General features: G+C 39.1%; 3 protein-coding genes across 5 annotated transcripts; 2 read left to right on the top strand and 1 right to left on the bottom strand.

The window, feature by feature from the left end:
* Window positions 1–14,147: 14,147 nt before the first annotated feature.
* Window positions 14,148–21,263, bottom strand: arg2 (arginase 2). Its single transcript, XM_058795653.1, has 8 exons — window positions 20,847–21,263; window positions 20,681–20,753; window positions 16,968–17,142; window positions 16,382–16,541; window positions 16,097–16,191; window positions 15,676–15,780; window positions 15,232–15,368; window positions 14,148–15,140 (listed from the first exon to the last, which is right to left on the bottom strand). Exons 1-8 carry the CDS (start codon window positions 20,955–20,957, stop codon window positions 14,953–14,955), a joined length of 1,044 nt encoding a protein of 347 aa, XP_058651636.1. The 5' UTR covers window positions 20,958–21,263; the 3' UTR covers window positions 14,148–14,952.
* Window positions 20,715–39,133, top strand: rbm25a (RNA binding motif protein 25a). Of its 3 annotated transcripts, none has more exons than XM_058795648.1 (18): window positions 20,715–20,802; window positions 22,987–23,095; window positions 23,181–23,230; window positions 23,546–23,719; window positions 24,170–24,227; window positions 24,578–24,738; window positions 25,246–25,434; window positions 25,969–26,052; window positions 29,316–29,557; window positions 30,279–30,390; window positions 30,703–30,792; window positions 31,297–31,370; window positions 36,679–36,829; window positions 36,905–37,280; window positions 37,854–38,161; window positions 38,278–38,376; window positions 38,455–38,502; window positions 38,786–39,133. In XM_058795648.1, the coding sequence occupies exons 1-18, from the start codon at window positions 20,758–20,760 to the stop codon at window positions 38,876–38,878; spliced, it is 2,463 nt and encodes an 820-aa protein (XP_058651631.1). In that variant the 5' UTR covers window positions 20,715–20,757; the 3' UTR covers window positions 38,879–39,133. The 3 variants fall into 3 exon arrangements, with proteins under 3 accessions (XP_058651631.1, XP_058651633.1, XP_058651634.1); XM_058795650.1 differs by lacking the exon at window positions 20,715–20,802 and adding an exon at window positions 22,357–22,768; XM_058795651.1 differs by lacking the exons at window positions 20,715–20,802; window positions 22,987–23,095; window positions 23,181–23,230; window positions 23,546–23,719 and adding an exon at window positions 23,974–24,010.
* A 1,256-nt stretch (window positions 39,134–40,389) lies between these two features.
* kcnf1b (potassium voltage-gated channel, subfamily F, member 1b) lies at window positions 40,390–43,175 on the top strand. The gene is made up of 2 exons (XM_058795652.1): window positions 40,390–40,429; window positions 41,222–43,175. Exon 2 carries the CDS (start codon window positions 41,237–41,239, stop codon window positions 42,689–42,691), a length of 1,455 nt encoding a protein of 484 aa, XP_058651635.1. The 5' UTR covers window positions 40,390–40,429; window positions 41,222–41,236; the 3' UTR covers window positions 42,692–43,175.
* Window positions 43,176–55,623: the final 12,448 nt, after the last annotated feature.

The following is a 55,623-nucleotide window of genomic DNA, read 5'->3' as shown; positions in this document are numbered from 1 at the left end:
TCATTTCCTATAAAATACGTTAAGTATGACAGCATGGTAAATAAAACATAAAGAATATATATACATATATAATGTGTGTGTGTGTGTGAGAGAGAGAGTACGGTAAAACTGGAAAAAATACGCCTGTAATTTCAAAGTGAAGGCTTTAGTATACCCTACTCTTAAAAGCGCTCTTTTGTTTCCTTCTTGGACAACTAACCAATCACAGTCTCCAAAAGACTGTGTCATCGCTAGCAACGGGGTCAGCCCCGCCTCCTTACTAAGATAAAAGTTTTTGCGTTTTCCTCGCTCAGAGTTACTCTCAGATTGGTCCTGAATCACTTTTAAGCTAAGACTCCTAGTTAGAATGTTTTAAGCTAAATTAGGAGCTCTCTAAAAGGATTCTTAGAATCTTTAAGAATACGGGCCCTGGTCTCCAAATGGCATTTTTGAAAAAAAAAAAAAAACCGCCTAAACTTTTCCTTTTTTTTTTTAGGTAAAAACTTACAGAAACTACATTTTTATGGTATTTCATTTCAAGAAAAGTCTAGAAATCCTTTCAAAAAGGCTATTTAGAGACTCCATATTACACTGCATACTACATATGTGTATCAATTCAGAACTGCTCTACCAATGAAACCACATAAAAACACACAACTATTTCAGAATTTGAACATTCGAACTAAACAGTCTTTATTTTGAACAATTCTAATAATGAAAACAGTGAACCAAAACAGATGCAAAAGACATTGTTTTTACAACATTTGTAATTTATTTAAAAAAATTATCTGCTAAATATTATTAATATTACTATATTACCAATATAGTAATACATAATGTTACTGAAAAACTAAAGCAACTATTTACAGTATTTACTGTGTAGGAAAACACTCAAGGCAGCCACTAAAAAGGTTTGTTCTCTGACCAACTGGATGCACCAAACCCACTGAAAGACAGGAAAAAGAGTGAGAAATTGTTTAAGCAAAACAAAATAAAACTTTCAACACTGTTTACATGTTGTACACACACACTCTACATACCCACAAACATACGCACGCGTACATAACTCATGTAGCCCCCTCATATCATCCCTCTCCGTTGTCATTTTTAGAATCTAAAACAGCTAACATGAAACAAAATCTGCAAATACATGATAAACATATATAAACATTCAAGAGAACTGTGTTGAAACTTACGTGCTAATGCTATCTCTGCCTGTCGTGCATGTCATGCGTGTCTTTCGGCTGCTCTCTTCGCCGATGCTTCTCACCACGTCCTCCAAAACACCATCAAACGCCACAAAAACACTTCTAAAGTCGACGATCCATGATGGAGAGATTCAGATGAAAGCTTCGGAGAGCATCTGCTCGCTGATAAACACTCCGTGCAGCGCCGCGACGCCGGTCTGTGTACGCTTCGTGCGTAAACCGAGAGCGCACGAAGACACACGAACTTTGCGCAGAGCTATTCTGTAAACAAGTTTATGCAAACTGTCAATCATTGTAAACGTCCTTATGGTTGGCTAACACTTCCATCCATCAAAACTGTGCTGGCTAGGCATTGGCTGGCTTCAAACACCCCGATTCTGATGGACGCAGATCGACACCTCGCTGAACCAGTCACTGATTCCCTGACTGTTCAGGGTTATAACATCGCCTGTGATTGAAGGAGAGAGACGAGGGAGGGCTCTTTTAACTATTCTACTTGATATAGACGGTGTTTGAAAGCTGGAACACGAATTAGAATCGATATTTCTTCAAAAATGGACGCTATCGATAACTATAACTCGAATCGCCCATGTAAACAAAGGAGGATCTTTCACTTTTCCCCCTATTTTTTCGTTGTTTTGGATTAGACAGTAGGATGCATTTTGAACAGTGGACCCTTCCCTTGAAATGTATGCTGGTGTTTTTTGGAATAGTCCGAGTTGACCAGAGCTATAGGCGATTAAACTTAAGTACTGCCGTTCACCTTGTACAAGTTTAAATGGCCGGTCCTTCAGCATTTATGTGAACCCTTTCCTCTCTGGTGCATTGATTTCAAAAACAAGCCCAGAACATAAATCTTGAGTGTTTTAGCTTTCAAATGATATATAGTTTATGATAGTTGATTGGCTATTGTTCTAAAACAACGGTTATTAAAGGCGCAGACACGCCCAAACACGCCCTTCCGGCCCGCCCTTTGGCTTTGGAGGTTATCCAAAATTTTCTTTTGATTATATCCTTGTTTTCATTAACCAGTTGGGCAAGAAGTAACAGCTGTTCTTGCGTCTAGTTTGTTTGTTTGTTTTTTTACATTTGCATGTATTACTATCAGCCATGATTATTCTACTCTGTTAATTAAAAGGCTGTTTATATGCATATTCACTTATTATGAGAAGCATACATGTAAGAGGCTGTCAATAAGATGAACATATACTTGTTTAATTAGAGACATTTATTCTGCATTTTAAAATCTTTATTTGAATGTGGCAATTAACATTTTTTTAAAAACCTTTATTTGATTATGGCAACATGATATTGCCTCTACAATATTTCTATGAATAAGTCTCTGACAGAGAGATTAGCCAATCACTGTGTGCACAGTTAGTAAGCATGCTGACATCATCCATAGCAACAAGGTCAACCCTGCCCTTACTCTTAGCTTAAGACTAAAAGTTTGTCTCCGCAGCTTTGTGAATAGGTCTTAAGAGAAAACTTCTAGCTAAAAACTTTTACTGCTATTTAGGAGAACTCTTAGTGGTATGATAAAATGTTTTGTGAATACGGGCCCTGGTGTGTTAACTAAGCGAGACATGCAAAATATGCAGAGCGGGGGTGTGATACCGCGAGAACCACCAACTTGCTTGGGACGTTGAAAGTGTCTGTAAGAGATGTAAAATGATGGCTCTACCCACAGAAGCACTTTCGTGCAAGGTGTAGTTTATTTACAGCACCGCAGGTATGTACAAAAGTTCACGATTGATGGCGTGAAGAAATATATACAGTGCAATCACCAAAAGACTCCCCCAAAAAAATACAAAGTAGCTGTTATGACCTTCAGTCATTTGTCTGTTGTTTCTTTGCTGCCCTCTTGTGTTTTTTTTGTGTATGTCTATATTTGTTTTCAGGAAGGCGGTTCTTGGAGTTAATTGGATGGAGGTGGCGATTGGTTCTTATCCTTGCCTGACTTGGATAAAGGATTCCCCTAAAATGCTGATCGAGGCCTCTTGTGCCATAGTACTTCTCGTTGTATCGTAGTGCCGCGCAGTTGTGTGTGTTTCTGCTCCGTTGTTATTTGTTACTTCTGATTGTGAATGGTTAACTGATAACTTATAGATAGCTTTTGAAATAGGTTATAAGAATTTGTGATAAGGGACGTAGGGGGATAGACGCCATTTTATTTCTGTATAAATGTCTTTATTATATTGTTTTTGGGAAAGGGAGTTAGGTAAGTTGTAATTGTATTTTATTTTTCTTTCATTTCGATTTAGGGAAGATAGAGGTTTAATAAGTTATTTTTGTTTGTTATTTTGGCCTTGTCTTCCCCTGATGCTAAACCCTTACTTTTTCAAAATAAAAGCTTGTTAATCATTGTTCTCTCTGGCATAAGACTCTCCTTTCCCTTTCTGATGCGACCGACCCCTAGACGGTCGTAACAGAAATTGGGGGCTCGTCTTAAAAACCGAAATTTATACTTCCTCTTTTATTCTTTTAATTCTCTTTTAAAGAGAATTTGTGAACTTGTTAGAAAAAAAAAGGAAAAAAAATTAATGAAATCGGAAGCTTGTGTTTGTTGCCGTGTTATTGCATTTTAGAAAAGACCGATGAAATTTGCTTTGTATATTTTCGTTTGGCTAGTGGTTTTCAATTTAAGGGGAGGAATTCAAATGTCTTGAAATTTGAGTTGGAAAAATTTGCAATTCAACCTTCTGTTGAACAATTGGACATTTGTCGTAAGGATGATTTATTTTCGATTGCTGAGTTATATCAAATTAAAGTTCTTCGTGGTGCAGTGAAGCGAGAACTCAAGGAGGTGATTTATAAGCATTTGGTGGAAAATGGAGTTTTGCCGGAGGTGAGTGAAGCGGGTGTTGCAGATCAGTTGCCAATTTCCGTGGGTGAGGGGGCGGAGTATCCCAAACCCGAGGAGATGGCGGCATGGATCCCGACGATCTCCTTCTTCAATTGATCCTCGGTTGGCAATCAGACTAAAAGAGCTTGATCTAGAGTTAAGCAAGCAACGATATCAAAGTCAGCTGGTGCATGCACGCACGGTTGAAATAGAATCTCAACGGGCAATCAAGCTCAAGGAGTTGGAGCTCGAGCTCAGGAAGTCACCGGTAGACATTCAGCTGCTGATGCGCCGGCGTGAGCATACCAGCGCCGTTACCCATAAATGCTTCCACTCCGAGTCCTATTCCTGCACCTCGACGAAATCCACAAGTAAGTCAACCTGAATTTGATGTTAGTCGACAAATTTCACTCGTACCGCTGTTCAGAGAAAGTGAGGTAGATACTTATTTCACGGTGTTTGAGCGGATTGCTGCTACGTTAAAATGGCCGCGGAATGTTTGGCCGCTGTTGCTGCAATGCAAACTCGTAGGTAAAGCCCAAGAGGTCTGCTCCGCATTAACGCTTGAACAGAGCTTGGATTATGACGTGATGAAAAGTGCTGTATTGCGTGCGTACGAGCTAGTCCCCGAAGCGTACCGACAAAAGTTTCGAAATCTTGTGAAAACCCCTAGCCAAACGTTCGTTGAGTTCGCTAGAGATAAAGCAAATTTGTTTGATAGATGGTGTGCTTCAAACAAGGTAGACACGTTTGAGCAACTTAAGGAGTTAATACTGTTGGAGGAATTTAAGAATTGTCTGTCGGAGAAAATCGTCGTATATTTAAATGAGCAGAAAGTGTCTTCTCTTTCTGAAGCCGCAGTTTTTTCTGATGAATTTGTACTTATGCACAGAGTAGTATTTTCACCTGTAAAGCGTATTGTTCCTAGTCGAGGGTGTCCTTCTAGAGATACTGCTGTAGTACATAAGAGAGTAGTAAGTGTAGACGGTAAGGAAAACCGCGAATGCTTTTATTGTCATGAGGTTGGGCACCTCATTGCAAATTGTCCCACTTTGAAGCGCAAATCAGGTAGAAGGAAAACCCTTCAAAAGTGTTGCTTTGATCGAGAGCTCAGTTTTGTTACTTGGGCAAAACGAATCTATAAGTTCGTCGGTTGAGTCAACTTTTGAACCATTCATTTACGATGGTATAGTTTCACTGACTGAAGCCAGTTCTGAGATGAAGCACATTCGCATCCTCCGTGATACTGGCGCCGCCCAATCGTTTATCTTGCAAAGTGCGTTGCCATTTTCTGAAAAGTCTAGTTGTGGTTCCAGTGTGTTAGTTCAAGGGATTGATCTTACGGTAATTAAAGTTCCTTTGCATCAAGTGTTTCTGCGATCGGGAATTATTTCAGGGAGTGTTAAACTGGCACTTCGTGCACAATTACCTGTTAAAGATGTGTCACTCATTCTTGGGAATGATTTGGCAGGTGACAAAGTTTTTTGTCTGCCTGAGGTAATAGATACTCCTGTTGCACCTGATGGTGATGTGTTGTGCGAGGAATTTCCTGATGTGTTTGGCACATGTGTTGTTACTCGATCTCAAGCATGTAAATTTAGAGATACCGTAGATCTCTCAGATTCTTTTCTGAGTGTTGACAATTTTAATAGTATAAAGAAAGGTGAGGATACTGTTGACGTGAAGTGTGTGCACTTCCGGTCGATTACCCATTGGTAAACCAATGTTGATTGAAGCTCAGCGTACTGATCAAACCTTAAGTCATTGTATAAAAGCTGCCGTCGAGCTGTCTGATTTGTCCGTGCATCCTGTGGCATACTACTTGAAGAGGATGTTTTGATGCGTAAGTGGTCTCCACGTCATGCAAAGAGTGACTGGAGTACTGTTTTTCAAGTAATTGTTCAAGCCTTACAGACAACATGTACTGAGTGTAGCTCATGATCACGAACTTTCAGGTCATCTGGGCATTCGCAAAACTTATGATCAGTTGTTGAAACATTTCTTTTGGCCTTCCATGAAGTCGGATGTAGCTAAATTTTGTAAATCTTGTCATGCATGCCAAATTGCTGGTAAACCAAATCAAATACTTCCTCCTGCTCCGTTGAAGCCTATACCTGTATTAGGAGAACCATTTGAACGAATCCTGATTGACTGTGTGGGGCCATTACCTAAAACAAAGTCTGGAAATTCTTATCTCTTAACGTTAATGTGTGCATCCACCAGATTTCCTGAAGCCATACCATTGCGTTCTATTAAAGCTCGTACCATTGTCAAAGCAGTGGTTAAGTTTTGTACTACTTTTGGAATGCCAAGTACATTCAATCTGACCAAGGTACTAATTTTATGTCTAACGTGTTCGCAAAGGTAATGAAACAGTTAGCTATCAAACATCAAGTATCCAGTGCGTACCACCCTCAATCGCAAGGCGCTATCGAACGTTCCATCAAACTTTAAAGTCAATGCTCAGGACCTTTTGTGTGGAATATGAGAAGGAATGGGATGAGCACATTCCACTCTTGTTATTCGCAGTTCGAAATACTACCCAAGCTTCTCTTGGATTCAGTTCTTCCGAGTTAGTTTTGGACACACAGTTCGTGGTCCGTTGAAAATTCTGCAAGAACAAATTCTGTCATCCACTGTATGTCGCCAACTACCAGTGTTTTAGATTATGTCAGTTTATTTCGTGACGCTTGCATTCAGTGTGGAGGTTGGCAAAAGCTCACTCAGTTCAGTACAAAATCAAATGAAAACCCGCTACGATAAAAACCGTCACCCGATCATTTCAGGCAGGAGATAAGGTTCTCGTTTTAATTCCAACGCCAGGTTCGGCGCTCCAAGCAAAATTCGCTGGTCCTTATGGGATAAAAGAGAAACTTGGAGATACGGATTATATAGTTGAAACCCCCGATCGTAGGAGAAAATCACGGTATCCTCAATATACTCGCTTTGCTGGGTGTTTGCTCACGGCACTACTGTTGCACGCTCGCATTCGACTTGGTTAACAAGTGATAATTGTGAGTCTGGCCTCCCTTTTTATAGGCCAGCCTCCGCCCCTTCTTTAGACGTACCATTTTAAAACAATACATTTTCTAATAACCTCCGTACATATACAGTGAGGAAAATAAGTATTTGAACACCCTGCTATTTTGCAAGTTCTCCCACTTAGAAATCATGGAGGGGTCTGAAATTGTCATCGTAGGTGCATGTCCACTGTGAGAGACATAATCTAAAAAAAAATCCAGAAATCACAATGTATGATTTTTAACTATTTATTTGTATGATACAGCTGCAAATAAGTATTTGAACACCTGTCTATCAGCTAGAATTCCGACCCTCAAAGACCTGTTAGTCTGCCTTTAAAATGTCCACCTCCACTCCATTTATTATCCTAAATTAGATGCACCTGTTTGAGCTCGTTAGCTGCATAAAGACACCTGTCCACCCCATACAATCAGTAAGAATCCAACTACTAACATGGCCAAGACCAAAGAGCTGTCCAAAGACACTAGAGACAAAATTGTACACCTCCACAAGGCTGGAAAGGGCTACGGGAAATTGCCAAGCAGCTTGGTGAAAAAGGTCCACTGTTGGAGCAATCATTAGAAAATGGAAGAAGCTAAACATGACTGTCAATCTCCCTCGGACTGGGGCTCCATGCAAGATCTCACCTCGTGGGGTCTCAATGATCCTAAGAAAGGTGAGAAATCAGCCCAGAACTACACGGGAGGAGCTGGTCAATGACCTGAAAAGAGCTGGGACCACCGCTTCCAAGGTTACTGTTGGTAATACACTAAGACGCCATGGTTTGAAATCATGCATGGCACGGAAGGTTCCCCTGCTTAAACCAGGCCTGACTTAAGTTTGCCAATGACCATTTGGATGATCCAGAGGAGTCATGGGAGAAAGTCATGTGGTCAGATGAGACCAAAATAGAACTTTTTGGTCATAATTCCACTAAACGTGTTTGGAGGAAGAAGAATGATGAGTACCATCCCAAGAACACCATCCCTACTGTGAAGCATGGGGGTGGTAGCATCATGCTTTGGGGGTGTTTTTCTGCACATGGGACAGGGCGACTGCACTGTATTAAGGAGAGGATGACCGGGGCCATGTATTGCGAGATTTTGGGAACAACCTCCTTCCCTCAGTTAGAGCATTGAAGATGGGTCGAGGCTGGGTCTTCCAACATGACAATGACCAAGCACACAGCCAGGATAACCAAGGAGTGGCTCTGTAAGAAGCATATCAAGGTTCTGGCGTGGCCTAGCCAGTCTCCAGACCTAAACCCAATAGAGAATCTTTGGAGGGAGCTCAAAGCCAGAAACCTGACTGATCTAGAGAAGATCTGTGTGGAGGAGTGGGCCAAAATCCCTCCTGCAGTGTGTGCAAACCTGGTGAAAAACTACAGGAAACGTTTGACCTCTGTAATTGCAAACAAAGGCTACTGTACCAAATATTAACATTGATTTTCTCAGGTGTTCAAATACTTATTTGCAGCTGTATCATACAAATAAATTGTTAAAAAATCATACATTGTGATTTCTGGATTTTTTTTTTTAGATTATGTCTCTCACAGTGGACATGCACCTACGATGACAATTTCAGACCCCTCCATGATTTCTAAGTGGGAGAACTTGCAAAATAGCAGGGTGTTCAAATACTTATTTTCCTCACTGTACACAATAGACATTTTAAAAACACAAACCTAATTTCAACATAATAAACACAAAATAGAACCAATAATACACATGACAATGTTTCTCTTTTATATTCACTGACGACCCTGAGTCTTTCTCCAGATCCTATTGGGCAGAGTGTGGCAGGCTCTGATTGGTCTTCCTAGTGTTAATTGCTTGATTAGTAGCATATTTAAGTGTGACGTCTATTAACTGAGGCAGGCACTCTGTGGGGAATGTTTTCTCCACAGTGTCTCTTTGCTTATTTGTTTCTTTTGGCGTTTCTTATATCTTGTAGTTAAAGTTTTGTTTATTTCTTTAGTTTTCTTTATTATCCCTAGACTTATGCTTTATAGTTATTACGGATTGCTGTTGTTTTAGTTCAGTACAATAAAACAATTGGCACTGATATCCTTTGTGTGCTCCTTTTTATGTTGCGGCTTTTAAACCAGCTGGTCGTAACAGTCAGTCTTCAACACATTAAACAGTGGTTTCACCCGATTTTGAGCACAGTGCGCCGACGCGGCACCAACGATGATGTCATAAGCGGTTGATGCTCAATCGCTCGGTTTTTTCCCCAGCGCCACCAGCAAGACTGACCACGCCAAACACTCATGATAAACAAACACGAAATACATGACATAGACAAGACAATGCATGTAGTATGTATGATCGGGAAGAATCTGTTTCATAACAAAAAATGTTTCTGAAGACAATCACCTATTGCACCTTTAAGTTGAATGATTTGAGCAATTAAACTTAAGTAATAGTAATAAATTAGTTTACTTATCAATGTTCTGCCACATGTCGGGCAGACATGTGTGGGCACCACTGTTGCAGCATTTGCAGCTCTGGCTTTATGAAGTGCTCACTTCTCTTGTGCTATGGTTGTCCCTCTAGCTTCAGATATCTGGCAGCCTTGGTGGCTCAGCGTGTGCCATGTCGATCGGTCTTGTGCCAGGGTTTCCCAGGAGGTGGTGTCGATATCTAGGGACTTGAGAGAGGCTTTCAGCGTGTCTTTGTATTGCTTCTTTTGTCCCCCATTCCTTGAGAGAGCTCACCATAGAAGACCTGTTTGGGGATGCGGCGGTCTAGCATCCTTGCAACATGGCCTGCTCAGCTTGTCTGGGCTTTCATCAGCAGGGTGTGAACTGACGGCAGGCCTGCTCTGGAGAGGACTTCTGTGTCTGGCACCTTATCCTGCCATCGAATCCTCAGAAGTCTGCGGAGGCAAGTCGTGTGGAAATGATTCAGTTGCCTAGCGTGCCTCCTGTATACAGTCCAAGTCTCACTGGCATACATCAAGTTAGTTAGCACTACTGCCCGGTAGACTTTAAGCTTTGTAGCAAGGCTTATTCCACGGCGGTCCCACACATAGGTCTGCAGTCTGCCGAATGCAGAGCTTGCCTTGGTGATTCTGCAGTTGACCTCAATGTCAATTGTCAGTGTGCAGGAGAGGGTGTTGCCAAGATATGTAAATTGGTCCACTGCTTTTCTTGCAGCTTTTGTCCCATCACTGTGATGGTGGGCTCTTGGTGTTGGGCTTTCGGAGCTGGCTGGTACATCACTTCAGTTTTCTCTGTGTTGATGAGGAGGCGAATTTGCGCATGCTAGCTTGCATTTCCTGCTCTGATCCAGCATTCAGGGCACAGTTGTCAGCGAAGAGGAGGTCTCGTAGCACAGTGTCCTTTATCTTGGTGACAGCCTGGAGTCTTCGCAGGTTAAACAGTTTCCCATTGGTCCTGTATCTCAGGCTGACTCCCAAGGAACTGTTCTGAAAGGCGTCTGACAGCATGGCTGAAAACATCATGCTGAACAGGGTCGGTGCCAGCACGCACCCTTGCTTGACGCCGTTTGTGATGGGAAAGGCCTCTGAAGCTTCTCCGTCGTCCAGAACACATGGAACTGACGTACCATGAGGATGAATCTGTCAGGGCACCCAAACTTCGACATGATGCACTACAGACCTTCGCGACTGACAGTGTCAAAAGCAGTGGTGAGATCCACGAAGATGGTGTACAGTTCACGATTCTGCTCCTGACACTTCTCCTGGAGCTGTCGGGCTGCGAAGATCATGTCCACCGTGCCACGCTCTTTACGGAAGCTGCACTGTGTCTCGCGTAGTAAACCCTGTTCCAGGTGGTCAGTCAGGCGATTCAACAACACTCATGCAAGGATCTTGCCTGCAATGGAAAGCAGTGATATTCCTCTATGATTATTGCAGACTTGTCGATTTCATTTCCTCGTATAGAGGTGTACGATGGAAGCGTCTTTCAATTCCTGAGGAATTGATCCTTGATTCCAGAAGGACTGGAACAGCTGAGTGAGTTTGTCGACAAGCACTGCACCACCAGCCTTATAGACTTCCGCTGGGATCGCGTCAGATCCTGGGGCCTCTGGACAGCTGGCTGATGGCCTGTAAGGTTTCAGTCTCTGATGGTGGAACGTCCAGGCTGTGGTTGATATCCGCCTGAGGCATTCTGTCAGTCGCCTCATTATTGATGGAACATGGGCGGTTCAGTATGGATTGGAAGTGCTCAGCCCAGCGCTGTAGAATCAGAGTCTTCTCAGTAATGAGAGTTGCACCATCTGAGTCCAGTATAGGGGAGCTCCCTGAGGGCTGAGGTCCATACAAGGATCTGAGGGCTTCGTAGAACAGTTTAGCATCGTTTCTATCAGCAGACTTCTGGATTTCATCTGCTTTGGCACTCAACCAGAAGTCCTGCATCTTGTGAAGCTTGCTCTGTACGGTCCTGTACTTGTCACTCAGCTCTCACCTGTGGCTCCTAGTAGCTGTAGCATGCGCAGCGGCCACACCCCGGGCAACAGCTTCGATAGGCTGGTTGAGGGTAGCTGTTGGGTCAAAGACCTTCGGTGAGATAGGGACTTGTCTGTCCGGAGCATGTGAAGACAGACTCTGGCAGATTGAGCGGATGAGGCCTCCTAAAATAGGACCAACGGTCATGAAGGCGGTTTTTGCAAGCGACGTGGTACGCTAAGAGCACGGCAAGACACGAAAGACGCCCTGGTCAACCACTGCGCCCAGCCCATCTCCAACTGTCTTGACTTTTGTACTGCCATTGGAGCAAGATGGAATCTGGGAAGAGAGAGTGAGGCTGACTATGCGCACCTCTCCCTCACTTTAATCCAATCCACGCGCAAGCCATATGCGTGATTCGTAATGCTCAGGTGAAATGAAGCATTTGATATCACGCATAAAGCGCCATGATTTCCGCAATGAATGAATGAATGGCGGATGGCGCGAAGCACTCTTTTGTTTACTACACACATACTAAAGTGCAGACGACGCTCGCGGTGTTTTCATCTTCTGCCGTCTCCCTATATGATGATATTAACACACTGCTGCTCAGAGTCATTTCATTAGCATTTTACAGTTTAATTTGAGAAAACTACTGTCGTATCACATGATACACAGCAGCTGCAAGTTCCTCACGGCAACTTGTCAAAATAAAAGTTTAGTTTAACGGTAAGAGCAGACTTAAGACTCAATGCTACTACTAATAATAAATATTAATAAATCTTTATTTTTAAAGGAATAATCTCAATTGTTTTCTTTTTAATTTTAACAGTAAACCTCTATTGCGCAGCACTTTGTTTGCCAAAAATAAAAGGGTTTAATTTTCATTTGATTAGGATAAATTAAATGTTAGTTTTTTTTATGCCTTCATCTGATTACCAGAAAAATTAAGAACATCTTATAGGGCCCTATTATTGTTTAAGAAAGGACCCTATACAAAAAAAGAATAGGTTTAAAATACAGGCCTGTGGTTCTTAATTTCTTTTTATTAATTCACTATTTGTAAATCTTTTTCAGTCAATTAAGATGAGATGCAGTGGAGATTAAGAATTAGAGAACAACCTACAATTTCCTAAATTACAAGGTCACTGTTTAGTTTTATTGGGGGTTATCCTAACAAGAGTAAAATATATTCTGAAGCACAGTATAGAAAACTTCCAGTTATTGGTGTTAATCTGGCACAATTTCCTTAATTATCTGACAAACCCTATTTAAGTGGCAGCCTAACTTTCCAGTTTTTACTTACTTTGCAAGATGGTGAGCCATTCTAAAGTAACTCAAACCCTTCTGTAGCAGGCTGTCCAGATGAAGGCCAATTTTCTTGAATATTGCATCTTTACAATGTCACTAACTCATTTAAGTCCCCCAAAAATGCAGGTCATACATGAAAGACAAATGCACGAGAGGACAGGATAATGCGGAGAATCTCAATGGGGAATCGTTTCAACACTGAAACTGGAATTGCTCACCAGTTCAGCGCTGAACAGGGTAAGGATCTGTCTCGGTATACAGTCTCTCAAGAGAATTTGGACTGAAAGCCCACTCTGCAGTGACCAAACCATTCTTCAGCAGAAAGAATCAAAAGGCTAGACTAACCTTTGCTGAGGAGCATGCTGTGTGGACAGAGGAGAACTGGTCCAAAGTTTACTTCAGTGATGAAAGCAAGTTTAGTTTATTTTGGTCCGATTGGAAACATTATGTTCAGTGTCAAATTGGGGAAAGACTGAACCCAAAGTGTGTAAAGAAGTCAGTGAAAGGTGGAGGAGGAAGTGTCATGGTTTGGGGGATGTTTTCTGCAGCAGGATTTGGGCAGAGAGAATGCAAATATTTATCAGAACCCCCCGTGGCAACATACTTTTCCTTCCCTGAGTTCATGACCCAATCAGCCTGCAATTTTCATGCAGGACAATGCCCCGTCACACAGCTAAATGGGTAAAGCAGTTCTTTGAAGCTGAAAACATTGAAATAATGAAATGGGCAGCCCAGAGTCCTGATTTAAACCCAACTGAAAATCTCTGGAAAATCCTTGGTGACATTATGGCTAAGAAACCCACTACAGTCATCGAGCTCTGGAAGAGATTAGAAGAGTGGACCAAGATCACAGCAGCACAGTGTGAGAAACTAGCGATGTCCTGCGGCCACAGATGAGCTGAAGTCATTCAGCGCAAGGGCCTCTACACTTCCTAATGTTTGACTGCTGTAACCTTCAGAGATTTTAGTTGTAATCTTTCTTCATGCTAGTGGTTACTGTTCTCAGTGGTGGTGTAGGGTTTTTGTTGAAATGCCTTGGTTATTGTGTAAAACACTGTTCTACTAGCAATGGTATAGCCACAACTAAAATTCCATTACATTATTTCTAAGTCTTCATAAATGGTTCTCTAATTTTGATGTCCACTGTACATAAAGCAGCTAGTGGACACCACATACTGACTGCTACTTTTGATATGTCTGTAAAACGTGTTCCATGTTTGTGAGTTATTGAATCTTTTTTATTTTCATATAAATATTAGATTGTTTCTGTCAAGTGGATATGTTTGTTCTGATCTGGATTATAATTAAATATAATATATATATAATATTTTCATTTGATGTGGTCATCAATCAATCTAATGAGTCAAAGATGTCTGTCTCCAGTACATTTGTTTATTGCAACAAAACATTTTTACTGAAACAGAAAAGTGTGACAAATCAAACTACCCTTCCCTAAGGAGACTGGTACTGGTGGTAAATTCAGATCTGAAAGGGTGTACAAAATGCATTCATACATGATTTTTTTCAGAGGTTTATTTAAATAGATATGAAAATTACTAAAATAACTTACTTCAAATGCGTTATTTAAAAAAGATCACTCAGTTTAAACCTAACCAAAACTGTAGGATTAAATTAGCCATTAAAAGCGGTCCTACTATACAAAAACAAACAAACAAAAACATACATAAATAAAAACCAGTTCTGGTCCAAAAGTGCAAACATGTTTCAAATTATAGGATAAATCAATCAGTCCACCACAGTAAAGAGTCACCTCAACTTGCAAAAATATGTTACGCACATTTGCTTTTAGATCACTTTTTCTTGCAGTAAGTCCCAGAGCATGATCAGGGTTACCCACTAATCCCATAACAGCTGACAAAAGTTAAAAATATTAATGTTTCTGCTAGATTAGTCCTCAAACATAGAGAATCCAGATCCCAGCTCTTTTTTAGCCAAAGCAAAATTAGTGGTAGGCATAATAAAATAAATCTCACTCGTGTGCCTATAGCAGCACTTCACCAGTGAGGTGACAATTTCTTGACCAAGACTACAGTAACCTTCAAATTAAATCTTTAGTCTGGTACTCAGTCTCTGCAAACCCTTCAGCGTCGTTCTTTTAGACTTTGGAATGCAAAGTGGTTGGTTTGTCAAAGTCCTCGATGAATATCTTGTGCTCTAAAGCCGCAGCTCGGTGTCCTCTTTTGGTTCTGGAATCTTTGGGAAGGCGACGTGTGCACCTTCACGTGTCTGACCGAGAGCAGATGCGATGACATCAACGGCTAGGCTAGTTGTGGCCTCCACAGCTTCAGGTGTCGCTCCTAGTGTGGGGTTCACTTCAACCACATCCATCACAGAGAGTAAACCTGTGGAGTACGAAAAACAAAATATTAGCATTACAATTTTAGGATTTATTTGATTTCAAAGTCATCAGTTATGTGAATGGTAGATCTGTACCTGTGTTATGGATCTCCTCTGTTACATAGATGCCCTCTCTATAGGTCAATCCTCCATTAACGGGAGTTCCAGTGGCAGGAGCCAGGGACGGGTCAAATGCGTCGATGTCAAAGCTGAGATGGATTGGTCTTTGTTTCCTGATGTAAAAACAAATAACAGTGACAAATTATCATAGGTTGTTTGATTGTGACGTAGTGTACACAGATTAAACTGAGATGAAAGTGCTACATTTCATTTAAAGTTGACATTAAACATACAAGTCAGGTTAAATAAGGCCACATGCGAGCTTGTATCACCCCAGAAAACTACTTTTCCCCTATTTACAGGGTTCAATAGCACACAGGAGGACTACATGGAGAATAAACAGCAATTTGTTGCTGGTTGTTTACAGAAGCACCATTACTAGTTAAACAAGTGTGTATGTTTTTCGCAATATCACTATACCTTGCCAAGAGGTGATCCAAAGTGACCTCCATTACCCTCTGAATGCCCATTCTGTCAATATCCCGCATGGAGAAATATTGGATTCCCAGGGTCTTCAGGATTATACTGAGAGAGAGCAATAAAATCAAATTGGTTAGTAAAATAGAAGTAGTGATGCTGTTTTCTCTTTCTCTTTATAAATGCAGCACACACACATAGTTTGTGCATTATAGTGGATTCAACACTGAATTGTATCTGATTTAGTGACAGTCTCATGTTGACTTAATCATAAACATTTGATTTTGTGCCCTCCTGGCGGTTACAGGTAATGTCAGTCATATAAATAGCCTATGGATGGTCACAGTTGGTGATATAGTAGCATAGGCTTCAGAGAACAAACAACAGGTGCCAAATTCTGGATGACAGAACATAGTGTGCTTACTGCTCGCCAGGATCCACATCTCTGAGGCCGATGTAGACCAGATCTCTGGCAGACAGGAAAGGCTTCATCCAGGAAAATCCAGGAACTTCTGGCATCTGCAGGTAAAAAAGCAGATGATAATGGATTTAGATGTTCTAAAGGGCTTTCTGGAGACAAATTACTTGTAAGTGGAAAAGTCAGGTACAAGTGTTACCTCCTTTGAGATAAAGGAATCATGTCAGAGATTCTATGATATCAACATTTCTTTTAACTGTTGACGTAATTTTGTGCATGAATGCTAATCACCTTGTTCTGCAGATCCTTAAGTAAGAATGCTACAGACTGGCCGTGGAGGTTTCCAGAAGGTGATGTCAAAGGGGTGTTGATATCTGCGTGAGCGTCCACCCATATCAGACACAGGTCAGGGCACTGCTGAGCGTGTCCTTCTACTGAACCAATTGCCAAGCTGCAGGGAAGAAAGCATTACAAATGTTAATGTTTGATGATTTTGGCCCTTAATAGAACAAATTCAACACCTTTTGAGATTACATTGAAATTTTTCATTTGTCAGACCAATTTTGATTGGAAAATGTTTGGATTCAGCTTGCTGGAAATTCAAACAGCTTCTTGAGTCGGAAAGACAAACCTTGACCTTTCAGAAACAAAGTGATAAAGCTGGTCTCAGTTTGGCCGGAGCGCTACAACATTCATTTGTGCTTGTGCCAAAAAGACATAAATGGAAAGACTAGTGGAATAAGTAACTAATTATAAGCACTCACAAATATATACCAAGATAAAAGGCTTTGTAGATAAAAGTGTGTATTTTTAGCCCAAGAAAAAAAAAAAAAAAACTTTTAAGACTTTAGATAAAGAAAAAAAAAAAATCATGTACCTATGGTCTCCCCCCAGCATGATGCAGGTGTGTCCCGCCCCCACCGCACCGCTCACAGCTCCTGACAGCAGCTGATTGGCACGTCCAACTGTGCGTGGGAACGGCACGTGCATGAAGTGCTCATCTTTTTCCAGGTGCTTGAAGGTCAGGTCTCCAAAATCATGCACAGCGTAGTCTACAAGAAGACAGGACATATAAATAATCTAATGAGTTGTCAAGGTTTTCTTCACATGACAATGGTGTTAAAGCTTCCAAACTTTCAGCCTACTCTTACCAAGCTCATGCTTCTTTCTAAGACTGTTTGAGTTCTGTCACTGAATCCCAGTTTGAATCTGACCATGTAGTGTGATATAGAAATGTAGGTAGGACCCCCCATAGGTGGACACTGATGACGGTCTAAACAGCTGATGGGGCCCAGGATGACAGAACCAGACCAGCCGCGGTGACTTTGTGACAGTGTTGAATTACTCATCAGATTTTATATGACCAATGATGGACTTGCATACCATCAAGTGCCCTCTTAACAGGAATAGATGTGATCACCGCAGCCCAGTTAAAGTTTAAATAAGTGTTTTTAAAATACTAGATGTTTTTTGATTGAATACAAGAGGGAATTAAAGAGTTGACCATGATAGAAGCATGAGGGATAGTCATCATAAACTAGGACAGAGGTAAGGGTCAAGTTTGTATTGACTTAACTGCATTCAAAGACTTCAAGTTCATGTGCAGTTTTGCTCAACCAATTTTTTGGATTTTGAGAGTGAGTAATTAATCAAACACCTTGCCATATGCAAGACATTTACAACCAACAGTTGTAAAGACAGCAAGACATCTATATTTGTTGCATTGGATAAGGTAAGCTCTGATATAGTTTTGTCAAGAATGCTTGCCATATATGGTGCTACGGTTATTTTGACAACTCCAAACAGGCGATGCCAAGCGCCTGCTAAAGTGATGTTAAAGTAAATCACCATTGCATCATTAGATTGTGTGTGTGTGTGTGTGTGTGTGTATGTATGCATGTATTCTGATCAAGGCTTTTTCCTCAAGCAATCCAACGTCCTAAAGTGTCCCAAGAACAATCCCAATAAAATGTCCAAGAGAAATAAGTCTGTAGAAGAGCTTATGAGACTAAATAAATAAATAATAATAATAAATAAATATAACAGCTAAGGTGAAACGGGGTCTTCGAGGCTGTGTCACTTGTTCATAACCACCGACGGAAAAAATCTCAGGCTTAAGATAGCAGGAACTATCGCATTACATGGAGAACATGTAGTTACGTAAAGCAAGCCTGCGCTCGGCACGATGTTTATGTGATTAACAGCTGACTGTGTGCAGGCGAGACTGCGACGTGACTTGCACATTCCGACCAGTAACTCCGGAATGTCATGACTCTGAAGCGTTTGGATTTAAAGACGAATCACGCCTTCTTTCCTGTTTTTAAAATTATTTTATTATTACTATTTGTAATAGCAGTAGCGGTTAAGCATGTCAAAACTAAAATTAAAAAGATGTAACGGCATCTCTCGCTACAGTACCAGTAGTGGTGAACGCGCGCGCAGTGACGGTAACGTGGTGGATTCTCGTGTGCTTTTTTTTTTTTTTTTACAATCTATGGCACGGACAGATACACTTCAAAATGAAGTGAAAATGCTCATCTTTTTCCGTGTATCAATACAACCCAGGTGAAAAACAACTGCACTTCCATAATGTACTTAAAGTGCTCTATTTTCGCGCACTAATTTTGTACTTAATAGCGGTAGCTAAATACATTTTTTAAATACAAAGTTATTATGTTAAAAGTGCATTTTAGTTAATATTCATGATGTCTTAAAATAGCACAGTTGAGTACACTTAGATGATCTTAAGAAGTAATAAAGGATCATTTTTAGTATATTAAATACAAAATTAGTGCGAAAATAGAGCACTTTAAGTACATTATGAAAGTGTACTGGTTTTTCACCTGGGAAACACGGTAGGTTATGTATAATAATAACAATATTATTGAGGAAAAACTACAGTAGTCGTTTATGGAATAGATAGAATATTTCACATACATGACCTTTTAATGCATGAATGTTTCTGAAAGAAATAAGCACGGTTTTGTGTTCTGCTTCTAGGATTTTGTTTAACTGCTTGCCTTAAACATTTAAAAATAATATTAGTTTTTGCTTAGGTATATCGAAAATGTGTCAAAAATCGTGAAATTTTAGTGGTATTGCTGTCGTGACTACTGTAGACAGGACGTTTTTCCTTTCCACCTCATTCTTTCCAGGGAGAAAAAATAATGCATGACACATTCATTGTTTATTTAGTTCATAAGGAATAATTAATTATGGAAACTTGTAATTAAAAACCACTGAATGTTCTCCAGTAATTTGAAGCCAGCCGTGCCAGGGCTTTTGTTACAGGGTCCTGGCGGGAACTGCTTTCACATTTACTGGCAGCGGTTAATCCACGACAGAAATCCCATGACCTCATCGGGTTCATTTCGACCCAAAATAACATCTGCCTGTATTACACTGCATTCAGGTCCTCATCTTTTTTACATGAGTCTGCAGCCCGAGCTCATCTGAAACCTTATACACTCACTACAACCCTAATGGCACAAACATTAATAAGGCCATTAAACTTTTAAGCCCCTCTCTAATCCATTCCTGTTTTCACACCTAACTTCACATCTCTGCACCCTCTCTTTCTGAGGAATTCTAGAACTTTTTGTTTCACTTCTCACTGCTGTAACGTTACCTCTGTAATACATCGCTTTTGTTAAGGGTCATTCACAGAACGCAAGATGCAGGCAAGGGATATGACTTAAAACTTAAGTTCCATTTACATTATTAACAGTTGAAAGCCGCGTTTTCACCTAGAAAAAGACAACGGAAAAGCAGCGCAGTAAATGTGCAAATGGGCCAATAAATCGTTGCTGAATAAAACGCTGCTTTGAATAGACGAGTTTGCTGCTTTCAAGTTCCCCACTGCGCCATCCCCACTAAAGTCTATTGTGAATGATAATAGCCTATTGTTATGTGCAGCGGCAGGTCGCCTCATAGCATCTCTGAATGGTTGGAGGAACTGCAGTGACTCACGTAGGCCTACATACTGTAAATCTACCCCTCCCTTTCTCTCTCACTGCGGCCAGACAACATCCAAAACTTCTTCACTTGACCGAAACGCTTTCACTTACAGTATTCCAGTCATAAAATACTAGTCACACTACTATTGCTAACGTTACATAAAATCGATTGTGTTGTAAATTCATTCACGTTTGGAACGTTGGGTGATGTAACAGCGCTCTCTTTCTGATTCGCAGCGGTCTGAACCAGGTCTGAACCCGCCACGAAATTATTTAAAGATACAGTTCACCTTAAAAACGAAAATTGTCACGCTCGGTTAGTCTAAAATATATTTACCTACTTGTTTCAAACATGCATGACTTCTTTACAAAATTGTTTAATAGGCAGAATGACAACCTCGCTCGGTCATCATTTTAACTTTCAATGCATCGAAAAACGATGCAATAAAGTGAATGGTTACTTAAGCGGTAAGTCCCAGTTCTAACGTTAACGTTAACTTTCACGATGACAGAATTTCATATTTGGGTGAATTATCCCTTTGAGTTCCAATGCATATCTATCTATAAATCTATCTAACGTTACCTATATCTATGTAGATAGAGAAATACATAGTAACACTATAGATGTACTTACCCAGATTTGAAAGTTTTTCCACCAAACCCGCATCCCGGATGGCTTTGGGTCCATGCTCCACCCCTCTCCTTTTCTAAATGAAAATCGTAAAAAATATCGTCACATCACTATGTTATACATCAGTGAGTTTATGCGAGTTCTAATGAAATAAATCTGTATTTTTTACCTGTCCTTTGGAAAACGGAGCTCCCAAAATAGCAACAGATTGCGATCGGCTCGGCTGGCAGGAACTCAACGAGGATCTCAATAATCTCGACAGTGGTCCTCTCAAAGCCATGTTGACTCAACCGGAGAGTTCTGAAATAAAATACAAAAACGCAGCGGAAGGTTGTCTCGAACGAATAGTCTGTCGCTCGATGTGGCTTTTACTCTTCTGGCTCAAGACTGGCTGTTGAATCTCAAAGAACTGCCACGACGTTTTTCTTTAAATCTGCCACTCAATTCATATTCATGAGTTGGTGAATAGCGGAAGGTAGCGCTTTGGGTGAAATCTTAAGACCGTCCCCCAAAATCTAACAATCTTCCAGCATCCAATTGTTTAAGGCAGCTTCGTCTGCTCAGTGCGGCGTGAACCACGTTTTTCTATTCATAGAGGGGGCAAACCTGCGTCACACCCGATGACACACCTCCCCTCCAGCCAATCAGAAGCTCCGGCTGTGTGGGTTTGTTTCGGTGAGCGTGGCTTTGGGCGAATGAGTGGCGTGAGAGATGGGGGGCTTTTTTGTGGTGTTGGAAATTTCCATCTCTGCACTGCCGACTGCATGTTTTTTTGGCTTGCCTAATGTCTCGTCAACAAATTCCCATCTTACATGTACAGTGGACCAAAACAGATCCAGTGTCCATAGCATGGCTGCACGACTGAATATTTATGTTCTTTAGAAATGTCTGTAATACTAGTGTGACGAGGTGTGGCAGGTCGTTGGCAATTTTGGCCTAATTTCAGTGTTTATATGCACTAGCAAATGCACCGAGGTTGATTTATAAACATAACTACATATTTATAGATAATTCATTGAGATTTATTGATTGATCAGTTTAGTTTAGCTCATCTGTAATAAAGAGTACACATGGAGAGAGTGATTAGTGAATATAGTCCATATTCTCTGCACTTTGGCTCCATCTGGTGGTACATTATTTTTAGATTATTATTTTTTTTTCTTTTTCTTTTTTTACATGGTTTCGCTGCTATCGTAATCATATGGCAGGGTTACATGGCCATATTTTGCATTTAATGTCATATTGAATTTGTGTTTATCTTAGACTGCCTCGGTAATGCATTATTTGGGCGATATTATTGCGCCTTTGAAATAGTTTACTATTTCTGCAAAAAGAAAGTCAGCTGGACGTTCGGTGGCGCTGTAGCATTAATGTGATGTTGTGTGCTGTATATCAAACTAAGCATTTCCGGGATATTTTCTGGTTGGGCAGAATGTTTTTAGTATTTTTTCCAAAGCACAAAAGTTTCATTCCTCTGGGGGGCGCTTGCTGGCTCAAAAAGCAGAATTCTCAATTCGATCACATTCAAATCTCAGGATGTTTGTACTGAGCACATTATCAATCTAAAAATCGTATCAAAATAAACGAATTTGAACGATTTTTGTATCTGACACTGAAAAAACACCATCCGCCTCATCTATCATAGAAGTCAATAAATCATAAACAAATGTGATTGGTCCGTCCGATTTGCGATGAGAAATGTATCAGGTACCACGTGACAAGGCCGTCAGCGTGCTGCTTCAGCAGCGTTCTTGACTATATTTATCACACTTACAACTTTTAATAATCGATAAAGAGCAAATTCTCAGCGAACACTTGAGAAAACATGAGAAATATAATTGTTAACCCTCCACCTATATTAGGTCACTAGCTCCGCCCATCTTTACCAACAGTTTCATGCTGAACTGCCGTTCTTGTCGCTGACGATATTTTTGGGATTTTCTATGGATGCTCTTTATTATGAGAGAAACGCATGACCAAATCAAAAGAGAAACATTAAATATTTTACTGAACGTGGCGTTATATATCCATTCCTGTGGCGGATAGGAGGTCTTCTTATTTTTAGCGGCGTTGATACTAAAACCGAATTGGGTGAGTCTTAAACAATAATATAGTAAATACAGAGGAAACATCTTTATTTTCCAGCCGGCCTCCTAGTTCAAGTAGGGTATAATGAAGTGTAGAGATTTGTTGTGGATGCAATGAATGTTGATTCGTATGGTTCATATTATAACCAGAGTGAAATCGCAGTTAAGCTGACTTTGTATGGCCAAACGCTCTTTGGATCTGACACAAAATCTCTCTGACAGATCGGTGTATCAACAGACATGTCATTCCCTCATCTGAACCAGATAGCCCAGTTGCCCCCTGGCATTTCTCCCACACAGTTTGCTGGGTTTCCCGCCACTGTTCCTGCGGGTACGTCATGAAGATAAGAAATATGTATATTCATATATATCGACAGTGAAGTTCTTAACCTTTGTTTATATTTATTTTTCCTCAGCAAGTCCGATAATCCCAGTCCCTGTGGGAATGATGACTCCCTCTCCAGCGGTATGTACTGCTTAAACGTTTGTTTTGAATATGAACCCAGTTACCAGCCTGAGAATCATTTCCTGGAATATTTCCAAGAAAATCTAGTTTTACAACGTGCCATATAAGCGTAATGTCTGTAAGATATGCCATTCACAGATCCTAAACACAGAGACCATACCAGATCTTCTGGTTCTTTACCCCTGACCATTTAAAATAATAAGCATGCAAGCTGGTTATGCATCCAAATTCAGATGCGTGGAACTGTCAGAGAGGTTGTGTTTATTGTACTCTGTGCCGTTGTACTTTACTGTTTGTTCCTGAAATACGCTGCAGGTTTTGGTACAAACTGCAGTGCCAGTGGTTCAGAAGCTGACTAAGGACTCCATTGGCACCCGTAACAAGGACTCAGAGGAAGGTACGGGTAACAACACAGGACCGACCACCACAGTGTTTGTGGGAAACATCTCAGAAAAGGCTTCTGACATGTTGGTGCGGCAGTTGTTGGCGGTGAGTTATTCTATAAGTTTTATCTGCGCAATAATATTAAATCTCAGACACATCACCTGTATAGAATTAGTTCACTCCAGAAATAAAATTCTGTCATCTTTTACTCACTCTTATGTCATAAAGCACATCAAATATGGTAAACGGAAGTTCAAACTTACTTGCTTGACACATGAGAACCAATGAGGTTTGTTGCTGATTGATGTGCTGTATGTATGTGCGCTGACCAAAAATATCCTCATTTTTTTTTTTCGAAGATAAATGAAAGTCGTGTGAGTTTTGAGCAATATGAGGGTGAGTAAATAAGGACAGAATTTAAATGTTTCTTTTAAGTTGAGTAATGCATTCATTATTTGACTTGATGTTCATGGGAACGTCTGTGTTATGTAGCATTTAGCTCAGAATGTTTTCATTGTCAGCTTGTCACAACATACTTTTTCTTCTCTTTTGCAGAAATGTGGTTTAGTCCTCAGCTGGAAAAGAGTCCAGGGGGCTTCTGGAAAACTGCAAGGTATAAAGAAAGACTATAATAATCACCAGTGCATAGTGTGTCAGTCTTTTGTAGTCCACTGTTATTGACAAAGATCTTATTGGTAAGTTCTAGCAATGCAATTTTTTTAAAGAATTGGTATTTTCAAATTTAGTTTGAATACTTTAGGCCCAGCAGTTTAGATGTTTCTTAAGGATGTCTATCCAAGATTGTGCTAGTAATTGTTAACATGGGCTGTCTTAGGCAAACTAAAAAGGAATATGTTTAAAAAGATCAGACCTTCAGCTTTCTAAATTTGTGTCTTCTGTCCGCCATGTCTGACCCAACGTTGTGAACTTCATAGATTTTTATGTGTGTGTTTGTATGTGTAGCTTTTGGTTTCTGTGAGTACAAAGAGCCAGAGTCCACGCTGAGAGCTCTCCGACTGCTCCATGAGCTGCAAGTGGGTGATAAGAAGTTACTTGTGAAGGTAGACGCAAAGACGAAAGCTCAGCTGGATACCTGGAAGGCCAGTCAGAGGAGACGAAATGGGGTAAACCAAAAAAAAATTATACTTTCATTCAGCTAGGACACATTAATTAAAATAATGAGCATGATTGGTCTCCAAATCAGCATATTAGAATGATGTCTGAAGGATCATGTGACACTGAAGACTTGAGTAATGGCTGCTGACGTCACAGGAATAAATTATATTTTAAAATATATTAAAACAGAAAAAAGTTACTTTAAATTGAAATAATATTTCAATGTATTACTGTTTTCATTTTATCTTTGATTAAATAAATGAAGTGTTATGCCAAAGATACTTTCAGACGTAAGAGAATGAAAAAATAAAAATAAAACATAAAACTCAAAACTGAAGTTGAATGGTAGTGTGCTCTACATCAATATTAACATATCTTTCATATGATTGCTTATCTGTTTCATTGATTGAAAGAGCTTGTTGGTGCATGTCAGTCTCAGAGAATGTCCCAGTTTAAAAGGAGTTTGTAAACTATGATAATTGTCTGTTACATACAAATACATATTCCCTATACAGGCTCCTCAGTCTGGAGAAGAGGCTAAAGAAGAAGAGGAGGAAGAGGTTCTGGACGAGGACACGAAGCGGCGTGATCAGATGGTGAAAGGTGCCATAGACGGTCTGATCCGGGAATACTCCAGTGAGCTCTCAGCCTCTTCACAGGATGCTGAAGCCCATCAACGCAAGAAACGTAAAGAGAAGAAGGAGGTATTTTTACTCTCACCATGGTAACCATACTGACCTACCAGCCCTGTCATAATGACTTAACTGAAATACTGGGACATTTTCTAGAAAGTTTTACTTAATGAAATACTCTGTCATCATTTACCCACCCTCACGTAGTTTTAAACCCGTATTACTTATTTGCTTACTTTTTCAAAATACATCATATGACAGTAAGTTGTCATATGACTTCGGAAGAATAATATAGCATTGAAGTCAGTAAAGTCATAATTTTATGGTGTTTTGTATTTTTTGTAGCTTGAAGCTCCAGTCTCCATTTATTGTAATTGTAATTGTAAACATCAATTGATACATTATTAAAAATTCTAATTTTGCATTCCACAGATGAAAGTTAGTTTTGATCAACATAAAAATGAATAAATGGTGACAGAATTTAAAATTTTTTGTGTAACTGTTACTTTGTAAGAAGTATCTTATTGTTGCACTTAAAGGTCATTTATTAATATTTAATTTATCTGCTCACATGGTCTAATCAGTTTTACTATTTTTTCCCCCCAGGATGATATAAATGCCATGGAGCTGGAAGATGACAAGCGAGACCTGATTTCCAGAGAGATTAGCAAATTCAGAGACACACACAAGGTAACACACTACTTTCTTTTTTTTTTCTCTCTCTCCTTTTCTTAGCCTAGTCTGTGGACTGAAGACGGCCACATCTAGAGTACTCTAAACTCACATTATTATAACTGAGAATACACCTCAGTAGAGTAAATTCACACAAATAAATCTGTAGGAATTTGAGATATCCTGCCCATTTTAGACAAGCTGCATGAGGCAATTTTTAAATCCAAGAAACAACATTGTTCACGTTTATTATAAATAATGCCTCTTTTGTTGTGTTATTTCACCTAGCAGCATCCAAGCAAAAGATCTAACAAAACGAATGCTTAGAAATTTGTCAGATTACAACTTTAGAAGCTGTTATCTGAAAGAATGATTATAGAAAAGAGATGGCTGAAGCCTCTTAGATTGTTTCTCTGAGTGGCAACAATGGCAGCAGATGGGCAGGACCAGTTCAGGCTAGATTTACCACACAAGAAGTGCATGAACGAACTGTAAACCTCCCTCTAAAGCTAATCTGTTCATTAAACCCCACCATTACGGTAGAGGTCATATGGTGACTAAAGCAAGATGAATCTCAGAGCTTTGGAAAAAGTTGCTGGAATAGAGGATGTAAGTATGAGCTTCCTTTTCTATTCTTCATATCTTGGGCGCCCCCTTCTGGAGGATCCACAAAGGTGCAACTGGCTCTGAGTCTCAGAAATGTGGCACTGAGGATGCCTTAGTGTTATAAAGACCCACTGAAATGTAACACACTTTGATGTATTGACCTCAGGAGACAAACTGTAATCCTGAATGTATGTGCGTTCGGCAGAAGTTGCTCAATAAATCATATTTTTGGAAGGTGTTGTGTGGGCAGAGCTCAGTGAACCTTTGTGAGTCCTCTGTGTAAAGCGTGGTTTTGGTGAGAAATGCAGTACTGAATAACCACTGCAGTATTTTTCACTGCAGTCTGAGGGGGGCGCCCTTTCACAGCACGCACCAAGCTGAAGATTCCTCAGGTAAGAAGTCGTTTTTTTTTTTCTTGTCCCATTCCCTCTTTATCTCTGTTTCTATCTGTTGATTTTTTTTTCTTTTTTTTTTTCTGTTGTTACATTACATTTGATACAGTAATACAGTACAACTCTGATATGTTATCCGAATAGAATTTGCCCTTATCTGTGTATTTAAGATGGTCATATTATGAGGAATCAAATTTTCCTTGATCTGCTTGATTGTATTATGGAAACAGGCTGATCAAAAAGGTCTCTAATCATTTAACAATGTAATGCCATCTTATTAAGACTTATTGAAGTAAAGCTTAATTGAACCTAACTGCAAACCTATAACTTTAAGTGATAGAAGTCAAAATAGCCCTAAGGGTCAGTGCAAGGGTAAAAAATGGGCATGGACGGACTAATTTAAATGTGTAAGTGGAAAAAATGAATAATAAAAGGTATTTTATATATATATATGACCCCCCAAAATAAGATATAAAAATAATAAAATAAAAGCTACCGTCTCAACCAGTTTTCATTGTTTATTGAGAGGTAAGTTCACTAAAAATATACTTAGCATACTAATTTTTTGGCTCACTAAATTTCAGCGTCAGTTCAACATCTATTCAATCCCACTTTTTTTGTGCACATCTTTTTTTGGTCATGCTCCTCATTTCTCTCTGTTTTTTCTTGCATTTCCTCTTCTTTTGTCAGCGTTCACCATTCGGAGCAGACAGTTCTAGTACTCAGCAATCATTCAGTAAAGCAGACAATATCTTTTCTGTTGCTATAGCTATTTGAAACTTCTGTTTCTGTAACCTCTGTCTCTGCATGGTCAGCGTCTGTATTTATATTTGTTTGTATTTGTTGGGTGACTGAGGCCTGAGGGACAGCAGAAGACGACACTTGGGTGAGATTCCACCTATCTGATTTCATTCATTTTGCCAAAGTGAATGTATTTGGATGATACAGTGTATTACGGATCTCTGAACAACCGATTTAAAAATAAATCAGTGATTGGAAATAATGAACATCGTTTTAAAATCTGATGTTGAATTATGAGAGAAATACATAGAGTTTGTTTGGAGTAAGGATGTACAAGTTCGATACTAACATAAAGAAGTGTAGTATCAGTCAGTTTGGTACCCGAGGACTGTCTGACTGACAGGTTCGTATTTCTGAGTCTGAACGGTCACGTCTTGGTCAAAATGGCCTTGAGTAGGTATTCATGTAAAGGGTCAGTTTGTCTTAAAGCAATAGACAAAGAATACCTTTGAAGTGTAAATGCAGCCAAATAGATCTGTTGCTGTGCATTGTGTTGTTATTATTAATCAAACACTGCTGTTTGCTACTTTCCATTTTTAAGTTTTGTTCAAATTAATATATATAAACTGCTGTCAAATCAATTAATTGTGATTAATCGCATCTAAAAGTTTGTTTACACAATATATGTGTGTGCTGTGTATATATAAATATATACACATACATATGATTTATATTATACATGCATATAAATTTGCATGTATTTCTTACATGTATACATGTATGTGTGTGTATTTATATATACATATAAATATACACAGTACACACATAATGTGTTAACACAAACTTTTATTTTAAATGCGATTAATCGTGGTTAATCGATCTGACAGCATATACATACTTTTTTTTTTGGAAGAACACATTAACACAATCTCACCAACCCCAACCCCTTTTGAACATAGTGAATTTATAAAGCATATTAGTTTTTGCTGTTGCAATGAAATTGATATTCTACTTGTATTGGTACAGACTACAGATTTTATATTTATTTTTTTTGTATCACAGCAACCCTGGTAGGGAGTATGTTTAAGTATATTTGTATGTATGTGAACTGACCCACCGTACCTCTTTTAAAGGCCTGGCAATGAAAGCATCTCTGAACACAAAGAGATGTCTACCACAGACAAATGTGTAGTCTCTTCAAGTCATTCATATAGAAAGCCTCTTTAGTGCAGTGTGGCCTCTATATCCTACCGTGAAAATTATTATTTGCTTTGTTTTAAATATTTCAGATATTTTTTTTCATGGTTTCTCCAAAATCATGTGTAGAAGGATGAAACTTTATGTGGGAGAGGAATACTGTGTGTGCATCTGTTTGAGTGTAAGTGTTGAAATCATGAGATTTTCATCATACTGAGACACTGGCTTCATTATTTAAACCTCTTTCTGTTTCCAGGGAGATTCTGGAACTTTGCCCTTGTTCTATATGTGTGTTCTCACACTTACATGAACTAATATCTCTCTTTCCCCACCGGAACCCTGCAGAAACTAGAGGAGGAGAAGGAGAAAGAACGGCAGCAGATTGAGAAAGAGAGGAGAGAAAGAGACAAAGAGAGAGAGCGAGAGAAAGAGCGACGTGATCGGGAGAGAGAGAAGGAGCGGGAGAGAGAGAGACAGAAGGAGAGAGAGAAGGAGCGAGAGAGAGAGCGAGACCGCGAACGAACGAAGGAGAAAGAGCGGGAGAAAGAGAGAAGCCGTGATCGCAGTAAAGACAGAAGCAGATCAAGGTGTGTATGACTATAGAATCTGTACAAACATCTGTATTTTTTACCTGACCAAAATATTGCATAATAAAGATGTGCAAACTATGACAATGTGCAAGATTTTCCATGTTATTTTAAAAGACGTCATGGAATCAGAATTAGTTTGTGGCTTTTAGTGCATGTCTGTCCATATCAAAGAAGTTGACTACTTGCTAGTGTATTCCTGAAAGTTAAGCTATATATACACATTTGAAATGTATGGGCTTCTGGAAAAAACTAATGTAAATAACTTTATTTGTATAGCACCTTTCAAGTAGTGTTTCTCATGTTGCTTCATGTGACATAATGCGCAGAACACCCAAAACTATAGTTTATAAATAATTAAAAGAAATACGACAATTTAAAAAGTAACAAGTAACTAAAACTAAGAGTGAAAAGAGTGAATAAAACAAAAAAAGTCCATCACAAAATATTAACAATGTATTTTACATAAAATAAATAAAAAGATTATAAAATATAGAAAAAAAGGTGTTTGATAAAGGTAATATTTTGTAATATTTCATTTCATGGGGTTTAAGTCTTCTAAAGTAGAATATTTAGACATTTCTGGAACCATGTAAAAGGTTCAGCTAGTATCTTTGTCTCTATATCCTTTGTAAGTGTTGTTTATCTTCTGTAAGTAGTATAATTGCTAGTTTCTAATGTACAGAATAAATGTTGTGTGTGGGCACGTTGTGTTTTGAAGGGAGAAGAGTCGAGAAGAGAAGAAAAGAGAGCGTGAGGAAGATGAGGAGGAGGCGTATGAACGACGAAAACTGGAGAGGAAGCTACGTGAAAAAGAAGCAGCCTATCAGGAGGTTTGGAATCAAAAATGTACCGTTTTAGATGATTATAATGGAACATCATGGATTTCCTTGCTCTTTGCACTTTAAAAATTTGATCTACTCTAAATGGTCATGTTAAACCAATGTATGAGGTTTTGGTCCCTAAAAGTGCAGAAAGGCTGGTGAGAGAAAATTTGTGCCGTTCTAGAGCACTGCTTCTGTCTCTGGAGCTCTGTAGTGTCCTGCTTCTAGATCATCTGCCCTCTTTTATTCTCAAATGCAGTACAAACAGATCTGTGCTTGTAACCAAACACAGTAAGATAATGTGATGTTTGTCTTTTACAGCGCCTGAAGAACTGGGAGATCAGAGAGAGGAAAAAAGCAAGGGATTACAGTAAAGAAACAGAGAGAGAAGAGGAAAGACACAGAGAGATGGTAAGAATAAATGTTTTAAAAACTATTACCTATCAGAGTTTATTTATACACATGATGATAGAGGTAAAAACTTTTTTTGCAGAAGTGGTTTAAAAAATGTCTTTTCTACTCAGTTGGACGAACCATAATTTCAAGCAGTCATCCATTGTAGCCGAATAGATTTAAACTGTTTAATGCAAGAAGTAATATGATTATAAATGTCTTTACTGTCACTTTTGATCAATTTAATGCATTCTTGCTGAATACAATTTTTTATTTATTTTAAAAAAATATTTCTGTACACAAACCTTTGAACAGGTAGTGTACTTATATTTTTACTAAAACATTTTTGCCATCTTTTTGTCTGATCTTTTTTGTCATATTTTTGAGTCATAGCACAAGGAAGGAAATTAGTCTAATGCCACACTCTGTAGGAAACTTAATGGCCACAAAATCATCAATATACGTCTTTCCTTAATTAGTTCCAAGAGAAAATTATTCAAATAAAACGCTTTTTTTCTGCAGACTAAAGAAGCCAAGCGTCTGAAAGAGTTCCTGGAGGATTATGATGATGACAGAGATGATCCCAAATACTACAGGTACAAACCCAATGAAAGGATGCAAATACTTAAATGTCAAGGTAGTTGAATAACTGTAATGCAGTTTTTACTCTGTGTCAGGGTTCTGCCATAAATTTCCAGGAGACGATCATAGAGGTTTCAAAAATGTTCATTTTTATTCACTGCCCCATATTCTGCCCACAACGGTACCGAATACCTAGTTTCTCGGGGAAATAATTTCCGGCTCAAATACACTACAGGATGTCTACCTCCATTTTCTTCCTGCATCAGGACCGCTCCTAATCCCAATTCAGACGCATCGGTTTGAAGTACAAATGATTTTTCAAAATCAGGACTACGCAAAATAGGTTTATCACTCAGCAACCCTTTTAATTCAAGGAATGCTTTTTCCGTGGATACTGTCCACTGCACTTTATTGGGATTCATCTTTTTAATTAAATCCGTTAACAGTGGTCGAAAAATGGGGAATAAACTTCCGATACCAAAAATGAGCGAAGTTGTTTCTTTGTGGCTGGAAGTGAACAAGATTGAATAGCCTTGACTTTTTGCACTTGCGGCTTAATTATTCTGTTTCCCAACACATACCCCAAATACTCCGTCTCTGTTTTAAATAGGGAACATTTTACGGGGTTAATAGTTAGACCAGCATCTTTAATTCATTGGAAAACTGCTTGAAGATGTTGAAGATGATTCTCCCACGAGGTGCTAAATATCACAACATCATCTAAGTAAGCCGCCGCAAATTCTCCTACCCCATCCAATACAGTATCCATCAATCTTTGAAAAGTCGGGGGTGCTCCGTGCAACCCGAACGGTAAAACCCGAAAATGCATTAGCCCCCTTGGTGTCCAGAAAGCAGTTAACTCTCGCGACTCCAAATCCAGAGGCACCTGCCAGTATCCCTTATTTAAATCAATGGTACTTATAAATTTAGCTTTGCCGAGTTTTTCAATTAACTCCTCAATACGAGGCATTGGATATGAATCAAATTTAGAGACTGAATTTATATAGCGGAAATCAATACTAAACCTAAGGGTATTATCTTTTTTTGGCACCAATACCACCGGATTACACCATTCACTCTTCGACGATTCCACTACACCCATTTGCTGCATCACTGTTACCTCATCCTCAAAAGCCGTCAGCAATTGTTCAGGGATACGATAACTCATTCGTTTTGGCGAAGCATTTTCTTTAAGCACGATACTATGCTTTATAAGTGTGGTACAGCCTGGCTGATTTTTAAACAACTCTGGATCACACAACTGCTGAATTTGAGCTTGCCGTTCTACAGAAAGATGGTTAAGATCAACGGGCGGCGACTGTTGACTACTAGGTAAATATTGTTCTTCTACCTCTTCCTCATCCTCAACCAGCCTAATTAAATTAACAACTACACTCTCACTCTGTGGATACCATTTCTTCAACAGCTTAATGTGCAACACTCGATGTGAACGTGCCTGTCCTGGAGTCGCAATCTCATAGGTAGTTGTTCCTATCTTTTTAGTTACTTCAAACGGCCCTTGCCATTTACCCAGAAGTTTATTTTCAGATGTTGAAATCATCACGAGAACTTTCTGACCCACCTCAAAAGATCGCGACTGTGTTTTCCTATCATACCTCGTCTTTTGTTTTTTCTGCATTTCTCTCAAATGTGCAGAAGCAAATTCATTCATTTGTTGCAACTTTTGTCTCATGGCTAACACATAATCGATTACATTTATTTTGGTTGATGTCCCCGAATTCCCCTCCCAAAGTTCTCTCACAAGGGACAATGGTCCCTGCACTTCATGACCATACATCAACTGGAAGGGCGAAAACCCGGTTGACGCCTGCGGAACTTCCCTATAAGCAAACATGAGGTATGGTAACCACTGATCCCAGTCGGTCCCCACCTCATTCACGAACTTACGAAGCATTTGCACTAGAGTTTGATTAAACCTCTCTACAAGCCCGTCCGTCTCAGGATGATAGGGAGTTGTTTTTAACCCTTTTATTCCCATCAGTTGATACACCTGTTGCAGGAGTTGGGATGTGAAATTCTTTGGAATACCTACTCTTGAGAAGAATTGGACCAGACAGGAAGCGATGGCCTTAGCTTTAATATTTTTTAACGGAAACACCTCTGGAAATCACGTCGCATAATCACAAATGACCAATATATACTTATAGCCGGTCTTACTTAGTTCCAGAAGGCCTAAGATGTCCATTCCCAGCCGCTGGAAAGGAACATCAATGACGGGCAAAGGAATTAAGGGTACTTTGCGAGGTTTGCGAATTTCGCTGTATTGGCATTCCGGGCAAGCTTTACAAAACTCAGCGATGTCTTTAGACATCCCCAACCAGTAAAAGTGCTTACTAATTCTAGAATGGGTCTTACGCCTCCCCAAATGTCCTGCCCACGGAATGGAATGCCCCAACGTCATCACTGTATTTCGTACACTAACGGGTAATACCACTTGTAATTTATCCCCGGTTTTACGATACAGCAAGTCATTCATTACACAAAAAGATCTCCCCTTAAACATGATTGCATTCGACCCTCTTCCCACTGCCTCTACCACCTGGGAATACAATTTTGAAGTTTCCGCATCTTCTTTCTGCCGCTGCCTCAAATTTTCAGGAATTGGAACCTGATCAGCGTTCAACAGTTTCTCAGGTTCTGTTAGTCCTCTAACCTGCACTATGGTTTCTTTAAATTTTTCCTGTCTTCTTTCCCTCCTAGACTTCTTCATTTTACCCTGATTCACAGACAATTCAGAATAAAAAAAAGGCAAAGACAACAAGGAGTTTTCCTCTTCCTCACATTTGTTTGCTTTGAGACCGTGTCAGAACTACGTTACAGGTATCCTGAGGAGGTAACAGATCCATTAGAGCGGGGAAATCATGACCTAAAATCACGGGAAATGGTAAATTCTGTGCAAGTCCTACCTTCATCAAATAGGTTTGGCCCGCTATACCCATATACACATCAGTAACAGAATACTGCCGCTCCTCACCGTGAACACATCTCACTATTACCGGAGCATCCCTACTAGCATATAATTCGGGTACCAGCTCTGATTCTACTAGGGTTTGCATGCAACCTGTATCTATCAAGGCAGTGACTTTTTTCCCATTCAACTCAACAGTTCTTATCACATGCTTTGGCACAGAAAGATTAGCAGGTTCAGGTACAGTCTCTCGAGGCACGTAACACACATTAGTAAGTGTCTTTGTCAACTGCGGACACATTGACTTTTTATGACCTAATTGACCACATTTATAGCACTTAATAGTCTCGGAAACAGAGACCCTGAAGTTCTCAGTTTGTTTTTCACTTGTTTCTAGACCTACTTCCTTGAGATGCCGAACTCGGTCGTCGAGAAAATCTATCTCGCGCCGTCTTCCAGCGAGAGAGGCTCCAGGGTTCCGCTCTACGTCGTGATGCCACGAAAACATCAGCTAGCTGTGCCGCCTCCTCAGCAGTAGACGGGCCGTGTTCTTTAATCCACGTTTGCAATTCTGGATTAAGCATCCGCAAGAACTGTTCCAGGATAATTAGCTCTCCGATCTCCCGGCTCGTTCTCTCTGCCGGTCTCACCCATTTCTGATACAAGTCTTTCAATCGAACATATAGCTCTTTAGGGGTCTCCTCCTCCTGCACCTCCATAGCGCGAAATCTCTGTCGGTACGTCTCCTGGTTAATGGAATACTTCTTCAAGATAGCCTCTTTTACTTGCGCGTAATCAATTGCATCTGCAACATCCATGGCCACATATGCACTGCGCGCCTTGCCCGTCAGCAACGGGATGAGTCTAATGGCCCAGTCTCCCCTCGGCCATCGACAAAACCTCAGCAATCCGTTCAAACGTGGTTAAATAATGTTCGATATCATCCGACTCACACAGCTGTTGCATCCGTGGTTCCGGCTGCGCATACCCATGGCTCATATTACGGGAGCCAGTAGAAGCTCTTGGCAACTCATCTGGCTCAGCACCTCCCCGGTCTCGCAATTCCTCCAACGAAGTTCGCTGGCTGACCTCGCCTTGAAGTAAACGGAACTGATGCTGAAGGGATTTCCATCTCGTCTCTTGTCGAGCTGCCTCTTGTACTTGACGTGCCTCTCTCTGTTGCTGATCTCGCATCAACCGTTGAAGCATCCCTTTAAGTTCCGTCAAGTCACCCTCCGACTCTTCATCAGACATAGCTTCATCGCATCCTCCATCAGCATTTCTCCCTCATCGGGCACGATCTCGACGTCAGCGGGAACAACAGCGCGCACTACCTTCTTGGGCGCCATTCCTTCAGCACTAGACTCCCTATAAGCGACCTCCTTCTGGACAGAATCCCACCGCTGCCACCATCTTGTCAGGGTTCTGCCATAAATTTCCAGGAGACGATCATAGAGGTTTCAAAAATTTTTATTCACTGCCCCATATTCTGCCCACAACAGTGCAGATAAAATGGGAGCTCACTCATACACAGAATGACTAAGGAATGAACTTTCAGCACAACTGAGTCCTGGGCCTTAGATGTTTCTCCAGGGATCCCTCACCAGAACTGACTCAGCCATCAAAAATTGAACCCTTTTAACAAATCAGACCAAACCATTTTATAATTACAGGGGGCCTCACAGGATCTTAATTCAAAACTTTTGTACATCATAAACAAAAGTAATGTAATGTATACAAATAAACTTTATACACTTATGAAATTACATTCAACAAAACAATAACAGAAATAAACTAAAACACAAAAATAGACTTTGTACATAACTCCAAACAAACCCCAAACGGTCCCCCAAACTACATTTCCCATAACTCCTAACCCAAAGATACAAAGGACATCAGGAAATGCCGCACTCTTTTAATACCAGGCCTTTGCTCCATGCTGCAGTTATGGATCCCGGCGGAACCACGGGTGAGATAAACAATTCAAATAATTAAATAAATTTAAACCCATTTCTGTGTAGTTGTGATTTTATTCAATCACTAGCGTGCACTCTAGTAAGGAACTGGGTCGCTCTTAGTTCTTTTAATACTAGCATAAAGAGTCAACCTACACCTCTAACACAAAATATTTTGGGTAAATAAAAAAAAACTAAAATAAAATACACAAATTTATAAATAAGCAGACAAACAATAAAAATAAACCAATTTAAATAAAATATGTACTAAGTGTGGCCTTAGCCATCACACTCTGCAAGATTTTGAAAAAGGTCTCAAAATATAAATAATTTTAAATTAGCATTTTACAGTAGGTGACAATATATTCTGTTGTGTTCAAATACATTATCTCGCCCCTGTCTATAATTCTTGTCTTGCTCTCTTTTTGTCTCTTTCAGGGGCAGTGCATTGCAGAAGCGATTGAGAGATAGAGAGAAAGAGCTAGAATTAGATGAGAGGGACAGAAAAAGAGAGAAAGATGAGTTGGAGGAGATCAGACAGAGACTCCTAGCAGAAGGACACCCAGACCCTGATGCTGAACTTCAGAGGGTGCGTATGTGTGTGCATTTTTATGTCTGCATTCGTCTGTGTCTGTGCGTCTAACTTAGTTTTTTTGCCTTAAAGATAGAGCAGGAGGCCGAGAAACAGCGGCAGCCTCCTGTAAAGCAAGAGCAGAGCGAGGAGGTGCTGCACATCTCCCATGAGGAGCATCAGAGAAAGGAAGGCGCGGAGCAGGAGGCGTACTCCTCAGACAATAACATCACAGACCGAGAGGAAGACGAAGAGGAGGACGATGATGACCAAGAGGTCAAGCCATGCTTGAAGCCCACACTCAGACCTGTTCCAACGGCGCCGTCTATCTCTTCAGCCAGTGGCAATGCCACGCCCCTCACACCTGGCAGCGAATCACCACACGCCGTCACGTTGCATGAGAACCCTTCACATGAGGCCCCGCCCACAGAAGAGCTCAGGCCTAAAATAGGCCTCAGTCTCAAACTAGGTCTGTGTGTTACTTGAACGATTTTTAGCTCTTTCTGTAAGGAATTGACAAAAGCATTGGAGCTGATGTGCAACAAATTCAGATTTAGTGAGACATTTCTTATATAGGAATAGGAATATCGGAATTACTTCATTATGCTTTATTGTTATGATTGAGCTTGACCCCTAACCCTTGTTTTAAACATCTAACCCTCGATAGTAGTTAGGTTTGGCATCTTTTTAAATTTTTTTAAAGAAATGAATACAGCAAGGATGCATTGTTGAATGAAATTGACAGTAAAAACATTTATAATGTTACAGATGGTTTCTATTTCAAACAAATTCTGTTCTTTTGAACTCTCTTTATCAAAAAATTCTGAAAAAAAAAATCACATTTTAAAATAGAATACAGTTGAAATAATATTTTTTTTACTCTGTTTTTGATCAAATTTTTAAAAACAAAACACAAATCTTACTGACTCCAAATTTTGAATGGTTGTGTACATTAATAAGATATTCAGTTTTCATAATTTTTTTCAGAAAGTCTTTCTCGTCCTTTGCATCCAATGGTTTCAAACTGCTTTTTGACTCTCAGGTGCTGCAGGCAGTCCTAAATTGCCCCAGGCAGGAAGACGAAAGGCTCTTGCTGCAGTGGACAGCGTCTTTAATAAGTTTGATGAGGAGGAAACGGAGGAAGCACCCAAAAAGAGGAAGCTGGTACCTCTCGACTACAGTGAGGATGAGAGGGGAGGCCTTAGCCTAGATGGAGCAGAGGTCACAGGGTTACGGCCTGGTGTAAACACAGAAGAGAAACGAAAACATATCAAGAGTCTGATTGAGAAAATTCCCACAGTCAAACAAGAGCTGTTTAATTATCCGCTGGACTGGAACATGGTGGACACGGTGAGAGAAAAGCTATTAGTGTGACTGCGGCTGTTTATTTGTATATTTTAGGTTGTAATTGCTCATCATAGATATTGAACAGTTTATATGCGTTGATGTCTCTTTTGCCCACACAGACATTGATGGACAGGAGGATCCGCCCCTGGATCAATAAGAAAATCATAGAATACATTGGTGAAGAGGAAGCCACACTAGTTGACTTCGTCTGTTCAAAGGTGTGTTTGTGTCTGTATCTTAGTGGGAATATTGTCTGTTTTCCATTCTCTGTATTAATGTGTTTTGTCTTGTTGCAGGTCATGGCTCACAGCACGCCAGAGGGAATTCTGGATGATGTTGCCATGGTAAATAGCACATGGTTTGATATTTGCACATGCTCCTAATAAATAATATTGGGTGAATCTCACAAAACCTGTCATGTCAGTATCATCTCTCATACTTTAATATTTATTTTCATGACAATTAAGCACATTTCTCATTACCAAAGTAGTTTTAACAATAAGCATTTTGTAGAAACACAGTAACATTTTTTTTCTTTTCATTTTGAGGTGAATTATGGATTTTGTTAATGTTTTTGTTAGATTCACCCCTTTACTGTGTGGATAATCATGGGTGTGTTTCCTACAGGTACTGGATGAGGAAGCAGAAGTGTTTATAGTGAAAATGTGGAGGCTTCTGATCTATGAAACAGAGGCCAAGAAAATCGGCCTGGTGAAATAGCATGAACTGAGAGTGATAGAAACACGCAGGAGAGAGGATGAAGTGAATCTGACTTCACTCTCCTGCTTTTAGAGCCTTTAAATTAAAGTATGGTGGATGAACACCACAGACTGATGCACTTCAACTCTTCCTATATACTCCAGAGGATTAACTGCACAGCTACCAGTGTGAATGAGTGTGTGAATGTGTGTGCATGTGAACACTGGTGTGTGTGTGCGTGTGTGTGTGTGTGTGTGTGTGTGTGTGTGTGTCTGTGTGTGTATAATAGGCATGTGCCAGTTGGTCTGACTGCATTGCCAAAACCGTGTAAAAGTCGGAAGCTTCTTTCATGCCCAGATTAAATGGGGAGTCTAGTTTGGCTGGATGTTTTCCGTTTGACTTAGTTGTAGGTTTTATTTAATTATTTTTCAGTTTCCAATTTTTAGCAAAACCAATTTATATCAGCTTACATTTTTTTCCATTTTATTATTTGAGTGAACTCAGTTGGATTTTACTGTCTACCTGCCTCATTACAGGAAAGTATGATGATTTTTTGTGCTGTATTATTATACAAACAAACAATGTTTGAATAAGGATTAAATATTTCACTGTAAACAAGCTGAATGAAGCCATACCTGTGGAGATATGGGATTTTCTCCAGGTTTGTCTGGTTTTGCGGCAGTGGTTTTGAATGTGGTGTATTTTGCACATACCAGCCCATCTGAAGGTTTGTTTCCATGGTGATTGATTTGACTTTGAAATATTAAAATGTCAGATTTTCTAAACTAGAACCACTTCTGTTGCTACTTTCATTTTTTTTGCTTTTATAATTCTCAGATTGAAATCATTGCTGACCACAGGAGTCACCAAAAACAAGTAACATTATATAATGTATTTTTATGACTTGATGGTTAATGCTTAACAAATCAGTGCTTCAATGAATAAGGGAGATTAGGGCAAGTTGTCACAGGGTAATTAGATTGAGTCGGTTCAGATACTAAAAAAGTACTTTTTCTCTAGTTTTGTTCTCTGGACAAAGAAATATTCATAAATGTCATGTTTGTTTTATACAATTTACTAATTAATTAATTCATGTTTTTTTTTTTTTTTTTTTGCCCAGCAGAAACTGTACATTTTCTTTATAATCTTGCAGTTCCATTAATTGTTTTGTCCTTCATATTTTTTTAAACAGCAGCTGTATAATAGCAGTTTCCCACTGTGACAAATGAATATTCAGTGTGCCAGTATAAGTTCCCTAGGTAATGATGGAAATGTTCAGTTGTCAGTCAATTGTTTAAAAAAAGCTATTAAAAACACATCTTTCTTTGTTGTCTATATTGCAATTTAGTGACATTTCTAAGGGTGGCGCAATTACTCAGGGAAGCCGGTGAGCGCCTCTCCCCGACAAACTGAGAACTAAATGTTGAGTGACTAATGCTAATTCAGAAACGTTCTATTCAGTGTTTTTATTTAGCACATACGTTCTTCCTGTGAAAAAGGCCTGTGATGTATGAATCAACTCGGACTTTATGGAAATATCCAGTAACTTGTGGTGGCCTGTGCAAGTGACAGGTGAGTGAACAACTGTCTTTTCACAACCGTGTAATTTACGTACGTTACTGGTGTAATAAACTGTTTAACTCGGAGCTTTACAACAATTGCCTGTGAAAAGAGAAAAAAAAAAGATTTTACATCTATATATTTTTACCACAGTTGGCAAGCTGTAATCGCAAAACTTCACGTCAAGATAGAGCCCATATATTTTCACCTGTTTATAACCGATGTTTTGGTTACTTAACCATTGACGGAAAATTACAATTTGCGTTGCGCGAGAAAAACATTTAAAAAGTATCAATAAAAATAACAGAATTGAGCACGAAACAATATATATCACTCGTTAGAAAAAGTCAACCCCACCCCCTTCTTAAAATTCGCGCTGTATTCACTACTAGTGGTCTTTTGTAAGTTGGGCAAAAGAGTTGTTAAAAGCAGGTTGAAATGGCAGGAAACACCAGGCGAGATATATTAATAAAGGACTGGGGGTTACAGAGGGAGTGAGAGAGAGAAAGAGAGAGAGGTGCACAGGGAGGAGGAGGGGGAGGGGGGGACCTGTTACTGCTGTGCCAACTGCGCAAAAGCGCACAGAAATGTTATCCGCTTGAATCAAGATAGCATTCTCTTGATTCTTTTTCTTATCAAAGCTTTTTTCAAGACAAAATGTATTAATTTTACTCTCTTAGCATGTCTTTAGTATTTACGAAGTTAATCAGCACCCTCTTTTGACATAAGAGGACCCTGCGTCTCCATGCGCCTTTTCTTACAACTCACCGTTCCTAACATTTAACGCCATTTAAATGTTTGGAGACTAGTGCTGCGAGGATGTGGACGCTACCGAGGACCCGGTTGGCGCACTGTAACGGATCGTCGAGCAGCGACGAGAAAGAAATCGCCGTAAACATCGGGGGTGTGCGGCTCGTGCTGTGCGGAGACATTCTGAACCGCTATCCGGACAGCAGGCTCGCCGAACTAGTGAACTGCTCAACTCGGAGTTTTGATGTCATTTCCTCGCTCTGCGATGACTACGACCCTGGAAAACGAGAATTCTACTTCGACAGAGATCCCGACTCGTTTAAATGCATCGTGGAAGTGTACTACTTTGGAGAGATCCATATGAAGCGCGGAATCTGCCCTATTTGTTTTATCAAAGAGATGGAGTTTTGGAAGATCGACTTGAGCTACTTGGACGAATGCTGCAAGAGTAACTTAACTGAGAAGGAGGAAGAGTTGGCAGAGATTGCAGACAAGGTGAAACTGATCCTGGATGATCTGGAATGTGACCCTAACGTGAGCCGCACTGAAAGGTGGCAGAAGTTTCTCTGGAAGCTCATGGAGAAACCAGAGTCCTCGCTCCCCGCACGCGTAATTGCCGTCGTGTCCTTCCTGTTCATTCTAGTGTCATCTTTGGTGATGTGTCTCGGGACCATACCGGACCTCCAGGTGGAGGATTCCGAGGGGAACCGCGTTGAGCACCCGACCCTGGATGCCATCGAGACGGCGTGCATCGGCTGGTTCACGGTAGAGTACTTGCTGCGCCTCGCATCGTCCCCAAACAAGGTGCGCTTCGCGCTCTCCTTCATGAACATGATAGACTTCTTGGCCATCCTGCCGTTCTACGTGGTGCTGGTTCTCACGTGCCTCGGCACGGCCATGATGGAGCTGGCCAACGTGCAGCAGGCGGTGCAGGCGCTCCGCATCATGCGCATTGCGCGGATCTTCAAGCTGGCGCGCCATTCTTCTGGCCTGCAGACGCTCACGTACGCGCTCAAACGGAGCTTCAAGGAGCTGGGGCTGCTGCTCATGTACATGGGAGTGGGCATCTTCGTGTTCTCCGCGCTAGGGTACACCATGGAGCAGAGCCACCCGGAGACGCTGTTCAGAAGCATCCCGCAGTCCTTCTGGTGGGCCATCATCACCATGACCACCGTCGGCTATGGGGACATCTACCCAAAAACCACCCTAGGCCGGTGCAACGCGGCCATCAGCTTTCTGTGCGGGGTGATCGCCATAGCGCTGCCCATCCACCCCATCATCAACAATTTCGTCATCTATTACAACAAGCAGAAGGTGCTAGAAACCGCCGCCAAGCACGAGCTAGAACTCATGGAGCTGCGCGAGCTCGAGCTCGAGGTGAGAAGCTCCTCGCGCAGGTCTGACGCGCCCGGGAACGTGTGGGAAGGTGCCTTGCGCGCGTCGCGTAGCGATACATACATCCCGCTCCTTTCGGGAGCGCACAGAACTGAGAGGGAGCCCGTGAAGAAGAGAAGCCTGACCTAGGCCAAACATGAAAGAAACTTGCAAAGCACTTTACGTTTCACGAGAGCTTGTGTTATTTTGGTCAATGTGCGCTATAAACTGCTGTGCTGCAGTGTGACCGTCAAGCTGCTTGTGGTGTTTTCACTGGACATCAAAAGTCAGTTCCTCTTCAAAAGTGTTATTTTGTCTTTACTAAATAAAGTGCATGTCAAACTTCACGCGTATGTGTTTTAGATAACAACCAAAATATTTACATCAACATAATCAGAATCATACTGAACATACACACACATACAATGAGCTACAAGTGTGAAATCAGTATCATACATGATCACCACCCTCCTGAGGTGACTGTAGAAGTTGTAAGTGTAAAAATATGAAGGATTTACAGGACACAAACCAAATTTGAGGTAAGAAAGTATAGTTTAACACTTTTTTAATTTAATTTTTTATTTTAGATCATATTAATGAATGGTAAATTATTAAATTGATATTATGAATTGGCTTCAAGTCAAAATTGTGATGAGGGTAGCATAAAAATTAAGCAAAATTCTATTTTTATACATGTGTAGGCCATTCATTCATTCATTCATTCATTTCTTAGTATTGGTGTTACCACTCTTCCCAGTGGGTTAGATTTTAAGAACATCACTCCTTGAACTTGACAGTAATTTCTATAATATATATATATATATATATATATATATATATATTATAGAAATTATATATAGAAAATATATATATAGAAAATATATAATTTATTTTCCTCAAATGCAGATTTTAGATTTTATTGGTTGCTAGGAAGCAACTGTCTGATGACAAACATCAACCATCTGTCTATTTTTATAATACTGGTGTTTTTTTTTTCTCCCATTCTCAGTATTATAAGGACTTACAAGCATGTAGACATGAGAGAGATATTCTCAGACATTCTTTTCTGGAAGGAAGAGTGTGCAACTCAGGTGTTGGCAGAGCTACAGGTGAGTCTTGCATTTTAAGCAACGAATCTTCAAATTAAATAATTTACACTGTCCTCAACTTTCTCGTTCTCTCTCTTCCTCTCTATATCTGTCTCCTAACCTCTGCACAGTGATCAGATTTCAAGTGGTCAGTGCTATATACAGTTGTAAATGGGGTCCAAAACAAATTGTGATTACTTGCAGCACATTTGGAGGTACTCAGAAATGCATGTAACCACATTGCATTTATAGTGTAAAATAACAGTATTTGTCCTTGCATTATAGTGTTGTTCACAAGTGCACTATTTGCTCAGGTTTGCTTAAAAACCTTCGCGGTCAGCACAACAGGTGTTTGAGTGAGCTGATTATTTTGCTTTACATCTTGAGAGAGTTTTAATCTCATCCTTATGTTGCCGTTTCCTGATGTCCAATTCCTGACTCAACATTCCAGCACAGAGATAAAAACAAATGAGTCACAGAATCCACCCAAACATGCCGGAATTCAGCGATGAGCCACTGGAGGCTAAGAATAGGACCCCCAGCATGTTGTGGGCCGGTGTCAGTCATGAGAACCGATACTGAGCGCTTATGGAGGGAATGTGTGTCTGGTTGTTATATAGAGAAGCATTTGAACATGTCTGCACGGCAGGGGGTTCTCACATACACCCTCGAAATGCTCTGACAAGATGGCTGCCCTGGCACCTACAAGCGTGATGAGATAGCTGACATGGTTTAGATTTGCAGCGTGAGGAGTATGGGTATGCTTCTGTGTGGGTTTGTGTGAATAGTTGAAAGGCTTCTTTTGGGTGTACGTTTATTTTGTTCTCTGCAATGTGTACTTCTTTTATATAACAGTTTTAGTGTTTCTGAAAGTTTATATTGAATATTGTTATACATGTACATGTTTGAAGCTTTGATTCTTGCACAGTGAGTTGAGCCCACCTGTGCTGTCCTCCAATCAGCTCTCTTGGGCCCCCATCGCCATCACTGTGGTTAGAGAACATCTATTCCAATTAACAGGATCTAAACAAAGCTCAGCCATAAAAATGCCACTAAATTTTGTTTCCATCTGGAACTGTTGTGTGTGATGTTCTGATCGAGAATACCTGTCTGTTCCATAAACACTGATAAATATGACACTGATAAACACTGATAAAATGTTTTATTGAAATTTATAGAAACCATTAGCTGTAGATGATAAAGGTAATAAAAGGTGTAAATTGTATTCTCTGAAAATTACAAGTGGCAATATCAAATAAGTGTATAAATTTAACGATGACTGATTTAGTCGTGTAATCTGACGGCCATAAACAGGGTTACCCTAGCTTTTGACCAGTACATTTTTATAACTTGACCCTTTAACACTAGCTCTCTGTTTTATTTCTATTCTATCTTCTTATAAAAAAAAAAAAACTTGATGTGTGCTGCATTAGACCAACCAGGACTTGTCACAACACTTACTTATTGTTATTTATTTATTTTATTTTTTTGGTTTAATGGCTTATTTTGTCTTCACTCGTAAGTCACTTTGGATAAAAGCATCTGATAAATGAATAAATGTAAATATATGATATTACGACAATTTTCTGAGAATACACCTTATATCTTTTTAAGGCGAGACACTGCAGGTGAATAGGGTATTTTTTTTTACTAATAGTTATCGCCTTACTTACCTAGTTGATTGATTACATTCATAATTGCAAACATTTTTTGTATTACAAGTTTTCTAAAATGTTAGGTTTAACTATGCAAATGAGGCATTATTTAATGAAATATGCACTAATTTGCATACATTTCTAGTACAAAAATCTAAACACTGGATGAAGTCAGTTTCAAAATTCTTGTTTAATTTTTTTGACATATTACAGTCAAAAGTTTTTACAGAGGGAATTTTTGAATCTCATTTTGTCACTCCATAATTCAGAAAATACTTAGAACAGACAGAAAACACTATATTTTGACAATTTTGGGGGGATTAAAATGTTGTATATAATCAAGAAAATTATATATGAACAAATCCCTCTGTAAAAACCTTCAGGATATAGGCAGGAATAAAAATGTAAAGTTTGGTGTGTGTAAGTGCTACTGAAGTGGAGATTTATGGCTCAGTGTAGGAGAAAAAACTCATTTTGAGAAAACGGCCTTTAAAAATATGTATTGTAATTGAAATCTATTGACACAAATAGATAAAGTGCTATAAAAGAAACACTTAACAGTGTCTTTTTGGATGTTTTCGTTCTACTAGTCTGAAAAGACACTTCATGAAAAACCAAAAAGCCCAAAATCTCAAAATTGACAGGTGCATGAAAAAACAGTGTTTTTGCCTGTAGTGTCTCCCCTTAATACCTATATCATTTATGATATGATACATCATCTTATTTTTCTTACCCCTTTGGCAACTTTTTTTAAATTTGTCCTTAAACTAATGTTTATGCTTAATCAAATGTTTATACTTTAAAAAAAAATGGTCAATGGCGAAAGAAAAATATGGTAACACTTTACAGTACTGGTGCACTAATAAGCATTAATTCATTCTTAACTAATGCGCAGATAATAATGAGTTAATGTATGACTCATGAAGAACTAAACCATTCATTAATGATTACTACATCAGCAACTAATAAAAAGTCTTATCTGATTAATAGATTAAGTAATATATGAATTGCCATTAATTAAATGTCATCATGTATTAATTCCTTAACAACATATAGTTTGAACTAATATTGTAAAATAATGTGTTAATTACCACAACGGGTCAAGGCTATGCATTTCAACGTCCAGTTGTCTGCTTTAATTAATCATTAGCTAAAGATAAACATAGATATCATGTTATGACTTTACTAGTTAAGGCACATGACTATTAACTAATTATTAAGTAAGTCGTTATGGTTAGGGGTTTTGATATCCCCACCAAAGTTTGAGGTCTGTGGGATTGTTTGGACAGTTGTACAGTGAATGTAATGTGAGAGAAAATGTTTGAAGGATGGGTAAGTTGGGCTGCACACATTAGCGCACCAGAATCGAAACTACTGGACATGATAGAGCATTGCAAATCCATTTGTCCTTCATACAGGAAGTAAAGCAAGCACTTGGAGTGAGTCAGAAATAGAAATGGGCATCAGTTTACTGTCTAGGATTTATTGTGTCGTGTAGCATTGTGCTTTTAGTGTAGACCAGTGGTCTCAAACTCAATTCCTGGAGGGCCACAGCTCTGCACAGTTTAGCTCCAACCAGCTCCAAATCACACCTGCTTAGAAGTTTCTAGTGATCCTGAAGACCTTGATTAGCTGGATCAGGTGTGTTTGATTAGGGTTGGAGCTAAACTGTGCAGAGCTGTGGCCCTCCAGGAATTGAGTTTGAGACATGATGTAGTAGACAGTGTCACCCATGGGTCCCGGAAGCAGGGGGCGGGGGGCCCGGGTCCATAAAAAACATAGGCTCATATGTATGCACGTTTATTCATTAAAAGATCGCGATCTCGATTCAAACACACGCGATCTTATTCCTAAATGATGATTGCTCTGTCCGTTAAATCTTTGAATCACATCACATAGGAATATTTATGCCTGCTTTCGGCAGCCGCTGATGCAGAGAGAGCAGCGCTCATCGCTTTATTTGAAACAGCTTCACAAACAGTCTACTAACACATGCGGCTACATTTCTGTGTTGCAAACATTAAATAATAATGAAAGTATTGGGATGAAAGTTTTAAATCCGGATATAGACTCTGATGTTGCGGCAGCCGCGATCAAAACTAGTAGCCTATAATTAACCTTTGTAACTAATGATATGCTTAAAAAAAATTGTTACATTATGCCAGTAGGTGGCAAACAGTGACTCTTAAATGTATTTGATGCCTGAATCATTCAAGAGATTCATTCAGAAACAAGTCTTCATTTATTTTTTTCAAATGATTTTTTTTTTTTTTACATAGGCTAGCCTAATTAGGCCAATTATTTAATTTAATACATATTTTAAAATAGATTCATTTATAACATTTTAGACATTTATACATACTCATTTATAACATTAAATAAAACATTTAGTCAGAAACTCAAGTAAATTATGTTTGGTTGTCTAATGTTTGTTTTCAGAATCATGGGAGAATCACGGCGTAAAAATCATAGGTAAAAATACATAGACTAACATATGATCTAACAAATACCAGGCTATTACTGTATAGCCTATTATGTTATTATATATGTGTATGAATTATGTAGTTCTGCAACCCCAGTCAAAATCCAGTCAACATTCAAAATGCCAATGTTTGACTGAACTAATAACAACAAATCCAGCAACACCGAGATCATTCCGCACGTGCACGCGCCTGATGACTTCGCGGGAGAAACAGCGCCGCCATCTTGTAAAGTTCACGCGTCAGGTAAGTTCCAGTAAATAAATGTTATTTTTTTAGACTAAATTTAACGAGAAAATCATGCAACATATTCGATTTTTTTGGAGTGGACATTTAGAAAGTGTTTTATGAGTTGTATATCCGAAGAAAATTGGGTAGCCTATAAGAAGTAGGCAAGTCAAGTTCAGGCGTCAGGTAAAGTAAAGTCAAGGGTTTCACTGAATAGCCTACATATTACTTAACCTTAGACTGAATTTATCAAAACGTATATTTAAAAGGTGTAAATGTTTTATTTAAAACATATATTTATACACAAACTTACGACATATTTAAAAACATCGAATAAGCGTTGTATGATATGTCTGAGGGAAATTTAAGTGAAGGGAATGTGGTCTTTCACCTTGTTTAATCCGTAAAACACTTAATGTCAAAAACGGTGTTCTTATAACGAATTTTAGCTATTTTTGGCATGTTGTATGATATTTTTTTGTGTTTCCGGGACGTGAAAAGATATGAAGAGATCGCGCGGTCTTTCTCTCTTTTATTAGCCATTATGTTTGACCAAAATGAAACGTGTAACTTAATGTAAACCACAGTAATGCGCTCATTTGAAGTGAACATGGGCGTGTTGAATGGGTTTTTGCGTGTGTAAACTTTTGCAATTGTCCCGTGAAGTAAAAAGATGACATTAAACGTGACTAACAACAAGCCACGGTGAAATGTCGCTCTTTTCAAACGGGGCGGATTAACGTTAATTTACACGTTCTCGTTCCGAACGAAAATGAACAACTGAATTCCGTTAAAAGCGTCTCAGTCAGCTCCCCAGGTAGTGAATCAGTAGATAGTGCACACCAGTCCCTGCACAGGGTCTGGGAAAGACCGTGATCAATAAACACTGGGACAACTGATCAATCAATTTGTAAAACGTCACCATTTATCAACAACAGGCAGGACCATTATATTTTGATATTATTTTTATGTTATCTGAGGTAAACTTAGCCCTATAATACGAAATGTACATGTTCTATTACAAATCCAGTCAGCATCAATGCTCCCTGTTGTGCAATGGATTGTGGAATGAATTTGTGCCAAAAAAAGGTTGCAATTTCTGTTTCATAAAAAAATTGAATCAACTGATATTGATACATTTGTAAATGATTTAAAAAGCATCATTTCATTTTTTGAACTTAAAATGTACTTTTCTTTCTCCATCAGGGTGTGGCCAAAGGTTTCATTGGTGCTTTGTCATAGTTGCAGGATTTCAGATGCAACCCAGTCAGTTCTTCGAAGGCACCAAACACTGGCTCGTGACCAAACCGCTCCACAGTGCGTGTACTTTCAAGACTAGGAGTTATCGTTTTCATTCCAGGTAGTATGTGTAAATGTTTAGAGTTTTTACTACAATTATAATGTGCTTTACTGATCTCAGTGGCATCCACACTAATATTAGTCTGTTTCATCCTTATTCCGAGGTGAATGTAGCCACCCAGATCCAGTCCGTATCCAGATCAGATGGTGGATCAGCACCTAGAGAAGACCTCGACAGCCCTGAATGTCAGCGGAGACCATGACAGCTAGATCCCCTCCAAAGACCCCTTTGGCCATCGGGACCATGAGAACCAGACAAGTCCTCTGCTCAATGTGTTGCAGCCTAGAATTAAACCACGCCATGCTGGTTTCGTCTGGTCCGAGGAGAACTGCCCCCCGACTGAGCCTGGTTTCTCCCAAGGTTTTCTACTCAATCTCTGTCACCGATGGAGTTTTGGGTCCTTGCCGCTGTCCCCTTTGGCTTGCTTATTTGGGGAGGCTTGGCTGATTGCACAGACATTATTGGAAGAGAGCTTGATGTCAACACTGAATTATCAATGAACTCACTTTAACTGGAAAAATGACTTGTTATTGTCCTCTTGCGTTATTGACAAACTATTTTCCTGTTTGACTCTGTAAAGCTGCTTTGACACAATCAGTATTGTATAAAACACTATGTAAATAAAGGTGACTTGATTTGATTTTATATACTGTAAAACCTGGTTCATTTTATGTATTTATTTATTTTTTTTACTTTTACCTCATTTTAAAGATATAATTGTGAACAGTAATATTATTTGTAAATGTTTGTTTGCTAACATTTTTAGTTTTTTTTCTTAGTTCATTAAACAAAGTTTAAACAGAATTTTGCAGTTGTATTACAGATGTAATGTTTGTCAACCGGAGCTTTAAAGGGATAGTTCACCCACAAATGAAAATTTGCTGTTAATTTACTGACCCTTAGGCCATCCAAGATGTAGGTGACTTTTTTTTTTCTTCATTCCTGTATGTTTAGTCTTTATGAAACATGTTATAAATGGAGATTGTTATTAAATAAAGGCTATTATGTGTTGTAAAGTATGTGGTTTTACTGATTGATAAACACTAGTTAATCATTTTTAATATATATTTTTTAAAACCATAAAAATATATGTTTATGTAGTTCCCCAGCAATTTCTTATGTAGCCCAAATAGTAAATCTTAGTTGAGGTAACATATAAAACACATATAAAACTAGTTCACTAAAGGTTGAGCCAACTAAAAAACAATTCTGATAGCACTTTGAAGTCAGAAACAGACTGAATGTAAAATTTCTGTGGAACTTGTTACTAAATAATAATTAGTTGAAACCGCTTGAAATTTTTTACAGTGCATATTACGTAATGAGTTAACAGTCATGTGCCTCAACAAGTAAAGTCATAACATAATGACTTTGTAAATCATCAGCTAATGATTAATTAAAGCAGACGACTGGAAGTTGAAATGCATAGCTTTGACCCATTGTGGTAATTAACACTTTAATTTACATTTAATTTAGTTAAAACTATGTTGTTAAGGAATTAATACATGACGCATTTAATTATTGGCAATTCATATATTAGTTAATCTATTAATCAGATAGACTTTTTATTAGTTGCTGATGTAGTAATCGTTAATGAATGGTTTAGTTCTTCATGAGTCATACATTAACTCAAGATGATCTCTGCATTAGTTAAGAATAAATTAATGCTTTTATTAGTGCACCTGTGTTGTAAAGTGTTACCAAATTCAAGATTTAAAGACATTTACATTTAAACCATTTTGCTTCTCAGGTTTTACTGTGTATGTGTGCATTAGGTGAACATATTTGCAAGTATGCTTATGGCTGAAATTTTGTACATGTGAGTGCATGTGCATTGCATGTCTCACATATGCATTGGACCGTGAGATTGAGTGGCCATTCTTGTGCTGTAATCCCTGCAGACACCAGAGCATTCACACTTCATCCTCATTGTGAGAGTGACTGCGAGCTTTATAGCTCAAGATTACACTTTCCAGTTAGTGCTAACATGATAAAAGCTGTTCCACTCGCTGAAATAGTTTGAGAGCGTGCTTGCGTGTTCACAGCTTAGAAGATTTTCACCAGAAAGTTTTTACTCATGCACACAGGTTAGAAATGAGAACTGTATTTGTGAGAGGCAAAAAAATTAAAAATAAATTAAAACAATAATAATTAAAAAAAAAGACAGTAGCTACTGTAGATTTACAGGTCGATGACAGCAATGACCTGAGCTGTTTTGGAGCATTTTTTTAATTACATTTTTTAATCATTTTTAATATTTTGTAACTTTTACTCATGAAATATTAGTATTGGCACTTTTAGTCATGTTACTTGAACTTCAACTCAATTTTGTTCACTCACAGGTAGGTTTTTAACAAAGGCTGAAAGAGAATAATGCACTGCTAAAAGTGGTGTTCCCTTGCTGATAGAATCTGAACCATTTTTTCACCCATTTATGCAATTTATTCGTTCCATCCATTCCGTTATCCTCCGGGTGCGTAACTGCCATTATGTGACTCAAGTGTTTGTTGACATTTAAACATCCAATTCTGTGTACTCTCAAGCACTTAATGGCATTTAATGATTTGCTAAAAATAAAATTGTTTTGGAATTATGCTGGATAAAGAAAAAAAACATTCCAGTATAAATGGAGATGTCTAAAAAGAACGGATTCTCAGAATTCTGCTGTTGCTAAGAAAAGTAAATGGGTCTTGGGTGAAATCATTCATCCATCCGTTCTTCTTAAGTTTTACTCAACGTCTTGAGTCTCATGAAAGGAATATCACAAATGAGATCTCTTTTCCTCCATCTTTAGACAGCAATCAGACCAGACTTTGGTTCAGCCACATTCAGCTTGTTTTTGCAGCAAAGGTGACATTAGGAGCACAGCTGGGTGTTTTGTGATTTAGAGCTTGGCTGAATGTGTGTGTTTTAGTGCAAAATTTAGGAGACTGTCTGATTGTTAGTGATCATTTGTAAGCACCGATCGTGTTCTGCCAGCAGCCGCCAGCTCACGCCTACAGTTCTGCTGCTCGTTAGGGTTCTAACAGCAAAAATAATTAGTCCAACACTTTGGCAATTCCAGTCCCAGATAATTACTCAAACACGGTGCAGTCCTTCACACAGACAGAACAACTTGACCTTTTACTTCAAAGAGCGCCAGAGAGAAACGAATAATGATTGTCTTTTATGAGACAGAAAAAAACTGCTTTTTCACATTGTGCTCCTAACCACCCTGCCCATTAAGGAAATGATTAGATGAATAGAGGAAAAGCTGGATGGATGAAGCCCTTTTTGAATGATTACTGTTTCACCTATGTTGTGTATATCTCTATGTGTTTCAGATTTGTGCCCTGGAGAGAGGGCATACGGTACTCCACAGAGGCATTATGGGTATCATCATTATAAACTTCCTCAGCATTGTGTCAATCTGTATGGAGGATGTGTGTGGGGTCAGCTTTTGCCATCATTGTTAGGATCAAATTGTGCCCACAAGGATAGTACAACCTGTAATTACCTACATGGCTGGGAACAGCTAATGGTCCCTATCAGCAAAAATGGCTTTAATAAAGCATATTTAAAAATGCCTTATATGGAGAGTTCACCCAAAAAAGAAATTCTGTCATCTACATCATTTACTCACCCTCATATCTTTTAGAATTTAATTTTTTCCTTCTGTACAGCACAAAAGGAAATGGCAGGACATTCATTCGAATCTTTTCTGTATAATGAAAGTGAATAGTGACCAGGGACTGTCAAACTCCAACAGTGACAAAAAAAACAAACAAAAAAAAATTTCTGAAGCGGTTGTGTGTAACAATGTTGAAATTTGGCATGTCGCGATTGGTTATGAGAATTGCTTATGGTCATTGATATCAAACCTGCTGTTTGGTTGATGTGTGCAAACATGAAAAAAATTTGAGGACTATGGTGGAAGAAATGTTCTGTAATTTACATTTTAAGCACTGTCAACATACTATGAAGCTAAGTATAGTATAAAAAAAGTATAGTTCAAATCTATTAGCATATTTACTGACATATCGCTCGAGACTAGGCTACTGATATCAAATTATAATTAAACTTTATTTGGAGTATCACCTGTGCACAATGCACATTTCCTAAATTGTGTTTTAATGTCACTATATTGATGAGGATTGTATGATCTTTGAATAATAGCAGTCTTTAAATGCAAGATATTTAAAGTGTACCTAAAGTATACTTGCTATAGTTCCACTTTAGTACAATCAAATGTACTTCAGTATATCTTTAGTTGAACCTCAGCACTTGTGCACAATTAAAATGCATTAAGCAAAAAATTAGTTTAGCAGACATTAAGCCTACCTGTTAAAGTACAATTTCAGGGTATTTTTATTAAGCACATAAATATATTTGTAGTATGTTTAGCATGAAATAAATGTATTTCAAATGCATTGTAGTATATTTATTTTTCGCTAGGGCATGCTTTTGTGTTCCATGGAAGAATTAAACTATTAATTTGAACTTTATAGAATATATTATTATTATTATTGTTATACGAATTGCAATAATTATTGAAGTAATTACATTTTTTAAAATTTATATTATAATTTTGTTGTTATTTCAACTATTAATATTAAATATATTATTGAACTATTAAAGTCATCATGAATTGGAAATTCACACCATCTATTTTCTTAATATGCATTATTGATCTTATTGTGAACAATTCAACATTGTATTTATATATTTTTTTATTTTGACATTGTAATTTTGAATCAGAATATCATAACTGAATTTTCCGAAGGAAACGACAGACTTTCAGTTTGTTCACATAAACCCAGCCCTTTTGTACAATTGACTAGAAGCTCACATTCAGATCTGCCTCTATCCAAACAACAACCAATGAATTGAAATAAATTCACACCCATATATTTATTTTCACTTAAGGATCTATCTTTTACATGACATGGTTTTTACATCATTACTTCTTTTACATGGCAACTTTAATTTTAAAACAGTTATTTTAAAATCCAAAAATATTTCTGCAAGGGTTAGGTTAAAGGTTAAGGGATAGAAAATATAAAAAGCTCAGCTGAAAACAGCTGGAAGCCAAAGAGAAGTCCCCATGCACTATGATAGAATGTGTGTGTTTGTGTGTAGCGGAGAGAACCGAAAACATGCTAGATGGCAAGATAGATGTGAGTGTGTGTGGGCTGTGAGAGAAAAACAGTCAGGCGGTTCAACTCATGGATTTATTGACTGATTCCTGGACAGACAGACAGACAAAGAATAATGTTGGTGTTTGTTGACACACTGCCTGGATAGCGAGCAGCAGAAGACTGATGAGGATTCATTATTTATCTAAATTTAATCTGGTATCTGTAGAAAAAGAGGAGCAGGAGACAGAATGTTACACAGATGCATAGAACAATGGATAACTGATCATTTCAATTAACCTGTTTAGTGGTGCAGGAAGTGAGACTGTTGGAGAAATGATGGGAAGTTGCATTTAATTGGTCCCGAGGACAGTGTGATTACTTGCTTCGGTACCCAGCTGACAAGAAGAGACAGTGAACAATCTTGCAAAAAAATGGTGAAATAATGATACCGTACTCAGCTAGTATCTTGTCCTGACTGTGGATTCTTGAGCCATAGAGAAAGGACACAAAAAAAAGCCAGAAGTATCACATTGAGATCAATGATAACTTTTGAACAGCATGCAGGTGTCTTATGAACTGCCTAGACTTGGCAGAGCATGAAATAGCAGTGCAGCTTTCGATATGAACACAGCCACAGAGATGCTGAGCTCTGCTTTCTAAGATGCTGCCGGTTTCGGAAACACAAACAGTAGGCGGGGCCTAGCGGGAGTGGGAAAGTGGATGGGCTGTATCTGTCAATGATAATAAGTTATAGGTGTCTTGTTTAGAAATGTTCAGGGCTGATTGATGCAGTTATATACATAATCACTCTTTTTCCTGCATGTGTCTGTCTCTTACAGTTTACACACTGGGAACCATTAATCCAATGATGATCAATACAGTCTGACAGAGTCAACATTTTACACATGCACAAGCACGTAATGCACATGCAGAGTGTTTCTGCACTTGTAACCAACCAGCAGGACTTTTCATTATTTTTTAGACTTCCAGAGTTTTAGAGTGAGAAAATATTTAGATAAAATTAACTTTTGTTCATTTTGTTGTTATTTCAGTTTGTTTTACTCTCACTGATTCTGAGTGCTGGTTTAATGGCTTTTAGTTAGTTCTTGGAGTCATGTAGTATATGATAGATTCACCGTACGTGCTGTGATGGT

Source organism: Onychostoma macrolepis, chromosome 13 (genome assembly GCF_012432095.1).
Source record: "Onychostoma macrolepis isolate SWU-2019 chromosome 13, ASM1243209v1, whole genome shotgun sequence".
Lineage (NCBI taxonomy): Eukaryota > Metazoa > Chordata > Actinopteri > Cypriniformes > Cyprinidae > Onychostoma > Onychostoma macrolepis.
This window is presented reverse-complemented; position numbering and strand designations above follow the sequence as displayed.

What these genes read in the sequence shown, in the direction of transcription:
- rbm25a (XM_058795648.1), top strand. Translation starts at nt 20,758, where the DNA reads ATGAAAATCGTAAAAAATATCGTCACATCACTATGTTATACATCA. An exon ending in TGATGACTCCCTCTCCAGCG is followed by an intron (nt 23,231 to 23,545) that starts GTATGTACTGCT and finishes AATACGCTGCAG; the next exon opens with GTTTTGGTACAAACTGCAGT. An exon ending in GGCTTCTGGAAAACTGCAAG is followed by an intron (nt 24,228 to 24,577) that starts GTATAAAGAAAG and finishes TTGTATGTGTAG; the next exon opens with CTTTTGGTTTCTGTGAGTAC.
- arg2 (XM_058795653.1), bottom strand. Translation starts at nt 20,957, where the DNA reads ATGGCTTTGAGAGGACCACTGTCGAGATTATTGAGATCCTCGTTGAGT. An exon ending in GGAAAAACTTTCAAATCTGG is followed by an intron (nt 17,143 to 20,680) that starts GTAAGTACATCT and finishes GTCTTCTTGTAG; the next exon opens with ACTACGCTGTGCATGATTTT. An exon ending in AGAGGAGATCCATAACACAG is followed by an intron (nt 15,141 to 15,231) that starts GTACAGATCTAC and finishes CGTACTCCACAG; the next exon opens with GTTTACTCTCTGTGATGGAT.
- kcnf1b (XM_058795652.1), top strand. Translation starts at nt 41,237, where the DNA reads ATGTGGACGCTACCGAGGACCCGGTTGGCGCACTGTAACGGATCGTCG.